The sequence below is a fragment of the Gopherus evgoodei genome, chromosome 5 (genome assembly GCF_007399415.2).
Source record: "Gopherus evgoodei ecotype Sinaloan lineage chromosome 5, rGopEvg1_v1.p, whole genome shotgun sequence".
Classification (NCBI taxonomy): domain Eukaryota; kingdom Metazoa; phylum Chordata; order Testudines; family Testudinidae; genus Gopherus; species Gopherus evgoodei.
In genome coordinates, this window is record NC_044326.1 from 38,261,792 (window position 1) to 38,333,880 (window position 72,089).

Sequence of the window (72,089 nt, forward strand, 5' to 3'; positions counted from 1 at the left end):
CAACAACAAAAAATCACTTTCATTCTCCTACACTCTAAAGCCCTGATCCTGAAATGAGTTGTGTGTATTTTGCCTGTCAAACTGCAAGAATATTTTCATTGACTTCACAGTGCATAGAGTTAAGCACTTCTATAAGTCTTTGAATGATAGGTGCCTAAATACACACACACAAGAAAGAAGGGGAACTCTCACTAAATCCTCTAATTTACTTAAGTAACCTCTTTAAAGAATTTTTTCCTTTTTCTCTCCTTTTCCTTTACCCCTCCCTCCCATAATGGCATGCTTGAGGAGATTGGGACTGGAAACTGGGGAGGAAACAAGAGGCTGGGACTGGTAGCAGGAGCTGCTCCAGGCACCAGCACGCCAAGCGTGTGCTTGGGGAGGCAAGCCAAGGGGTGGGGGCTCTGCCGATCACCGCGAGGGCAGCAGGCAGGTTGCCTTTGGCGGCGTGCCTGTGGAAGGTCCGCTGGTCCCATGGCTTCAGTGGACCTCCTGCAGGCTGCCACCAAATCCGTGGGACTAGGGACCTCCCGCAGGCTGCCTGCCGTGCTTGGGGCGGCAAAATGCCTAGAGGTGCCCCTGACTGGTAAGGTGGGGAGGGACAGAAGCCAGTTGGCTCAGGAAGGGAAAAACAAAACTGTACAAGGGGCTGGAGATATTGGGACTGGTTAGATAAGAAGACTGAGACTAAAAACCAATGGGGAGGGAATAGTAGCAGAGATATTTGAAATGGAGCTTGGGTGGGGTGAGAATTGGGACACACTGAGCAAAGACACTGGGACTGTGAGCCCGTTTAGGTGAGGAGAGACAATGGAGCAAATCTTGTTATTAAAGACTCAAAGCATACAAGGGGGTAGGGAGAATTAAGATTGCACCCTTATTTGACAATGCTCTAAAACAACACACTTTTATCACAATCCCTGAGAGAGTGACATATGCCACATAGCATTTAGTGATGACAGGAAGGGAGTTGGTCATTTACTCTAGCATGTCTTCTCTCCTTCTTCCCCCATGACTTGTTTCTTTCACAGTGCAAATTGTAAGAGATAGGGGAGCAAAGAGAAGAAGGTGATGCTAATGTGACCTTGGTTGGGGTTGTCAGCAGAAGCAGAGGACATCTGGAATTAGATTAATGCCTCTTTTTTAAAGATCTCTGAGCTCCATACAGTATGTGTACGGACCACCCCTAGAGTGGGGTATGCACACAACTGGCATGATCATAATCTTAGACCCTAAATAAATGACTATGTGCTAAATCAGGGACCTGAAGCAAAGCCATTTGAACTCATTCAAAGACTTTTCATTGACTTAATTGAGTTTAGGAGTAGATTTTTATTATAAAACAAAAATTTGTGCGTGTTTTTAAAGCATCTTGTATTGTGTTAATCTTTAAGGCAACGTTTCCAACCTGGATATCAAAACTAGGCTTCCAAATCCACGAAGAAATTCTCCAAAGAGCATGCCATGCAATTATTGCTAAACAGCATTTTGATAATCAGATTGTGCATGTGTCATGAGACTGATGGTTATTTGCATATTATGTTTACAGCTTCAGCAAGAGAATAAAGATGGAAATTCCAGATGCACACTATAGCTTAATTAAACAAACAAACAAACAAACAAACCAAGCACATTACTCTGTCACTGAAAATCCCAGCCTTTTCAAAATATTATGCTGTGAAAGTGTTTGAAGCAAAAATTAGCTTGTTTTTTGTTATATTTTGCATATCTTAAGCCAATCTGGGTGGAAGTGACCTGCCCTATTTGTATATTATTTGTTATGTTAATTTAGCTCTCTCCCTGGGTGGCAATCTTGTTCATATTGAAGCCAATGATAGTTTTGCCAAGAGCTGCAGGTCTGAATCCAAAATTTATTGTGATCTTGCTTTTAAAAGCAAAGAAATATTTCTTCTAAACACTATAAAAAGTTGGAATTATGAGGCAAACATAAATAAATAAACCACCTTCACAATTAACTATCAATAACATCTCTGATTTCTACAATCTTAAATAAACGGTTTCTCATTGGGCCTAACAGAATGCAGTTTCATTAGAGAAAAAGCACAGATTTTTTTTGGCTATAATAATGCTAAATGATGAGCTGCATTATTGACAATAGGCTCCCAATGATCAAAAGATCAATTTGCAGAATCTTTATTAGCAAAACCTGATTTTGATTTTTTATGAGACAAACAACAGACCTGATTACAGACATTGTTCTTTGTAAGCTATTTGACTCTTCTCTCTTGAGTCGCATTAGAAGAGGTATTTCACAGGCTTTCAGCATTAGCACCTGTCAATGCAAAGTCACACCAATTTATTTAATCATCTTCTGAGTGCAAGCAGTAGTTTAGAGCGTGAAGGGTGTCTATCATACAGTACTTAAACAGAGTGTCCTAAATTGATCAGAGTGGTTGTAACTCTCTCTATTCAGTTTCTTTAACTCCCCTCAGGAAACAGTTTCAGTGTGCAGTGTGATTGAAGCATGCTGTGTGAGGCAAAATGCTCTGGCATTTTTTCTCCTCTTCTTATTACTCTAGCTGATCAGCTTAGATGGAAGACTATAATTGTTAAAATCATAGGTGGCAAATGGGAAGTGAAATATCGCAACAATGATGCTCAGAATGATGACTGACACAGTTCAAACTTTATCTAATTTCCAAAGACAATTTAAAAAAAATAAAAATCTAGCCTGATAGTCACACTGGGATCAGATTGCTGGTTGTTCTGAATGGATGTCAATTGAATTGATTGTTTCCTTTAAATATTTAAGAAAAAGTGCTACATCTTAGTTCTGATACAAAAGACCAAGTTTGATTACTGTGAGTTTTGAAGATGTGCTACTCCAGACAATTTTTGATTAAGGGACGAGTGAATAATTATTCTTCCATTAAGCAGTTGGGAATATGATATACAGTGAAAGTTTCACTAAAACAGAACAAAAAATACTGCTTGAGTACATCATTGTTGTAGCAGTGCCATATAACATTGCTATAGTTGAGGCTGTCAGTATTTTGAGAAAACTGCCTTTTCTTATGACAAAATATATATTGATATTTTTTACCTTTTTTTGTAAAAGCAGCAAGGAATCCTGTGGCACCTTATAGACTAACAGACGTTTTGGAGCATGAGCTTTGGTGGTGAATACCCACTTCGTCAGATGCATGTAGTGGAAATTTTCAGGGGCAGGTATATATATATGCAAGCAAGCTAGAGATAATGAAGTTAGTTCAATCAGGGAGGATGAGGCCCGGTTCTAGCAGTTGAGGTGTGAAAACCAAGGGAGGAGAAACTGGTTTTGTAGTTGGCAAGCCATTCACAGTCTTTGTTCAATCCTGAGCTGATGGTGTCAAATTTGCAGATGAACTGAAGCTCAGCAGTTTCTCTTTGAAGTCCGGCCTGAAGTTTTTTTGCTGCAGGATAGCCACCTTAAGGTCTGCTATAGTGTGGCCAGGGAGTTTAAAGTGTTCTCCTACAGGTGCCTTTTTTGTGACTAGAGAAGAGTTAAAATTCATTGATTTCTTTTGGTGCAATCTGCTTTTAAACATTCTCCATAGTTTCCCTATTCATGAAATCAAGAAATAGGTTTCCAATAGGGGACCAACTAAGTAAAGAATATTATAAAACTAATGGAATCCTGAAAGAGTTGTGCAGCATAAACACTATCATGTGTTTTGTATCCAATTCTGAGCTCTATCATCTGATCTGATTACAAACACAGTTGTGTTTACACTGATGTTTATTTGAAAACACAGCCATTTGTTATCCATATTTGTATATTCACATTTATCACACTACCTAGACCTGTATACTGGGAAAATCTGGCTAGCTATCCCCATACTGTCTCTGCAGGGCATAAAGTTCCTGCAGGACATGCACCAGCCACTAGTGCATCAATTTACTTTAGGATTTCATTCTTCTCAGAAATCTGGGAGGAAGGAAGGTGGGCCAGACTGATTAATGAGATATAATTAGAGCATCTCACCTATATTGTACAAAACCCTTCACAGGAATACACCCAAGTTCTAGACTAGGTCTCTGGTGAAGATAAAAAACTGTTAGCTAGCATGGCTACTAACTGAATATTAACTATGTAGTATGTAGATGCTAGTCATTCTTAGAGCCAATGTTATCACTAATTGGTTACAAACTCAGTGCAAAAGTTATAAATGTACATAGGGACATATTAGTTACACGGAGGGAGACCTGTGAGTTATCACTATGGTGTTGCTGTTATCCTAATCCAGGGGTCAGCAACCTTTCAGAAGTGGTGTGCCGAGTCTTCATTTATTCACTCTTATTTAAGGTTTTGCGTGCCAGTCATACATTTTAATGTTTTTAGAAGGTCTCTTTCTATAAGTCTATAATATATAACTAAACTATTGTTGTATGTAAAGTAAATAAGGTTTTTAAAATGTCTAAGAAGTTTCATTTAAAGTTAAATTAAAATGCAGAACCCCCCGGACCAATGTCCAGGACCCAGTCAGCATGAGTGCCACTGAAAATCACCTTGCGTGCCGCCTTTGGCATGCGTTCCATAGGTTGCCTACCCCTGCCCTAATCAAATGTAAGTAGATAAAACATATACCCTCTATAGGAATCATTTCCCAGAATGTTAGGATTGCATAAGAACATAAGAATGGCCATACTGTGTCAGACCAATATTCCATCTAGCCCAGTGTCCTGTCTTTTGACAGTGGCCAATGCCAGGTGTTTCAGAGGGAATGAAGAGAACAGGCAATCTTCAAGTGATCCATCCCCTGTTGCCCATTCCCAGCTACTGGCAAACAGGCTAGGGACACTCTGAGTCTGATGTTGCATCCCTGCCTATCCTGCCTACTAGCCATCGATGGATCTATTCTCAATGAACATATCTAGTTCTTCTTTGAATCATGTTATAATTTTGGCCTACACAACATACCCTGGGAAAGAGTTCCACAAGTTGACTGTGCATTGTGTTAAATACTTCCTTTTGTTTTAAACCTGCTGCCTATTCATTCATTGGGTGACCACAAGTTTTTGGGTTATGTGAAGGAGTAAATAACATTTCCTTATTCACTTTCTCCACAGCAGTCAAGTTTTTTTTTTAACCTGTTTTGACTAGCTGCTCCAAAAAAGTGATATATAGTATCAAGGAACTTTATCTCTGGATATCATCCTAAGGCAACATGTACCCAGTCAATAAAGGGATAGTTGAAATGACCTCCCTGCACCTTTAAGCAGAGGGGTATTTGACTGGATTGCTGAATGATGGGAACAGTGCTTTATGGTTGGCGCGGAGGGAGAGATGAAAACTGCTCCAAAAAGGGTCAGTGTGGTTGCTGAGTCACCCTCTAGGCCCTGGGCTGGGATCTTCCCTTTTACATGAAGCAGTCTGAAGCAGGAGGCAACACAGCAGTGCAGCAGCCATGTGGTTCCATGTGGAAGCAAAACAGTAAGAAAGGGGGAAGGGAAGTAATTTATCCCTTCCTCTGGCTGGGGTAGGCCGAAGCAGGCACCTGAGAATAGCTCCACAAGGGGAGGGGGTTGGCTAGTGAGGTAGCCTGCAGTCTCATTCATTCCTTGGGTAGGGGGCACAAGGACAGGGGGCAATTTTGCTCAGCTCGGCACCCTGTGGAGGCAGAACTGTAAGCAGTGTAGGGGCAGATCAAGAGGGACAGGAATCACATTTCCAATTTCCCTACTTAGGGCAGAGGAAAGCAGGCTCCATGTGGGAGGGGGAGTTACCTGGTTAGTCAGCTCTAAGGAACATGCTGGCATGGGCTATAGGTGAGAGGAGAAGGGATACAGCAAAACCACCCCCCTCTCCACCCAACAATTGAGCTGTGATCATTGGGTTAGGGGCTGATTTTAGGTGTTCATTTGGGACGCACCCAGGGAATTTTCACTTCTTCACCTTTCTGTCAGGCTCAGCACTAGCAGTGGGAGAAGAGAGGGGGGATTCAAAGGCTGCACAGGGCATATGTAGTGGGGTTGTGGTTATGGGAGTTAGTGGCAGTCAGGGGAGTAGCCATGCAACTGGGGGCATGGGGCTGGTGCTAGGCCAGGGGCAGAGGAGCCCTTGCAGGGGGGGGGTTCCTGTTTCATTAGCAAAGGCAGTCCTCCCACCTCAAAGTTCATGGCTTGGGGGACTCCAAAGGAACCAAACTTCTATCTCAGTCAGCAGGAATTTTCATGAAAATGGTTAAGACTGCTCTTTCTAAGGTTGTCGTCACAGCATCTGGGTTTCCAAAGGATTCAGGATTGCCTGGAGCATTGATGTTCATTCCTCCTAACTGACTGCAGGGCGTGAGGACAACGCTGATGCACTGCTGTCAGGGCAGCAACAAATGTATGTGGCATTGGGTGCAGGCTTCTGAAAGGTTCATACAACTGTCAATGCAGGCATATTTGCACATTACGTTTTGGGGCACATTCAGGAGTTCATGCCACAGCGGTATAAAAAGGACCCCAGGGGGGAACCAGCATAGGGATCAAATCAAGTGTTACCTACAGGTTGGCAAGAGCACTATTTCCAGTTCAGATGGAGATGTTAAGGTTCTATATTTGGCAGTGCCTTTATAAAGCAGATGGGGGAACATTTCTGTGGGTTTCAGAGTGTGTTGATGGGGACTATAAATAATACACAGTCACACAAAACCACTATGAGTCATGGGTGTGCATGGGATATTTTGCTTGTGATCAAGTACAAAATGTTAAAAGACACGGGTGTGATTGTGGCTATGTGGTTTAAAAAAAAACAAGACAAAACAAAAACTAAATGAAAAACACCCCCTAAAAACCAAAAACCCATGGGATTCTACAGGAATCAGTTGAAGATGGAGTAACAGGGCCCATCACACGAAAGACTGCAGAAAACTTGCAAGTTTATCTTCTGGGGCTTGGTCATCAAATAGGCTCCAGGATAATATCCATTACTTTATTACCTTTCCTGGGTTTATACTAGCATAGCAGTTGTTTTGCCTCACTTTTGCATAACAGGTTTTGAAGCTGGCACCAGGAGCCAGCGAACAACCTGAGTAAATTCCGGTAGCTACATGAAACTTGGGATAAGATGGTTACCCCTATACCATGGAGATCCACTGCTGCCTTTCCAATGGCAGTGCTATGGGAAAAGTCTTAACAAATTCATGTAATTACAGGAGCGGAAAGGCTGGTCACTGAATGGCCCATTACACAGCAACAGGTGCTGCAGAACATGGGGTCATGGACAATTATCAACTGGCATCCTCAACAATCTTGGTATCGCCTCCTATATTACATTGGTCAGTGGGACTAATGGGTTATCCATATCCATACAGCAGTCTTCATTTAAGGGTTGCTCAGTCATTCGTAATCAGGGGCCACAACAGCTGTGATGCAGCGGGGTGCAGCACGGTGCAGGGGCACAGGCAATTCTGACAATTGGGCATTAGCATTTGGAAGCATACAATATGGTGTGCAACCTCGGGTGGTCAGTCGTCATTAATGTGTTGTCATTCCATTCCAGATATGGGCAGACCTAGTTGTGTGAAATAAATGTCTTATCTCTAATACTCCTTGACTCTACTGTTTTTTAAGATAGTTATTTTTTCTATGTGTCTCTTGATGGTATGTTATCAGAGGGTACTATTGATTAAGTTTGGACCTCATTAGATGGGATAAGGAAGGTGTATGGATATCAGCCCGAGTGTCCAGGGTATGTCATTTAAGTGGAAGGAAATGAATTTGAATTCCAGCAAAACATCTTGGGTATATAATACATTTTTGATTGTATTTTAAGGCATGTGTTGAATGGACACAGAATGGATGCATTTGGGAAAGAGGCTTATGGCAGGATGTATTGTCTCATAACAGGCACTAATCAGATTTCCTTTGAGTTATTTTCTCATCACAAATATATTAAAAATTTATAGCCAAACATGGAGATCTTAGAATTGAAAGAAATTGCCGGAGTCCTTTCAATGTGTGACAGTTAATGCTTGTCCCCACTGTACATATTACCTCTCACACATCACATACTGTGCAGTCCTGTCTCTACTGTGTTGAAACTATGGTTTGGTCCCCACCAGGTTGCTAATTCAAAAAAACCATGCTTAGGTGAGAATGCTATGAATTATTTTCTATTTCTAGACGGAAGAGGAGGGATGGACAATTGTAATTGTAGTTTTATTATTTCTTCTGAATTTGATCCGCACTTCCATTAATCAAAGTGTTTCCAGCCTCTGCCACTTCTCTTTGTGCTGTATGATAGCCACACTTGTGCCTCTGCCTGTGATATTAACCACACAAACAGCAGAGTAGATCAGCAGCATTTTGAAGTTGTTCAGGGAAAAATATTGATAACATGGTCTCATTAATTTTATTTGAAATGGCAGAAAAGGCTGTGACATTCCCAAATAGATATATAAATCCTGGCTACACTTGTCATAAACAGATAGCTAAGGGTGAATGTCTCTTACACCTGGAAAGAAGTACCTGAAACACCTGACCAGAGGACCAATCAGGAAACCAGACTTTTTCAGATCTGGGTGGAGGAAAGTTTGTGTGTGAGTCCTTTGTTCTTAGTCTTCTGCCTGTCCCTCTTGGCTATGGGAAGGATTTTTCTATTTCCTGCTTTCTAATCTTCTGTTTCCAAGTTGTGAGTACAAAGATAGGTTTGTTTTTTTGTATTTACATGTATGTAGTTGCTGGAGTGCTTTTTGAATAAGGCTGTTTATTCATATTTCTTTTAAGCAATTGACCCTGTATTTGTCACCTTAATACAGAGAGACCATTTTTATGTATTTCTCTTTCTTTTTACATAATGCTTTCTTTTAACACCTGTTGGAGTTTTTCTTTAGTGGGGAACTCCATGGAATTGAGTCTGTGCTCACCAGGGAATTGGTGGGAGGAAGAAGTCAGGGGAAAATCTGTGTGTGTTAGATTTACTAGCCTGACTCTGCATTCCCTCTGGGTGAGGGGGGAAGAGGGATTAGCTCTCGGTACTTCTGTTTTCCAAGGCTGGAAACGGGGAGGGTGGAATCCCTCTGTTTAAATTCACGGAGCTTGCTTCTGTGCATCTCTCCAGGAACACCTGGAAGGGGGGGGAAGGGAAAAGGTTTATTTCCCTTTGTTGTGAGACTCAAGGGATTTGGGTCTTGGGTTCCCCAGGGAAGGTTTTTGGGGGGACCAGAGTGCCCCAAAACACTCTAATTTTTTGGGTGGTGGCAGCTTTACCAGGTCCAAGCTGGTAACTAAGCTTGGAGGTTTTCATGCTAACCCCCATATTTTGGACGCTAAGGTCCAAATCTGGGACTAGGTTATGATACTCCTGGCAACTGTAAATGGGGAAATGCTTCATTTGCCCACACTGCTGCTCCTCTATTCTTTGTCATATATACATCTAGTGAAGAGAATTATATAGATTAATAGATTCTAGGCCCAGAAGGGACCACTGTGATCATCTAGTCTGACTATGTCCAAATATCATTATGATGGTAAGGCCAGGGCTGGCTCCAGGCATCAGCTAAGGAAGCTGGTGCTTGAGGCAGCCAATACAAACGAGCGGCACTCCATCCAATACTGGGGCGGCACTTTCAGGTCTTCAGAGGGAATTCGGTGGCAGGCCCTGCAGTCCCTTTATTCCTCTTTGAGCTGACGCTGATCGGAATTTTTTTATTTTTTTGGCTGCTTGGGGCGGCAGAAACCCTAGAGCCAGCCCTGGATAAGGCTCCAGATGAGGCCTGCTAAGCTAATGAAAGCTATTTATGTCAATAATGCTCCCAGTATTTATGTGGGGAGATTGGTACCCATCATGAGCCAATCCCATCAATTCAAGGTAGCTGGGATGATCCATTTCTTAACCACTGAAGTGTTGAAAGACTGCACCAATCAGTAGAAGATATGTGGATCTATTCTTCCACGATTACATGATTAATCTAAGTAGACTAAACAATGGGAACCTGTTACAGAAATAATCTATGATACTCGATAGGTGGAAGTTACTTTGGAAAACGGAAACTGACAAATGCAAATGCCTAGGAATCACCTCAAATATACAAATACACCTGTGCTTATGTTAGGGAGGGTGGGAATATTCTTTCTGGTCACACAAGGGAAGGAGAGGCATTGTCTTTCACATGGCTGGTTCAGTCTGATCATCTGGCAGGCCTCTGGAGACATACGGCCTTATACAGTATTCCCTTTCCGTAGTAAAGTATGAGAATCATTTGTTGGCCAGATTGTAGGAGGGGCAAGCCATTTTTGGTGGCCTCTGTGGGATGCTCTGAACAGAGAAGTGAGGCAAATTCTAAAAGTAAGGGGATGGTGTTTTTTGCTTATTTAGCTGTAATCAGAATATTGTAATTATTTTTATGTGACAGAATGAGAGCATGCAGTACAAGGTGGGCTCCCCTTCTGAGAGCAGAAATATTCACAAAGGTATGAGTGATTGGAATTTTATGGTAATAGGAGTAGGTGTGGGTTCCTTTATTGTGATCATAAAACAAAAAAGAATAAATTCCAACTTTTGTTTTATCTTTCTGCACCTCTCAGGAGTGGGAAAAGGTACAGGGAAATGACTTTCCACTTTTTCCTTCATATCCATCCTTCTGATACAGAGAGACTTGTATTTAACATGACTCAAGTTGAAGATGACCTACTTATGGGCTTGATTCTGCAGTTCCTACACGAGCAAAGAGCCCACTGATGTCACTGGGAGATTTGTCTGAGAGAGGATAATAATACTGGACTCATTGTCCAAGCCACACAAGAAATATATAAATGCAGACTAAAATACTGAAGAGAGACACAATAGCGAGTGAGGGATGGAGACAGTTCCAGTTCCCACCACTAACATCTTACTTTCCCTTCTCTCAACTGTACAATGGAAAGGTGACCCAAGAGGATGTATGCCCATATCAGTGATGTCACCATCCTATGGTGATATGCATCTAACACCCTGAACCTGAAAATATTTACACACATGCTTAAATTTAACCATAGTCTCAAGGGGACTACTCTTGTGAGTGAAGTTAAGCACACACCTGAGTGGTTGCAGGATCAAGGTCTTAAAGACTCTTTTGTTTTATTTAAGTTATTGCTTATTTAGAAGATAAATAATTAGTGGATAACTTGAGCAAAATTGTGGTTTTTTTGTTAGTTTTGTTTGTTTGTTTTTGTGAAGGTCAAGACTCTAACAGGGTTCAAAAAAAATAGATACATTCATGGAGGATAGGTCCATCAATGGCTATTAGCTAGGATGGACAGGGGTGGTGTCCCTAGCCTCCATTTGCCAGAAGCTGGGAATGGGCAACAGAGAATGGAGCACTTGATGATTACCTGTTCTGTTCAGTTCCCTCAATCCCACTTGGCACTGCCACAGTCAGAAGACAGGATATTGTGTTAGATGGGCCTTTGGTCTGACCCAGAGTGGCCATTCTTATGTTTTCTTAGTTAAATGATTACTTTGTTTATGGCAACCTGATGCACAAGTCAGATAAACAAAACAAATTAAGGATTTAAAAAAGAACAGACTTTTAAATTTCTTAATTATAAACATTTAATCTACAATTGTAATGTTGAAATTTTACCTGTACTGGCATTGTTTAATATAGACTGAATGAGTAGGGTTGTGTTTACATCATGTATGTTGTGGTGATCTTCACAGGAAATACCGGGGAATCTTATGATAAATTATATGTCTTGCACCTTTGACTACCTCACTCACTGTCTACCCACTTTTCTGAATATCTCAAACCACTGACCAGCTTCAGACACCCACTTTTCATATTAAAACCAACCTGTCAGGGGAAATATTTCACCCTTCTTCCCTCTTCCCCCTCTATCCCTCCCCACTCCCCCACCCCCAGATAACCCTTTGAGGCCACAAACAAGGTAAGATTCAAGCCTGGACCAGTGACATGTTTTCTCTATATAAAAATGGAAAGCTTATTACTTTGGTACCTTGCACAGCTAGATACAGGAGCTTTATACCTGGCTGTCAGAAAGTATCTCTACACTGCAATTAGAAACGCTTTGTCTGGCCCAAGCCTCCTGACTTGGGTTAAGGGACTCAGACTAAGGGGATGTTTAATTGCAGTGTAGCTATTTGGGCTCAGGCTGTGGAACCTGGGCTCTAGTACCTGGCAAATGGGAGGGTCCCAAAGTTCACGCTGCAGCCCAAGCCAAACTTCTGTACTACATTTAAATAGCCCCTTGCCCTGAGCCTCCTGAGCCTGAGTCAGCTGGCATGGGTCAGCTCCGGGTGTCTAATTACAGTGTAGATATATGCAGAGTGTGTGTCACAGAAAGCTAAGCCAGGAGGAGAGCTTCAATAAGCTTTGAAAGCAAAGATAAACTTTGGGATATAAGGAACTGATAAAAGACTTTGGGGATATTCATCCCCTGAGGGAACAAAGAAACCAGCACTTTGATTCTCTGAGGGTGGGATCCTGCCTGGGGAAGCCAATCATGCTAGAGAATGCTAACAATTATGTGTGAGTAAGAAACTATTAGCAAGCTATAACTTTGCCTACAATTGAGTTTTAGATACTAGAAAGCATATTATGAAAGGGTTAAAACAAAAATATTTTACTCACTCTCCTTGAAATCACTTAAATCTATGTTTTGTTAATAAACTTATTCTAAGTTTTATTACCAACCATCACAGTGCTATTATAGTGGAGTAAGTGTGTCTTCAGCAGACCTAACAGGCTGGTGTGTACATAGTCTCTTTGGAGGCAGCAAACAACTTCTGAGAGTGTCCATGAGAGAGACTGCAGGAGAGATAGACTCATAGACTCTAGGACTGGAAGGGACCTTGAGAGGTCATCGAGTCCAGTCCCCTGCCCTCATGGCAGGACCAAATACTGTCTAAACCATCCCTAATAGACATTTATCTAACCTACTCTTAAATATCTCCAGCGATGGAGATTCCACAACTTCCCTAGGCGATCTATTCCAGTGTTTAACTACCCTGACAGTTAGGAACTTTTTCCTAATGTCCAACCTAAATCTCCCTTGCTGCAGTTTAAGCCCATTGCTTCTTGTTCTATCATTGGAGGCTAAGGTGAACAAGTTTTCTCCCTCCTCCTGATGACACCCTTTTAGATACCTGAAAACTGATATCAGGTCCCCTCTCAGTCTTCTCTTTTCCAAACTAAATAAACCCAATTCCTTCAGCCTTCCTTCATAGGTCATGTTCTCAAGACCTTTAATCATTCTTGTTGCTCTTCTCTGGACCCTCTCCAATTTCTCCACATCTTTCTTGAAATGCGGTGCCCAGAACTGGACACAATACTCCAGTTGAGGCCTAACCAGCGCAGAGTAAAGCGGAAGAATGACTTCTCGTGTCTTGTTTACAACACACCTGTTAATGCATCCCAGAATCATGTTTGCTTTTTTTGCAACAGTATAACACTGTTCACTCATATTAAGCTTGTGGTTCACTATGACCCCTAGATCTCTTTCTGCCATACTCCTTCCTAGACAGTCTTTTCCCATTCTGTATGTGTGAAACTGATTGTTCCTTCCTAAGTGGAGCACTTTGCATTTATCTTTATTGAACTTCATCCTGTTTACCTCAGACCATTTCTCCAATTTGTCCAGATCATTTTGAATTTTGACCCTGTCCTCCAGAGCAGTTGCAATCCCTCCCAGTTTGGTATCATCCGCAAACTTAATAAGCGTACTTTCTATGCCAACATCTAAATCGTTGATGAAGATATTGAACAGAGCCGGTCCCAAAACAGACCCCTGCGGAACCCCACTTGTTATACCTTTCCAGCAGGATTGGGAGCCATTAACAACTACTCTCTGAGTACGGTGATCCAGCCAGTTATGCACCCACCTTATAGTAGCCCCATCTAAATTGTACTTTCCTAGCTTATCTATAAGAATATCATGCGAAACTGTATCAAATGCCTTACTAAAGTCTAGGTATATCACATCCACCGCTTCTCCCTTATCCACAAGGCTCGTTATCCTATCAAAGAACGTTATCAGATTAGTTTGACACGATTTGTTCTTTACAAATCCATGCTGGCTATTCCCTATCACCTTACCACCTTCCAAGTGTTTGCAGATGATTTCTTTGATTACCTGCTCCATTATCTTCCCTGGCACAGAAGTTAAACTAACTGGTCTGCAGTTTCCTGGGTTGTTTTTATTTCCCTTTTTATAGATGGGCACTATATTTGCCCCCTTCCAGTCTTCTGGAATCTCCCCCGTCTCCCATGATTTCCCAAAGATAATAGCTAGAGGCTCAGATACCTCCTCTATTAACTCCTTGAGTATTCTAGGATGCATTTCATCAGGCCCTGGTGACTTGCAGGCATCTAACTTTTCTAAGTGATTTTTTACTTGCTCTTTCCTTATTTTCTCTTCTAAACCTACCCTCTTCCCGTAAGCATTCACTATATTAGACATTCCTTCAGACTTCTCAGTGAAGACCGAAACAAAGAAGTCATTAAGCATCTCTGCCATTTCCGAGTCTCCCGTTACTGTTACCCCCTCCTCATTGAGCAGTGGGCCTACCCTGTCCTTAGTCTTCCTCTTGCTTCTAATGCATTGATAAAAAGTCTTCTTGTTTCCCTTTATTCCCATAGCTAGTTTGAGTTCATTTTGTGCCTTTGCTTTTCTAATGTTTCCTCTGCATTCCTGTGTTATTTGCCTATATTCATCCTTCGTGATCTGACCTAGTTTCCATTTTTTATATGACGCCTTTTTATTTTGTAGGTCACGCAAGATCTCAAGGGTAAGCCAAGGTGGTCTTTTGCCACATTTTCTATCTTTCCTAACCATCGGAATAACTTGCTTCTGGGCCCTTAATAGCGTCCCTTTGAAAAACTGCCAACTTTCCTCAGTTGTTTTTCCCCTCAGTCTTAATTCCCATGGGACCTTGCCTATCAGCTCTCTGAGCTTACCAAAATCCGCCTTCCTGAAATCCATTGTCTCTATTCTGCTGTACTCCTTTCTACCCTTCCTTAGAATTGCAAATTCTATGATTTCATGATCACTTTCACCCAAGCTTCCTTCTACTTTTAAATTCTCAACAAGTTCCTCCCTGTTGGTTAAAATCAAGTCTAGAACAGCTTCCCCCCTAGTAGCTTTATCAATTTTCTGAAATAAAAAGTTGTCTGCAATGCAGTCCAGGAACTTATTGGATAGTCTGTGCCCCGCGGTGTTATTTTCCCAACATATATCTGGATAGTTGAAGTCCCCCATCACCACCAAATCTTGGGCTTTGGATGATTTTGTTAGTTGTTTGAAAAAAGCCTCATCCACCTCTTCCGCCTGATTAGGTGGCCTGTAGTAGACTCCCAGCACGACATCACCTGTGTTTTTTACCCCTTTTAGCCTAACCCAGAGACTCTCCACCCTTCCGTCTCCTATGTCCATCTCCACCTCAGTCCAAGTGTGTACATTTTTAATATATAAGGCAACACCTCCTCCCTTTTTCCCCTGTCTATCCTTCCTGAGCAAACTATACCCATCCACACCAACATTCCAGTCGTGTGTATTATCCCACCAAGTTTCAGTAATGCCAATAATGTCATAGTTGTATTTATTTATTAGCACTTCCAGTTCTTCCTGCTTATTACCCATACTTCTTGCATTTGTATAAAGGCATCTAAGATACTGGTTTGATCTTGCCTCCCAGCTTCGCCCTGACCCTCCTTCCTCTCTGCCATTATAGCCCGTGCTCCCTCCTGTTTCCAACCCATCTCCCAGGTCTTGTTCCCCACTTACCTGTGGGCTTTGCTCACCTGTCCCCGTCGAACCTAGTTTAAAGCCCTCCTTACTAGGTTAGCCAGTCTGTGCGCAAATAAGGCCTTTCCCCGCTTCGAAAGGTGAACGCCATCTGTTCCTAGCAGTCCTTCCTCAAATAGCATCCCGTGGTCGAGGAAGCCAAAGCCCTCCTGGCGACACCATCTTCGCAGCCAGGCATTCACCTCCACGATGCATCTGTTTCTGCCCGGATCCCTACCTTCAACAGGAAGAATCGAAGAGAATACCACCTGCGCTCCAAACTCCTTAACCCGTACTCCCAGAGCCCTGTAGTCACTCTTGATCTGCTCAGCGTCACACCTCGCAGTATCATTTGTGCCCACATGGATGAGTAGCATGGGATAGTAGTCAGAAGGCCGGATAATTCTCGACAAAGCCTCTGTAACATCTCAGATACGGGCCCCTGGCAGGCAGCATACCTCCCGGGATGAACGGTCAGGGCGACAGATGGGTGTCTCCGTCCCCCTCAGCAGAGAGTCTCCAACCACTACTACCCTACGTTTCTTATCAGTGGTGGCAGCAGACCTCCCAGCCTTAGGGTTACGAGGCTTCACCCCCTTCACTGTTGGGGGTGATTTCTTCTCTCCTGTATCAAGAAGAGCATAACAGTTATCTTTTACCACAACAGGAGGGTTCACAGCAGCGGTGGAGAACTGCCTGCTGCTAGAAGTAACCAGCTGGCTGTGTCCACCCTGAGCCTCCTCCTCCACTGGTGTGTCAGATACACCCTGAGGCATCTCCTCCTCCACTGGTGTGTCGGTAGTCCTGTCAACTGGGACAGCACCATCAGCTGTCTCCACATGAATACTGTCCAGGAATTGCTCATGGACATAGATGTTCCTCAGCCTGGCCACCTCCTCCTGTAGCTCTCCCACCTGCTGCCTGAGAGATTCCACCAGCAGGCACCTTTCACATTGGATGCCACCCCCAGCCTGGATATCAGTAAGTGGAAATTGCAAATTACAGTCTTTGCAAGCCCACACCAGAATCTGGGTAAAAGCATCCATGCTTTGGTGCTCTGTCTGGCTACAGGCGCAGGTGGAGGAGACAGAAGCAGTGCTGGCACAGGTGTTGCGGGTCCTCCTCACCATTGTAAGCTTCCCTCTGTCAAACTCTCGCAAATTCCCGTCTACAGTTCCCTGTCCGCTCCTCTCTGCTGTAAACAGAAAGATTTTTGATGTGGCTCAGGTTATGGGTTCAGGGGACCAATGGGTCACAGATGAGACCGACAAGGGACCCCCCCCTTCTTACTCCCCTTCCGAACTCCCTTGCAAAACTCCCTGTTAGCAGCTCCTGGGGGAGACTTTTTGTGGAGGTCAATCTCCCAGGAGTAACTGGGCTAGTGGAAGCCGGGTGAGACCATTATGTTGTGAGCACACTGCTGGTGTCAACACTCTGAGCCAAAGCTGCACAGAACAGAGGCACCCAAGATTACAGGGCAGGTGTTGAGAAAAACTGAGTGAACTTCCTCAGTGTCAGAACCACATCCTGAAGTCTCTCTCTCTGCCTCCATACATATGAACAAGTTATATATCTTATGTATCAATTCATGGCCTTTTTCAAACTTCATGAAAGATATTCTGTAGGTGCATAACTATCAAATTTCATCTCTATCTTTAAAAAGGTGGGTGACTTGGGAACATGTGAAAGCAAGAATTATGAGCATTTCCTAAGAACAGCTCTCATTAAACATATAGCCCAAATTTTCAAACCTGGGCTGGCAAGCAGCAGTTTGGATACTGAGGCAACCAAGTTTGACAACTCTGGCCTACGCGTGGCCGACAACAAGCTGCCCAATGCTTCTCTGCCAGTGCTCTTCAGGCATGACTTGCAATACCTCTGCTCTTCTTGTCCTGGCTTTCTGCTGAAGAGAGGCTGCTAATTATGCCAGATTGTAACAAATTATGTAATATAGACAAATGCCCAACAATGAGTAGAATCAGAACACTCATTTACTTGTGTCTCAAAGTGAATTTGAATACTTGTCTCCAAAGGAAGCGAGCTACTACATTAACCCATTGTGTCATCAAGTCCTTTTGAGACTAGCATTTCAGGCTATTCAGTAAAACATGCCAAGTATGTATCAAGCTTTTTTTTTAACATTATTTTTTACCTCATAGAATATAACATCATAGCCTTCTATCAATTAATCATTGTTTGACAGACTTATCTGAGGTCTAAAGTCTAAAACAGGTCAATTTATGATAATATTATTAACATATGACTACTTAATCTTCTAAGCCAATGTTCTCTCCCTAAGTGCTTGAGCTAGTTTATAATTTTTAAAGTTGATTCAACAGACATTTACAAAATCATTCATCAACCAAAAGCCTAAATCCTCTGCTCTCAACAGCTTGTTTGATCAATAAATTGATGCAAATTACTCCTACCAGATGAGTCTTATGAGCTGTATTCTGCTTTATATCAAAGAGTTTGTTTCTTGTTTTTCATTTATGCTGCTGTAATCCATTTTCTCAAACTCAAAAGTGAGATTGTAAGTGAGACTGACTTTTACTAATTCACTTTTTTTTGTCTATTTGATTCCTGTATACTACATTAAACAATCTGCTTCTAGTAATCTATATGCTTCCCAGTCTTACAACAAGGCTGGATTTTTAAAATATTGATTTTATACAGATTTGTTCTTTCCAAAAAATCGAATGCAGCTAGAATCTGTACTTTCTCACATTTTAAGCTCTTTGGGGACAGTGTCTTCATTTGGACTTATTTGCAAAGTACCCTACCCTGTGGGATTCTGCCTAACTGGGCCTCTGGATACTACTGTAATATAATATAGATTAAAAATAAAGTGATAATTTTAAATCAGCTAGGCCATCACACTTTAAGGATACTGACATTTTGTAAATTGATACCTTTTGTTAAACTCACTTGTCGTTTTAATAAGAACTCATTTTTTTTCAGCTTTAAGAAGCAATTTGTGAAAAAAGGGAACTAGTAGTTACAGAAAAGAGATATGGTTATTATAATCTGCTGAACATTTTGGCAAATTGGACCTTTAAATGGGGATTTTCTCAAGAGCAGCATTGCTTAAAATGAGATTTTCTAGGTACCCAATCAAATTGTTATAATGGTATAGTTTTATGAAAAACAGGCATGTTTTATTTTCATCCTATTGCCGTGTTCTTTTAATTACTCCTTGAATTCTTCCTTTTTCCAAAAGACGGTGTGAAAGGCAGGTATCTGACACATTTTAAAAATAACTAGACAGCCTGGGACAGCTGGGGCTCTTCAATCCAGAAAGGCACCCTATCTAGGAGAAGGAAAATACTAACTTAAAACCCCTATCCCCTAGGCTAAATGAAACCTTGTGGTAGGCAGAAGCAACACCAATACCGGCTATTGGTAGTCCACCAGCACTACGTCAACAATGTGAAAAGAGGGTGGACATATATACAATTCTACTGGTAAAAGGCCCTCCCATTGTGGTGTACATCAGGGACACCGACCAATACACTGCAGTCTGTGGCAGAAGATGTCTATGTTGTAATAGATGCTTGCATGACAACCTGATCCCTGATGTTGTGATCAAGTGAAGAAGAACATCCTTAAACTGCACATAAAATACTGATGTCAACAGAAGAATATATCCTCAGGCTACTGCTTCTGCCTCTTATCTTCACTGAATTAAAAAAACCACTCGCAATAGCTTGGACAAAAGGTTACATTTGCAGTTCACAGTTATTGATGCCACCATGCTAAGCACAGAAAGTCACTTCACCAATCAAATTGTATTGTGAATTTTCTTTGTTTTCCCCAACTGTGTGTTTTGTCATTGACAGGATACATTACACATACATTGTTATATTTTGGGGTTTCCCCTCTAGAACTGTTTTTCAAAGATGTTTGTCATTGTTTTGGGTTAAATATAAAAAAAAACCCAATAAACTCTCTAATAATCTATTAGGTAAGTATAAATTCCTTAAATGAGATATCAAAGAGACTTTTAAAGTCTTTCCCCTTGATTTATGTAGAGCTGACTTTCTCTGCAGTATGATGATGTTCAGTAACTGCTTTGCTTGCGTCCAGTTAACTAAATTGTCTGCAGTCTAGAGTAGAGCTGTATCTTGGAAGAGGCTATTTTATTTGACTTGAGCATAATGAAGGTTTACCTGCCTTTCTCTCCACCACCAATTCTGAATGTTTTAAGGCTTGACCAGTGGTATTAACACTCCCCCAGTCTCTGTTCATTTCTCAGTTATTCTAGATTGTGATGTTCTCCCATCCTCTGAATAAATTGTGTCCTTTTCATTAACTGTAACTGGACAAAGTAAATGTTCTATATCCCTTGTAAATCTAGCTATTTACTGATAAATTCAAATAGTATGTCAAGGACTCATTTATACAGATGAAATAAGACTTGTCAAACAGTGCCATGATTCCAGTTATACAAAACAACTTTTAAAACTAAATGTAATACTGATGACCTGGTATCAGCAGGAAGGCTTGACTGAGAAATGGTCTTTGATAGAGTTACCTGGGAACATTACTTATCCTCAGTGCCCCACGTTCAGGGCCGCCCAGAGGATTCAGGGGGTCTAGGGTCTTTGGCGGCTGAGGACCCCACTTCAATGGTAACTTGGTGGCGGGAGGTCCTTCCACTCTGGTACTCACCACCGAAGTGCCTCGAAAACCCAAGGCGGCGTGCCCCTGGCTGCTGAATTACTGCCGAAGACCCGGAGCGGAAGAAGCTCCGGGGGTCCCAGCCCCATGAGAGTTTTACAGGGCCCCCAGAGCAAGTGAAGGACCCCACCCTGGGGCAGCCTGCCCATATCTGATAGGACTCAAATCAGTAAGGCATTTAAGCATGTGCTTAACTTTCGTGAGTTCTTCAGCACATGCCACATACTTTGCTGAACAGAGGTGGAATTAAACACATGCGTAAATGTACTTTGAAATTGGGGCCATAGTGAATTCAGGAAGTTGCTTAATTTAAAATTAATTAGAAGTCCTTGGTGATGTTTATGGCTTCTTCGCATCAGATAGTGGTCTTAAGCAGATATCTACAGTGACTAACAAATAACAAATTTATCCACATTTTAAAATTGGCTTCCCAACCAAAATACATATGTCAAAGATTCAATCAATAATTGGTGTTCCCCCCTCATGGCTGGGCATAGCACAGCAGACCCTTTGTCAGCCACAGCTCGAGCCACTTGCTTATTTGTTTTTTAGTGCAACTCAGCCCCTTGGTCAGGTTGCTTGAAGCCTCACCCCTTCCAAATAACAGGAAAATCTAAACAAAACCCTGAAGTCCAGTGACTCTATACCATTCTCAGTCTGAGTAGAATAATCTTTGCCTGTTTACTCCCAAGGCTTACATCTTGTCTCCTTCAGGGGATGATGGTGAACCCAGGCCCATCCTCACCTTTGGCCCTTCCAGCCTAGAGCCCTCACGATAAGAAGCTAGGGTGTGTTTCTTAAAATCCTTAGCTGGTTCTGTAGGGCTGCTTTCTTCCTACCTTTACCTGTTTGCAGGCATCTGCTATATAGCTGCATTCTCCAGTCATCTCTCTGGAGTTTCATCTCCCTGTGCTACTTTCTCAGGATGGCCCTTGCCCCTGGTGGGTACATCTACACTGCAGTTAGACATCCACTGCTGGCCCATGCTAGCTGGCTCAGGCTCATGGGGCTTGGGCTGAGGGACTGTTTAACTGCTAAGTAGAAGTTTGGGTTTGGGCTGTTGCAAGAATTCTAGGACCCTCCCACCTCATAGGGTACTAGAGCCGAGGATCCAGCCCAAGCACAAACATCTACACCTCAATTAAACAGCCCCACAGCCAGAGTATCTTAGCTCAGGTCAGAGGGCATGGGTCAGCTGTGGGTTTTGCAGTATAGACATACCTTTTCAGACCACCACTGTCTTCTGCATGAGTTGTTGCCTTTTATCCCAGCTGTGGTTAATCAGTTAGTTATGTTGCACCCAGAGAGGTAGCTGACCTTTCTGTTAATCCCTTGCTGGCTGCCACATCATGGGTTCTATATACCTCATCACAACTTGTTAATGTGGCACATGCTAATTTAGACGTATGATTAGCAACAAAGAATCTTAGATTTTCAGTTTCTGTGTCAGAGCATTTGTATTTCTGTACAACATATCTGTTGGCTGTTATTGAATTAAAGCTATCCTAGTTTTGCAGTTTTCTTAAGACTATTAATACATTCAGTGTGTTCACAGTTGCCTTGATTGGGATGTACGGACCCATTTAAAGTGCAAGTGTAATGCCAAAAGACCCTGGTCGTCAGCGGGCAGGATCGAACTGGGGACCTCTGGAGCTCATTGCATGAGTGCCTCTACAGCAAGGATTGGCAACCTTTGGCATGCAGCCTGCCAGGGTGCTTACCCTGGCTGGCTGGGCAGGTTTGTTTACCTGCCGCATCCGCAGGTTCAGCCAATCGCAGCTCCCACTGGCGGCAGTTAGCCGTTCTAGGCCAATGGGGGCAGTGGGAAGCAGTGGCCAACACATCCCTCAGCCCACGCCGCTTCCTGCAGCCCTCATTGGCCTGGAGCGGCGAACTGTTGCCAGTGGGACCCGTGATCGGCCAAACCTGCAGACGCGGCAGGTAAACAAACCGGCCCGGCCCACCAAAGTGCCAAAGATTGCCGATCCCTGCTCTACAGCATGAGCTGAAAGCCAGCTGGCTCTTAGCTAAGCCTGTAGAGCAAACTCATTTTATATCTCTCTTTTAGTGGTTTCAGTGCCACAAAAAGATGCATAATACTCGACCTAACTATTTCCTGGGAGTGGGGGGTTGTGTTCACTCTTTCTTTCAAATCTAAACTTTCCTGAACTTTGAGTACGATCTACGTCTGGATTTTGTGGTTCATTGCATGAGCTTAACTGCATACCTCAAACTTTGAAAGGGGCTGTGAAATCTGCATCCAAATTTGTTTTTCAGGCACATTTCTAGGCCCTGTCTCTCAGGTTTGTCTGAGCTTCAGTAGGCACGGGATCATACAGGCAAGGAAGGGCAAAGGTGGCATAAAGCCACCTCTGTGACTTGCTGATTCTAAGGCCAGTTCTTCCCTGACATAAATCCAATTCAACTTCAAGGCTCCTCTAGTGTACATCAGCTGTCCATGATGCCAATGGACTCCTCTGGCAACCAGAAATAGCAGGAGCACAGAGGCAGTCTGGCTACAGTTCCTATACTGGTGGAGGGCAGTTCTGTACAGTCACTGTGCTTGATTCCCACTATGCAAGGGGAATTTCCTGCTGACTGGATCTGCTAGGTTTACTTCCCATTTGTGCCACTAAAGCAGTACACAGGAGCTTTACTGTTACAGTTAACTGGCCTTCAAACATTTCTGATGTAAAAAGAGAAAACATTCTGAAAGCCCATAAAAAGAACCTGCAAAGAGGTATGGGGGAAGGTGGGATCTAGCCAATTCAAGACTGCTGAAGTTTCATTACAACAATGCTGAATCTGAAGTAATAGCTGCAGAATACCTAACGCCCAAATCTACAAGGGAACTTAATCTTTGTGAAGCTGAGTGTTGTAATGTCTAATTATTAGGTGTCTAGGAAATAATAACAATACTGTGATCCACAAGGCCTGAGTTAGGTGCCTAGGCTCCTATACAGTGAATGGAGAAAGATAGGTACCTAAAAATGCCATCCACAAAAAGCAGCATGTTAGGCAGGAGCTACCTAAGCTAGCCAATGGGAGATGCTGATGTGTTTTATAAACTCTACCCTTTGAATAGTGTTAGACACCTAAGTCTGGTCTTGAGGGAGGACCCTATCACTGTGGTCCACAACTGAGAAACCCTCTCCTGGAGTCACGTGGCTTAGGTGTCAAAGTCTTTTCTTCAGAAATTAGGTTAGTTGCCTGCCTCACTCCACACAAAATGATCAAAGGAAGAGGTGATGCCCACGGTATAACTTTTAGTACAGTAGTTTAGAGCACTCACCTGAGCTGTGGGATACCCAGGTTTGTTTTCCCCTTCTGCTTAATGGGGAGAAAGGATCTAAACACAAATCTCTTACCTCTCAAGACAGTGCTCTAGTCACTGATCTATGGGATATTCTGACGTAGGGGACTCCTTCAATCTCTTTTGTTGAAGCTGTTCCATTTTGGATTAAATCAAGAGTCACTGGACTAGAAAGAGACAGAGCAAGAGAAAGGCACCTTATTTCCTGGGGGCTAGGGCACTCACCTGGCAGGTGGTAGACCCACAGTCCAGTCTCTCTGCTCCAAAAGCTCTTTAATTATTTGTCCACACTGGAACAGCTTCAACAGGATTGGTTGAGGGAGACTGTCTTTGGAGAAACAGTGGCAATAAAGCAAAATTTAACATCAGGAAATCAAAGGACTGTCCATACCCACAGCTGGGACTTTTAGTACTTTTTCATTGTTGCTGTATTTAACATTCTTATTGACGCCAATTCATCAAGATACTTAAGCACGTGCCTAACTTTGACCATGTGGACAGTCCTTTTGAATTATGTTGTATAGAAGACATAAACACTAATTATTTAAGAAAAGAACTGCTGACAACAGCTTTAAAAAACAAACCAAAAACGTTCACTAAGTCATCCCATTGTCTTATAGCATTACTATGAATTGATACTTAAACTTCATTAAAACAGGAAGTTATTTGATAGAGAACTCATGTAATTTCTATAGCATTCCACCTGTTGATGATGTAAATTCCAAGAAGAATTTGATACAGAACTATTCAGCATTGAAAAGTCAGCTACCTGAGGCATTAATCAAATTGAACTTCTGCCGAGTGTAAATTATGATTTATATTTATGTAGGAATGATTTCACATGGCTATTTTCTGCTGATATTTTAACTTTGAAATATTTTAATGATGGCATGACATTATTGATAGTGTTGATCCATAAGTTGTTTTTGAAAGGTGGCATTGTTCTAGTTTATGTAACCAGTGGCTTATATTTTCCTGAAGCTTTCAAACAATGTTTGCCACACTAAATTAAAAATGATCTTCCACAATTAAAAAGCAAAATGGAAGAGAATCCATAGCCTTTCATTTGATCAACTATATCTGCTTTCAATAAGGTCTTTTAATTATATGGACAATACAAACTTTGTGCAAAGAGTCTGACCCGGGGTGCAGTGGGGAAGAAGGAATTCTACCTCCAGACCATAGGGTGGCAGTGCAGAGCTCATCCTGATAATCTATGACTCTGGATCCCAACTGCAGGGGCTTGGGAAACAGTCAGTGGATCTGTATATTTATAGATCTGCTGGTATTCTTTTTTCTCACATGGACTGTCTTATCACAACTCTGGAATTCTATGCTTTTTGGAGCTGCAGATTCAGACCCATTTGCAAACAGATAGAACCTTCACGCTGTCCACTAATTATGCTGCAGTTAAAGGTCTATGTTGCATGTGTGTGGAGGAGGGAGTCAGATTTGCCCCTAAATAAATAAAAGGCCATCTGCCTTATGTATATATGTAATCCATACATTAAACTACATGAGAGGAACAAGGGATGTTCTACTGAAATCAATGGCAGAACCTCCATTGACTACTAGGGCAAGGATTTCACTTATTATATTCGCAAAATAAATCACTCAGAAGTAAGGAATTGCCAAAGTTAAAGTTGTCTGTGAAACTTTAGCTTTCCCCTCTCATGTTTATGCTTTATGATGCAGTCTTTAATAACAGTATCACATATTATTTTCCCTACAAGTTGATATTGTTGCAGTAAATGAGGCAGGGTTTTTTCTTATCCACATTGTTCAGGGTATTCCGTATATAGGTCCCTGCCTCTTTCTCTACACACTTTCCTACTTGCACACCAAATCAGATAGGAGTCCTCTGAACCACTGCCTGAGTCACTACTCACCCTGCTACTTTCATTGTCTAACCTATACACTGAATAAGGCAAAAGTTCTGAGGAAAAAGTAGTATGTGATCATGGATCAAAGACTGTTGTAATGGCTTCCTGCCCACAGCGGGCCAAGCAGAATCCTATCCTGTAAGAGGCATGTGCTACCCCACACATCCTCTTGCAGCCAGGTGTAGCACTGCAGGTGCACCTTGGCTTAATTTCCCCAGTTGAGTCATCAATAATTTCACTGTAAAGGCTCTGGACAGGGGAAGCCAAATCAAGCTAAAAAAGTAAGTATGTCCAGTTTAATAAGATTTCAGGGGCAGAAAAAGGTCATGAATACAGCTGACACAAATGAAGAAAACAGGTATTCCCACAGCTGTGTATTTTATATGGTCTAGAGCGCTGCTTAGAATATGTGCTGAAGAATAAAGCTTCACAGGCATTCATTTGGGTGTGAGGGGAGGGTTGCACTATGAAAGTTATGCAGTCCTTCCCAAATGAGTGCTGATAAATGCACATCATTGTGTATTCTAGATATGCCACTTTTTACAGAAAAAAAAACCACATTTTATAAACGTTTTAGTGTCAAGCTTTATTGGGATTAATTCAAATATCTTTTTTCTCTAAAGCCATGTAAATGCCTTTGGTTTTCATGAATCCAACTGCTAAGAGCTCACAAAGGGAAAATGTTAAAACACTAAATTTTACAAATCTGTCTGTTTCTATACATAAAAATGATACAATTTTAAAGTCTGATATCTTGGAACTTTTCAGAGCTAGGAGTAAGTGCTGTGCATTCCAAAACCTAGGAACAATTCCTTTCCAATGGCATACACTTCCCACTTCCAGTTCTGCAAGGCAGCCAGACATTAAGCCTATAGGACAGAATAACACCTGTTATAGGCCTCAGGCTAGTCAACATTATGCGAAAAAGCAGATCATTTCTGTAGCAGGCTGGGGTTTTTTTTTGTTTTGTTTTTATTAAAATGGTGGCTGGTTAAAGCTTCTCAGAGGTTTGGAATGTTAGAAGCAGTCCCAATAGAGAGAGATTCAGTGGACAGAAGTCAGGTGAGGAGTTCAAAAGTATATAACAGATGCAATTTATCATGCGGCTCCACAGTTTATCACAGAGAAATTGCCAGCACATTGAAGATGAGAATGTGAATTTTATGGTGACAAAACTCAAATGTGAACTTACATAAAATGAAAATCAGTTAGAGATTTTAATTAATATACCTAATCTCACATGCAAAAGGAAAGTGTTTGCTACTTTGAATATGTCATAACAGTAAGGCGAAAAAGAAGAAAATCTGAGCTGTTAGGTACAACAAAATGAACAAGCCAACAAACTTTTGAAAAAGTTGGCTTTTAAATGTTATTGGTTTCTTCCTTTGAATTATAATAGACAGAAATAAATGTAACCCAATATCAGAAGATGTTTGAAAAGCTTTTTAAAAGTAACTTTTTTTTTAAAAAAAGGCGGCTTTCATGTGAAAAAGGCTTCATTACTGGTAAAGTTTTAAAATAAAATACTGTCCTCTCTGCTTTAGCTGCATCTATTCCTACTGGCTGGAGTGTCCTGCTGGCTGCTCTCTGCAGTTTTTCCTCCAAAACCGCATGGCAGGAGGAAAGGAAAGCACCACCTGGATTTCAGGGCCCCACAAAGGGATCTTCCCTACACAGTTGTGGGTCCTAAAGGATGCTGGGAGGACAGGACGAAGAGGCCCCAACTGAGCCACATTTTAACCCCTGTCCCCAGTGCAGCAGTCCTTGAGTCCAAGATCCAATGGCTAGAAGATGAAGCTAAACAAGTTCAGAATGGAAATATGGTTGCCATCTTTTACATGCAGAGAAACCAGCTAGCGGCCATCCCCAGTCCCACCAACAAAAACTTGCCACTGGCCTTGCCCCACCCCCATGAAAAGGGATCCTACTACTGACTAGAGCTAATTAGTACTAAAATGTTTTAGCAATGTTTACAAACACTGATCGATCAAACAACAATGCAACAAGCCATACACCACCACAATGTATATTTTTAGGTTTTTTTTTTTCATTTTTCTTATCTGAATCTAACATGGCACCACAGTCTGTACTATGGGGTGTGAATTATAGAGCCTTCTAGCATGTCCCAAAGGAAAAAAAAATAACTCCATACATTAAATCTTTTAACTGCCAAGGCAGTACAAAAATTGGCCAGGCTAGTTAAAAACCAGCTAAGTGACACCCTAACTGGAAATAAGGTGTACATTTTAAACATTTTATTTATAGGCAAATAACACAGGAATGCAGAGGCAAGATTAGAAAAGCAAAGGCACAGAATGAACTCAAACTAGCTATGGGAATAAAGGGAAACAAGAAGACTTTTTATCAATACATTAGAAGCAAGAGGAAGACTAAGGACAGGGTAGGCCCACTGCTCAATGAGGAGGGGGAAACAGTAACGGGAGACTTGGAAATGGCAGAGATGCTTAATGACTTCTTTGTTTCGGTCTTCACTGAGAAGTCTGAAGGAATGTCTAGTATAGTGAATGCTTACGGGAAGAGGGTAGGTTTAGAAGAGAAAATAAGGAAAGAGCAAGTAAAAAATCACTTAGAAAAGTTAGATGCCTGCAAGTCACCAGGGCCTGATGAAATGCATCCTAGAATACTCAAGGAGTTAATAGAAGAGGTATCTGAGCCTCTAGCTATTATCTTTGGGAAATCATGGGAGATGAGGGAGATTCCAGAAGACTGGAAGGGGGCAAATATAGTGCCCATCTATAAAAAGGGAAATAAAAACAACCCAGGAAACTACAGACCAGTTAGTTTAACTTCTGTGCCAGGGAAGATAATGGAGCAGGTAATCAAAGAAATCATCTGCAAACACTTGGAAGGTGGTAAGGTGATAGGGAATAGCCAGCATGGATTTGTAAAGAACAAATCGCGTCAAACTAATCTGATAGCGTTCTTTTATAGGATAACGAGCTTTGTGGATAAGGGAGAAGCGGTGGATGTGATATACCTAGACTTTAGTAAGGCATTTGATACGGTCTCGCATGATATTCTTATAGATAAACTAGGAAAGTACAATTTAGATGGGGCTACTATAAGGTGGGTGCATAACTGGCTGGATAACCGTACTCAGAGAGTAGTTGTTAATGGCTCCCAATCCTGCTGGAAAGGTATAACAAGTGGGGTTCCGCAGGGGTCTGTTTTGGGACCGGTTCTGTTCAATATCTTCATCAACGATTTAGATGTTGGCATAGAAAGTATGCTTATTAAGTTTGCGGACGATACCAAACTGGGAGGGATTGCAACTGCTTTGGAGGACAGGGTCAAAATTCAAAATGATTTGGACAAATTGGAGAAATGGTCTGAGGTAAACAGGACAAAGTTCAATAAAGATAAATGCAAAGTGCTCCACCTAGGAAGGAACAATCAGTTTCACACATACAGAATGGGAAGAGACTGTCTAGGAAGGAGTATGGCAGAAAGAGATCTAGGGGTCATAGTAGACCACAAGCTTAATATGAGTCAACAGTGTGATACTGTTGCAAAAAAAGCAAACATGATTCTGGGATGCATTAACAGGTGTGTGGTAAACAAGACACGAGAAGTCATTCTTCCGCTTTACTCTGCGCTGGTTAGGCCTCAACTGGAGTATTATGTCCAGTTCTGGGCACCGCATTTCAAGAAAGATGTGGAGAAATTGGAGAGGGTCCAGAGAAGAGCAACAAGAATGATGAAAGGTCTTGAGAACATGACCTATGAAGAAAGGCTGAAGGAATTGGGTTTGTTTAGTTTGGAAAAGAGAAGGCTGAGAGGGGACATGATAGCAGTTTTCAGGTATCTAAAAGGGTGTCATCAGGAGGAGGGAGAAAACTTGTTCACCTTAACCTCCAGTGATAGAACAAGAAGCAATGGGCTTAAACTGCAGCAAGGGAGATTTAGGTTGGACATTAGGAAAAAGTTCCTAACTGTCAGGATAGTTAAACACTGGAATAGATTGCCTAGGGAAGTTGTGGAATCTCCATCTCTGGAGATATTTAAGAGTAGGTTAGATAAATGTCTATTAGGGATGGTCTAGACAGTATTTGGTCCTGCCATGAGGGCAGGGGACTGGACTAGATGACCTCTCGAGGTCCCTTCCAGTCCTAGAGTCTATGAGTCTATGAGTCTATAACAGTGAGGGTAATTAACTATTGATACCACTTCCCATGGGTTGTGGTGGACACACCCTCTACCTGTATATGGAACTGAGGCTGCCCTTAACAAAGTTGACTGCCACATCCTGTTTTTTTCAATGAGCTTCATGCCCAAGAACAAAATGGATACCATTCTATGGTTCAGGGAGCTAGATAGGAATCAGGGATGCTGAGGAGCACCAGAGACAATGTGGACAGTTGATGAGGAGATTGACGGGCATGAGGAGGCAGATTTAGGTATTGTGTGAGAATGGAGGGCAGGATGGGAGGATGTGGAGCAGTGGGAGGCAGGGCTGGGATGGAAAGGGGTCCAAAGCAGCAGGAGGCAGGGGAGAAATGTGGAGAGAATGCGGTCCAGTCTTGAGTATGGAGGGAATGGGGACATCAGGGAAGTGTTGCTTCTTGCAAAACACAATCCCATATTGTTTTGGCTGTGAATTAACACTTATATGAATGATTGATATAAATCTAAAGTTTATTAATATTTATATCTGTAAGTCTTCACTCACAAAAAGTAATATGTGAAAGTGTGAATCATGATACATTAGTTCTCAAACTATTTACTATCTACTCCTTTTATTAAAAGAAATAATCTAGGAGGGGGAAAGAGTCAAACAGGGAAGAAAACAGATTGCAGTTCCCCTGTTTTAGGGGCGAGGTGAGGGCAAGTAAAGTCTCCATCTGAGCAGCCAGGAAGAAGCATGCATTGTGTGTGCATTAAAAGTTAACTGTTCAAGATGTAATTATCACACACACTGGCAGAGGAGTCGAGGGGAGTTAAAAAAAAATTAAAAGACAAGTTAAAAACATGATTTGAAGTATTTTTAAATTTCATGTAATTATGGGGGCCTGACATGATTTTTGATCTCTTGATGTTTGCAATACTGCAAACTGAATGGCTGGTTTTCCTTTGAATCCTGTCTGTCATGGCCGTAATTATTTATATTAATTTATTTAATCAATGTATACAATTCAGAGAGAATCTTACAATACAGTAAACACATAAGCAAAAAGTATGTACGTTGCCATAAAGTCAACAATGCTGAAATATATCCCCTGACCCTATACCTCCGTATACCTCTCAAAAAATAAAGGAGCTGATCCCACCAGGCAAAGCTAGCTATGTTATTCAAATACTGTTTTAATATTTGTGGAATGATATCTTCCATTATCAGTATACTCCAAAGAATAAAGAGTTTGTAACAAAAGAAAGACTTTACGTAAAGGCTCATAATAAGTAGATTTATCAGTTTCCTTTTTTCAACCCCAAGGACATTACTACAAGACTATTTCTCATTCATTCTCATTTGTGGAGCCCTGGTTTCTTTCTGCATTCTCAGGATGCAATATTATTTTGTCATTTCATGCTGAGATGAAATGACTGTATCAGTAAAGATACCGTAGAGAAAGAACAAAAGAATTAAATACACATCTAATTGTCCAACACCTTCACTGGGGATTTGCTGAGTTTGTGACTTTACATCATCTGCCCCTAATAAATTATATCATGCAATATTGGTTCCTGCAAAGGGTGGGATGTGGAAAGATACAATGTCTGCGTAAAATGTTTCACCTAGAAAGTGACCTTGGGAATTTTATTTTTATTGACAAAAGTAAATAAAGAATCCCAAACTTGTTATCAGTGAAGTTGTGCATGTTTTTGCAAAGAATTTCTGCATGCATTTGAAAGGCATCATTGACAGTGAGAGGAGAACTCTTCATACAATTTACCTTAATTAAAATAATTGTGAAGCAAGGCTTGCAAAATTTATTGATCTTGTGAGAAATCTATAATATTTTGCAATATGTTTCAGTGTTTCCTGGACAAGGTCAGACCCTTTCTTCTACTCAATTTTCAAAACTTCTTACCACTGCTATTAGAGTATCCCTACAAATCTTCTTACAGTGCGTCTAGCCTCACACAATAACTGTTGAAAATGGTCCATCTGTCTCTCTAGGCTTTTATAGTGCTCACCACTAAAGTATCTGAGCACCTCTCAAGGGATAAAGCAGAAATATGATAGACCAATGGACAAAGACTAGTTTTCCTCCCCATTTACCCCAAGGCTGTTAGGTTTTTCTTTCTGTAAAATGATGTCAGTTTAATGCTATGCTTTCCTCTATGCTGTAGAACATAGGTAAAATGTAAGTGCACACTGATTTCATCATCTCTTATCTCAATACATTTTCATTATTTCTATAGTACTTGACTTGTCTATTTGGACTTAAATAAAATTGTTTATCAGCCTATTTACATATTGGCTTGTTAACAGTCTGGCTATAGTATTAATAGAGTCATTATGGATATACACTGATGTAACAGAGATCAGATTCTCCTCATACACTAGAGACCAGAAACAGCTCTTACCCATTCTGAATGACTCCAAGAAATAGTTTATAAATATGATGGACAATGTTATAAAAGAAACTGAAAATAAAACCGGACAGGTATAAACATTAAAAAAACTGTTCTTTTGATGGTTAGGGCTTAAAAGATTGCTAGGTTTGAGATAGACGTTAATTCACAAGACTTTTCTAGATAGTATTTTATGTCAAACTACATACAAAAACTGCATATGATGTCATATTATCTCCAAACCAAAACTGTATGGTGTCCTGCAATATCCTCATTTGTTCATTCAGCACATTTTTGGGCTAGATAGTGACTTTGATTCCACCTTGAGCAAGGAGTGGTATATCAGTTGCACCAACCAAAGCAGCACTGAGATTCAGAGACTCAATTGCCTCTTACTTGTTTCAGGGGATAGTAATTTACTGCTGACATTCAAGTAATAGCTTGGTTTCTCAGTTCACCCCCATCCGTCCCTCTATTCTAATGGGGACAGGGGAGTATACAGGCTTCTAACACCTTGTTTAATCATATGAGTCTGAATGGGTAGCTTGCTAAGGAGTTCCTATTCACCTTTGCTCTAGTTCAGATACATTTCAATTGAGCTAAAAATTGTCATTCAACTAAAATAAAATTCTAATTGTTTTGTTTGAATTTGATTAACTCCTTTTATCCACTGTGATAGACCCAGGCCAATTGGGTACAACAAAGTATTCCTGTTGGTATCCAGGAAGTGCAAAAGGACCTCCCCACAGCCTAAGGGGAGGATCCACAGGTCTGTGACACCAACTAATTCCGTGGGACAACTAATGAAAAAACAGGATCGGGAGTGAGGTCACAGGGCTAAACGAAGGGAACCTGATGGGGACACCGAGCAGAGAACCCCGGACAACGCCCACTGCTCCTTGGAGGCATCAAGGGAGCCAGCGGACGCCGCCCAGAGGAACTCTTCCCGGATGCGTGAACAGACGGAGGAGCAGAAATAGGCCCCACAGTCGCAGGAAATCCCTTTGGCCAACCTCCTCTCTCTGGTTCTGTAGATGGTTAGTTTGGCCAGGGCCAAGAGGAGGTTGACAAGGAGATCCCGCGACTTGGTGGGGTCACGGATGGGGAGTGCGTAGATAAACAGGTGAGGGGAAAAGTGCAACCAAAAACGCAACATAAGATTCAAGAGTAGCCGGAACAGGGGCTGCAATCTGGCACATTCTAAATAAATGTGTGACAGGGTCTCTTTTATGCCACAAAAAGGACAAGTGTTGGGGACGGGGTAAACCGCGCCAAGTACACGCCCGTGCTCACGGCCCCATGAAGGAGCCACCAACTGTCATCCCCGGCGGGCCTCGGGAGTACAAGCTGGCCCACCGGGGCTTCTCACCCTTGAGAGGTGGCAGGAAGTCTTGCCATTTGGTATTGGGGCAGCACGCTAGGGTGAGGTAGTGAAGGATGTGGAGCACGAGCATGTACGGATGTTTCTGTGGCAGGGCCTGGAACAGAACCGGCTGAAGATCGTGCCGCTGGGTGGCAGTGAAAGGGTGAAGGGGCCGATTGGGTCCATGGGGCCTGGGAAGGAGGATGGGCGGGGCTTGCCCTCTCGCAGGACCTGGTCGAGGTAAGCCCGAGCAGCAGGCAGTAAAGCGGCCTTCACCTCCTGAAGTACGCGGTGGGGAGTACGAGGTCTGGAGAGCCCCATGCACTGTGTGAGTGTCAGGGGATCCAGCCAGTCTCCCCGGTCGTAGTCCAGGAGGTCTCTGAGCCTGGTGACTCCCACCAAGACCAGCCTCTGGCGCACCGCGGGGGACTCTGCCATCTGCACACGAAGCTGGGGATTGTATAGCAGGGGATCTGCGAGGAGGTCGGCCCCCACAGTGGCTGCCACGGACCTGGTAATTGAAAAGAGCTTCCAGGTCCGGAGGAGGTCTTGGTAGAAGACCAGCTGCCCGGACAGGTCTAGCAGAAGACCTCTCAGATGGAGGTAAAAGAGCTGCCGGTCATATCGGAGCCCTTGGAAGTGGCGGAGGAAGGCGTGTGCCAATATGCTGCACACCGGACTACCTGCACCATACAGGAGCCTCTGAAGGGCCTGGAGGAGGAAGACATGGACCTGAGTGCGTAAGCACTTAAGGCCCTGCCCCCCCTCCTCCAGGGGCAGCTGGAGGATCCCTGCAGAGATCCAGTGCATCCCTGGACAAAAGAACTCCAGAATTGCCGTCCGGAGGTTGGCCAGGAAATCCGGGGCCAGGACCAGGATGTTGAGCCGGTACCAGAGCATGGACAGGACCAGTTGATTAAGCACCAGTGCCCATCCCCGAAGGGAGAGGCAGCTGAGTAGTCCTGTCCATTTCTGGAGCAGCTCCGTCACCCTGCCCTCCAAACCGTGCCAGTTTTCCGGCGGAGACGGATGCATGGCAGAAAGGTCAACACTGAGATACAGCAGCGGACCCGCGCTCCACTGGATGGCCTGAATCATGGGTGGGAGGGAGCTCGCCTGCCACCCGTCCCTGACCACCAGGCCAGAGCTCTTGACCCAGTTGACCCGGGCAGAGGAGGCCGCCGAGTACACAGCCTGGCAAGCCTCCACCCGCGTCAAGTCGCCTGGGTCCTGGACCATGAGGAGCACATCGTCAGCGTACGCCAACAGGACCAGCCTCAGCTCCGGCTCCCGAAGCACCAACTCCATCATCCGCTTGCGGAGGAGATAGAGGAAGGGCTCGATCACCAGAGCGTACAACTGGCCCGAAAGGGGGCACCCCTGCCGCACTCCCCTCCCGAAGCTGACCGGCTCAGTCAGGGTCCAGTTGAACCTGACCAGATACTCCACAGAAGCGTACAGCACCCGGAGAAAACCCACAAACTGGGATCTGAAGCCGAACGCTCTCAGAGTGCTCAGGAGATACCCATGATCCACCCTGTCGAACACCTTTTCCTGATCCAGGGACAAGAGGGCGAACGACAGACCATCCCTACACCCTAATTCCAGAAGGTCCCGGACCAGGTACAAGTTATCAAAGATGGTGCAGCCCGGGACGGTGTAGGTCTGGTCTGGATGGACCGCATCGAGATGGCCTTTGGAACGATTTTGTAGTCCGTGCTGAGGAGCAAGACGGAACGCCAATTCCATAAGTCATGGAGGTCCTCCCTCTTCGGCAATAAGGCGAGCATGACTCGCCTGCACGAGAGAGGGAGGACCCCGCTCTGCAAAGACTTGGCCCAGATGGTGACCAGGTCTGGGCTGAGGACGTCCCAGAACACGCAGTAGAACTCCACGGTCAGCCCGTCCATGCCCGGAGATTTATTGGTGGGCATGCGATGGAGGGCTTCCAAGAACTCAGCCAGAGTGAGAGGCAGCTCTAGCCGGTCCTGGTCGCCCGTGCTGACTGTCGGGAGTCCGTCCCAGAGCACTCTGCAAGCATTAGGATCGGTCGGATCCGGGGAGAAAAGAGTCACGTTGAAGGCCCTGGCCCTCTTGCACATCTCCGCCGGATCCGTGAGGGGGGTGCCATCCTCTGCCAGGAGGCAGGTGACATGCTTCTTGGCCCCCCTCCTTTTCTCCAGGGCATAGAAGAAGTGGGAGCCGTGATCCATCTCCCAAAGGAGGTGGATGCAGGATTGAACAAAAGCACCCCGGGCCCGATGGGCTTCAAGGGCCTGGAGCTCCTCCCGCTTCTCCCGGCACGCTCCGCAGAGGGATGGATCCTCGGGGCTGGCGGCCAGACACCTCTTCAGCTCCAAGACTTCCCGCTCCAACTGCCCTAATGCCGCAGCCCTCCATCGGCTGGCGCCCCGGGTGTAGTCACAGCAGCAGAGCCGGGCGGGCACCTTCCCCAGATCCCACCACCGCCGCACCAAGGAAAAGGAGTGCCTCTGCCCTCGACAGATGAGCCAGAACTCCCAGAAGGACACCATGAAGCCCGCATCCCCTCCAGCAAACTATTATTAAAGTGCCAATAGGCCAGCCCCGGCCTCTCCGCACAGAGAGAGGCTGTCATGGTGGCAAGGTGGTGATCTGAAAAGGGGGCCGGCCAAACACTGGAGGAGTGGGCCCGTGAAAGGTGGAAACGTGACAGGTAAATACGGTCCAGCCGGGAGTGGCATGACCGATGGGCCTCCACCCGGACGAAGGTGAAAGTGGAGACATCGTCTGGGTGGTGGTCGCACCAGACGTCCACCAGGGAGTGGCGTTCAATGATCTCCCGGAGGACGTCCGCGGTAGCTGGGCACTGCTCGGTCCTCGAGTGGTCCTGTTCCTCGAGGGTGGTGTTAAAGTCCCCTCCCAGGACCAGGCACTCACGAGGATCCAGGGAGCCGAGGAAGGCGGACGCCTGCTGATAAAAATGCAACCTCTCCGGTCCCAATGTCGGGGCGTAAACATTGATGAGATTAACCACAAGCCCCTTCATGAGGACCCAGAGATGCAGCAAGCGGTCTTCTTCTCCTTCCTCTCCTCCTCCTGACACCAACAGCTCCTTAGCAACAGCCACAGTAGCCCCAGCAGCTCCAGGTGGTGGTGATCTGGTGTCCAGGCAGGAGGGACCCCACTCAGATGGTGTCCTCAGCAACAAGAGCTAGGGCCCCTCGCTCCCCTTCGTCTCTGGGAAGCAGGCCAGCAGCCTTCCTTTCCCCCCCTCCCCGGGGCTGTTGGTGGAGCAACAGCAGCAGTTGAGGGTGGGGGGGCATGAGGGGATCAGCAGCCAGCCAACTAGAGGGTAGCAGAGAAGGGAGGAGGCGGGGATGGAAGTGGTAGTGCCTGGCCCAGCCACGGGAGCAGTAGGAAGAGCAGCAGCAGCAGCAGCAGCAGCGAGGGCCCACTGCTCAGCAGGAACAGCAGCAGCAGCCCTCTCCCTCCTCCCCTCTACAGCAGAGGAATAGAAGGGAGATCTACTGGCCACTGAAGACGCAGGTTTCTGTTCCCTGAGTGACCAGAGCAGGGGCTGCTCCAGGCTAATGAGAACACCTGACTCCAGTTAACCCACAAAGAATCAGGTGAGGCCATTAATGTAATGTGAACACCTAACTCTAATTAAGGCCCTTGTTGATATTATGAAAGGGATCACTCCAGTCAGGCTGAGGAGAGCCAAGGGAGAGGAAGTGCAGCTGAAGGGCTAGTTATTGAAGACACCCTCAAGCTATTGGTAAGGGAGAAGCAGGAGAGCTGTGGGGAAGTGGTCCAGGGAAATGTAGCAACTCTGGCAGTGAAAGGTTGGCTGCCAACAGCTGCTACCATTAGGGTCCCTGGGCCAGAACCTGCAGGAGAGGACGGGCCCTGGTTCCCCCTGAAGAAGCACCTCTTGGGAGGGGAAGACAAGCCCCTGTCAGGACAGGAGGCTAAACTGTCCTGAAATAAGCCCCTAGGGACAACAGAGACTGTGGGAGTTCTCTCACCAACCTTGTCATAAACAGATAGTTAAGGATTAATGCCTCTTTTACCTGTAAATGGTTAAGAAGTTCACCTGACCAGAGGAACCAATGGGGGCACAAGATGTTTCAAAAGGAAGGAGGGAAGTTTCCTTTGTTTATAGTCAGTTTTCAGTTTCAGCCAGAGCGATAAAGATCAAGGAACCAGCCTCTTATCAGAGTAGTAAGTTTTAGAAAAGAATAAATGTTTGGTTATTTTCTTTTTGTAACTTCTGTTGGCATTAGGGGAATAATCAAAACTGGGTATTCTTCTGTTTACTAAGGTTCTTGTCCAGGGAACATCCTGTGTTTTAAATCTGTTGTCTGTGAGATCAGCTTGTATGCTGTCTCCCAGAGGTTTTTTTCTTTTACCTTTCTTTTCTTTAATTAAAAGCCTTCTTTTTAAAGAACCTGATTGATTTTTCCCTGTTTTTATGATCCAAGGGGATTGGATCTGGACTCACCAGGAATTGGTGGGGGAAAAGAGGGAGGATGGTTAAATTCTCCTTGTAATAAGATCCAAGGGGTTGGATTGGTGTTCACCAGGAAATTGGTGAAGGAGTCTCTCAAGACTACCTAGGGAAGGGAGTTAGTCCTTGGGAGTGGTGGCAGCTTAGGAAGTTCACATGCAGGTCCCCACATCTATACTCTAAGGTTCAGAGTGGGGGTAAAACCTATGACAAACCTCCTTGCTGGCTTATGATGAAAAGGGCTCAGTAGACTGTATCCCTGGCCCTAGAAAGAGAAGGGCTACGTGGAGGGTTGCAGTGAGCCTCTGAAGTTAGCATAAACCGCCTGGAAGCACGGGACCCATGGGGGCAAGGTCAGAGCTCTGCCACACCACCTTTTATCTTGAAGGGGGTTGAGATGGATAGAATCAGTAACATCACTTGGAAGTCCATTGGCTTTCACAAACCACATTTTATTTCTGAGAATTTCCCTGCCATGAGAAGGGATACCTAATTGTAACCCTGTAAGCAACATTCATATACCTGTTGGCAAAATACTAATCTAGTAATTAAACTAGATTTTTCTGAATAAAATTTGATCTCAAAAGTTATTTTAAATTACTTGTGTTCTGTAACTGTCAACTTAATTCAACGTATTGTCCGATTTACTTCCTATAGAATTTTGATGTTTGATTCAGAAATAAGTAGTGGTTTGCCCAATATTCAATATTTTAAAACTCCATAACAGCCATTCTTCTCAAGTTATATGTCAAAGTTCTTTTTTAAAAAGTCAGCTTTAAGTATTTTCTTGTGACCTGTACATTTATAATAATAGAGCAGACTCCTTAAATTAAGTTGAGGAAGAGGGCCATCTGAAGTTTAATTATTATTTCTAATTTAATATTTGTATTATTGTAAAGCCTGGGAATGCTAGTCATCAACCAAAACAACATTCCACTAAGGGCTGAACAAAAAATTATCCCTGTTCCATATAGTTTACAATCTAAGTATTTAATGTAATTGGGTTTAATACATCTACAGTAAAATGTAGTCACCATTTCCAGTTTATTTTGTTTTAATTGATGTACACTTTACCTATATGTAATATATTTTTTCTTATCAAAGCCATAGTATTTATATGCAGGATAATATGAAAAAAAATATAAAAAACACTATCTACCTGTATTTTTGGTAAACATTTTATCAATATGCATGTACATATATAAAATTTCAGAGCTACACTCTTAGAAAATTAAGAGAATGTTAGACTTGTAGAATAAGACACTCTAGAATCAGGAAAACGAACTATTTGCTTTTCAGTAAAAGTTAAAATTAAAGTGTCTTCACATACTATACCTGCTTCTGATTTTTGAAGTAAGCTTGTGCTTGTACGTATTTCCATCTTTTTAAAGTGTGTTTTTTCTCCCTTCCTTCTGTGTAAACAGCCACACATAACTGGGGAAAGACAAACTACAGAAAAGGATGTAGACAAATTTTTAAAAGAAATAATTGATCTTCAGATCTCTTTTCTAGTAATCATCTTACTTGTAATAATATTAAGTAAAAGAAATTAAAAGTAGTGTTAAGTTGAGTTCCTCTTTAAAATATTTTGCTAAACCTCAACTCTGTTTCCTTGTATGAATGCATTAGCATATGGTCTTTAGTTAATGATTACACACTATTTTGTGTAAAAACCCCTTCCTCATCCATTGCTCAGGCTGGATGCTGCACAGCAAATGAGGCAGCTCTTCAGAAGATTTTTTTTTAACTCTCACTATTTAATGAGTGAACCTCTACTTCACCCATTGCAAATGGTTCAGACAGCATCAACAGGGTTCAAGTCAATAGCCTGCGTGGTTGTTATGGAGATAAGAACTTGGAAGAACATACTTTATCCTTTTAGAAACTCATTTGCCTTTTTTACACTGAGAAAATAGCATTAGTATCAGAAACTCTAATCCACTTGTTACTCAGGCCATTTGTAAGAAGACATTTAAAGGGAAAAAAAAGTGGGAACACATTTCCTGAAGATTTTCAGGGCCTCCCCCAAAGTATTTCCTTTAGCCATTACTCCTCCTAAACCAGAGAGGCAACACCCTGGCAACATATAACCTGCATTGTGCTGCTAGATCCAGAAGCAGATTACTGAACCATTTTATAAAAAGAGAAATATTTTTCAATCTACCATCAATTAGACCTGCACTCTATCAAATAGTTCCTAGGAGAAATTCAGGGATATCTGAAAAAGTCATGGGAAGTATCATCATGCTTTTTAGGCTGAAGTGAAACTGACAACAACTTTATCTTTGTAATACCACTGGAACTTTTCAGTTTCTGGTCACAGACATTTTTGGAATCTGTCAATCATTTGTGTCCTCCAGAATGCTACATCAGATAACCCATCCATTGTCAGGAGAACAGAATACATTCACTTACATTCCATACTTCCACAGCTGCAAAAGAGAATTTTTATATTCTTTGTTGCTGGAATCCCTAATTTTCGTTTAAGTGGATTGAATGTGTATAGTTATTGAGAACCCTGAGTTTTCATAACCAATCTTTTACAAATGGCACGAGATTTAGAATCCTCCAACATTCACATGGTTGTGTTACTAGTCTCTGGGACAATTATCTTCATGCTTATCACAATGCATATATACAGCAGCAAGACAAAGCAATTCAGAACTAAACATGTAAAATACTTTGTTCAGAAACATTTGGGGGATGAGATTGCCTTTTCTGTCTGCACTTTTAGAAATATATATCTTTGGTAATTATTAAATGCCTTACATACAATGTATAAGAGTATATAGTCCACCTTTGGCAGAGGAAAAATTCTCCTTGGTACACACATCACATATGAAGAAAAATATGTAAGTTAGTGAACATGCATTTTACTTCCATTGTCAAATATGAAGCCTATTTGCAAAATGGAACCAGTGCAATGGGATTAACAGTTGTGTGACATAAAGGAGCATGACTTTTAAATGCTGGTGCTTTTCTAGGATAAGCCACATTCTCATTTGGATAAGTAATTGAGTGCTTGAATCTTAATTAGCCTTATATGATGCTTTGACTCACTTCTCAAGAGTGCTTTACAAAGCAAGCGAGCATGGTTATCCCTATTTTATAAAAGATAAACTTGCACAAACGTGTGAAACAAGTTGCCTAATGTCACACAGTGAGTCAGTAATAGAACCCCAGTCACCTCTCTCCTATTCCCAAGTTCAATCTACAAAACCTACGTCACAAATACTCATTTTGCACTTGACAATGTGCATGTCCATTAAGGTGGCCACATGTGAAAACTAGATTTGATGGGCCTGATTCACTGTACTGAATAGTGGTGCCAACTCTCATGATTTTATCACAAGCCTTGTGATATTTGGTGTTATTCTCAAAGCTCCAACCAATTCAAGTGAGGTTATTACTTGACAATTTTAGCTTTTATTTACCAAAAGAGTAGGTTTCCAGTCCTCATGATTGTGAAGAGAAGCTTGAAAATGTACCACTCCTCCAGCAAGAGTCAAATGAAATGAACCTTTTACCCCACCTTGTGATTTGCAAGTCAGTCTCATATTTGGGGGGGCCTTCCTCATAATTTTAAATGATTGGGGTTTGCGTATTGTCAACACCCACAATTCACATTCACTTCACATAGAGTTATAAGTGCTCAGCAGCTCCTCTGAAAATTGAGGCGTTATTTAGCTGATTCCTCTGGTGGGAAAGGGACAAGTAGAATCAGCAGAAATTTAGTAGGAATAGAACAAAAGAGAGCCAGGGGCCAGGAGAAGTTTAAATGAAGAAATGTACAGGAATCTGGGTAGACAGGAAGAGGACAGAAGACAGCAATGTCACAGAAACTGAGTGAGGGGCTCTAGGAGGGAGAAGTAACCCGGCATGTGGGTAGCCTCATGAGTCCGGGGGTATTGTCCACTTTCCTGAGCTCAGACAACCCCAAGTACTCTGTACAACCCAAGGATTTGGATCCCAGTCCAAAGAATGTCCTCGAGTAGTAAGGAAACCACATTTAGCATGATCTGTACTCACCTGTGCTTGACACTGTTACATATAAAAGAGCATAAAAGTGTTAAACCCTGTAAAAAGTGTGTGTGTGTGTGTTGACTGCTTCAAAACTGCTGTGTGCCCCAGAGAGAGTTGGACTGTAAACCAGAAGCATCATATCTTTTGTTTGGAGTATTGGGAGAAAGGAGTATTTAAGTAACTGGGGTATCTAGGAGGTCAGTACCAGTTGTGGAGGCCTAGGGCAGGCAGGTTGATAAGCTCCATTTCTGTGAAGGGTGAGCAGATGGAGAGTCAGTGCCCAGGAACTGTGCCCTTGAGGCCAAGGGAAGAAACAGTGCTGCAGCTGACTGAGGCCCTAGGAGCTTACTACACCCCAGGGGATCCAAAGTAGCCTTGGATTCCCTTCACAACAGTCCCTGGGAATGGCCAGTGGAGCGCTTGCTAGCATCTGTGATTCTTGGATCCCATTTTTGGCTGAACATCTAAGTACGCTGCATGTATGGTAATATGTACAATCTGCTCTTATTTTAGCTGCTTTAGGTGCATTGTGCAAGTATACTGGAAAAATTCTTTACATGACACTTAAATACTAGTGTGGGCTAAACTTGCATAAGGCAAGGTTTCTGATTTTTTTGCACATGCTGAATATAATAAAGGTATTTCACGAGTCTATTGAACAGAAAAAAATCCACATGCTAGTTTTAAATAGTTTTAAAGCTTTCCCACTTTTACTTTAAATCTGCAAATGCAAGTCATTTTAAAAGCTGAAGCTGTCTAAATAATACTTCATATAAAGTAACATTAAAAGCAAATTGATTTCATGTACAGTTAGAATCAGATAGGGCTTATACTGTGTGTGAGGCAAGATTTTTTTTTTCTTTTCTTTTCATTTTATCATATCTTGCAGCGCTCTTTAACAGCAACCCTTTGGGATAATATGTAGCACAGTATTTAAATAGCATTAACAGCATGCCTGGTTGTCAAAAAGAAAGAAATGGAAGCCTCTTCTCTAGAAGAGCCAGCAGAATTACTTATGTTAGTACTACTGATAAGTAGGTAGGTACTGCATGTGTAAGATACGGCTTTAGATACCTCTTTTGGCTAAAGGTTATGTGTAACTAATATCACCAGAAGGAGCCATTATGGACTAGCACATATTTTGTGATGAGTTATACATTTGGAAATGTTTATTAATTTTTCAGTGAGTCATATGGGTAAATATATTTTTATGGCCCTTTCCAAAATGGTATTTTTGATTGAGCAGACACTATTGTCTTCTGTGGATTTAACCACGTAAATCTTTCTTAGTTAAAGGATCAATGAATAGATGAGAGAATTTTAAGGCCTGAAATTACCTAAAAATTACACTGTAACTGTCTTGGAAATCTGCATTCCATGAGAGATTGCTTGCTCACAAAACTGATTCCTATCATCCATCTATCATTGGTTTCAGTCTTCCAATGGAGTGGGCTAATTTATCACTGCTATCTATCTTTACCTACTGATTCTTCTGGGGCTGTTATCCTAGCTGCAGGACATTCCGATTCTCAAAAGGCCTAGAAACTGTCTCTCTCTCAGATAGGGTTCATACTAATTAGTGCTGCTTTGATGACATAAGAGGTTAACCTTGCAAGTGTTAGTATGTACTTGGTAACACAGACATATTGAGGTTTGTCTTCCATGGCCTGCTCCAGGGCCGAGTGAAAGGATCCCCTTAACATCACTAACCTTTGGCTCTTGGAAGAAGAATTGGACTGTCATGTTCTGTGTTTATGCAGGACCCAGCCAGTGAAGTAATGCTACATTTTATAGTGCTAGAGCTTTTCAGAAGTGCACCATGCATGCACTTTTTCTGCCACTCTCTTTACTTCCACCTCTTGTAATATTGCCTCGTTCATCCTGTAGGGCAGAGCGACTGCCATGTATTCTGTCTCCACACTCATTTGGAGTGGCATGCACCTGAATGCTCTGTCCTTCCACTCAGAAGTACCACTCTGGGGTAATGAGATGAGACAAAGCTGCCATAACATTATTACTGGAAGTAGCCATTGCAAAGTCCTCCATGAGCTGTGGGGAATGGCCAGAATTTCCCATCAGTCCCACCTCCTCACTTAACTTTGAATCTATTCCAATGCCAGCCCAGTTCTCTGGCTACTGCTCCCCACTAGATGCCAGAGCTACCCTGGAGAGGTGAGAGTCAGTCATGTGGGGTGGTGGGGCTGCAGAAGAATAGGGGAAGCTGCAGGGGGAGCAGCAGGGTATGGACTGGGGGAGCAATGGAGGGGTAATGATATGGGGATGTGACTGATGGAAGAGTGCTGAATCTTAAATCCTAAATCTTTAATGCTGACTTTGAAGAACAGTTGGGTAAAACTAATCCTGCTCTTAGGACCTGTAGCATGTGGATCCACCATTGGCCCTTTTATTCCCAGCAAGGGAAGAGAGACTCTTACTAGCTCAGCTCAACTAGCATATTAAAAATAGTAATGTGGCTGTTGCAGCAGGTACAGCCACTTTGACTAGCCACCCATTTTGAAGCTTACTAAGCCTCCTGTGCTTAAGTGACTAGCCAAGCCCCCACCCATGCTGTAACATCCACACAACTATTGTTTGCAGGTTGGCTCAAGCTGAAATAACACAAGCCTTTCTACCTGAACTGGGAATCACACCAGCAACAGACATATGCTGATGGTCAGAAAATGACTAAGAAGAGATACCGGTGCTCAGCTGTGACGTTATTGATAAAAACTGGGACCATATAGAACATGGTTTGTAACCAAGGTCCTGTAGTGGCACCAAATCCTAGGTAAAGGGGGTCATATAAGGTGTCTAAGACCAAGTTATGAGTTACTGATTATGATTATGCTGTCTGTATGTCTGTATCATTTTGTAGTTGAAGTTATAAGTATTGGCTCTATACTGTCTATATTTCAAACTTGTGCTGTGTTACTGGGAAAGATCCCAGACAAGTGGGTGTTAGCTCTGTTTAGCCTGCTTGATGGCCCATTAAGGAACATCACCTACACAATTGTCCCATCAAGAGAAGGCAGTTACACCCTGTGACTCAGCAGGGTGTGCAGAAACTGGCCCATGTGACTGCAAACTCCATTTTGCTGTAACTTTCCACAGCAGGAACAAAGGAGTGTTCTTACACCTGGAAAAGCCTATATAAGGCGGAGGCCTCATCTCCATTTTGTCTTCAGTCCTGCTTCTTACCTCTGAAGGAACTTTGCTACAAACTGAAGCTCTGCACAAAGGACTGAATGACCCATCCCAGCTGGGGATGTTCTCCAGAGACTTGATCTGAACCTGCAGTTTACTCCATCACTGCTACAAGCCTGAACTAAGAACTTTGCCATAACTGTATGTAATTGATTCCATTTAACCAATTCTAGCTCTCACCTCTATCTTTTTCCTTTTATGAATAAACCTTTAGATTTTAGATTCTAAAGGATTGGCAACAGCGTGATTTGTGGGTAAGATCTGATGTTTATATTGACCTGGGTCTGGGGCTTGGTCCTTTGGGATCGAGAGAACCTTTTTCTTTTACTGGGGTGTTGGTTTTTATAACCATTCATCCCCAGGATGGGTGGCACTGGTGGTGACACGGGAAGACTGGAGTGTCTAAGGAAATTGCTTGTGTGACTTGTGGTTAGCCAGTGGGGTGAAACCGAAGTTCTTTTTGTCTGGCTGGTTTGGTTTGCCTTAGAGGTGGAAAAACCCCAGCCTTGGGCTGTGACTGCCCTGTTTAAGCAATTGGTCCTGAATTGGCACTCTCAGTTGGGTCCTGCCAGAACCACAACATCACATCAGCTTTCTGAAGTGCCTGGATTTCAGAGGCCTGAGTGATGCTCCAGACCACTCCAGCAGTGCTACACCCTTGTACTAAGCACAATAGGGTCCTAACATGGTTGGCCTCTAGGTATTATCACAATAAAAATGTTAAAGTTTAGATCAAGCCCTTAAAGAATTATCGGGCCTCATAGTAGCAACTGCATAGTTTTTTGTGGGTTTTTTTGTTTTTTTTAATAATGGGCTTAAAGTGGTACATCGATTCTTATTTTTCTCTTCAAGTAGGTGACCAATTAGTGTCAGATTAGGGTTTGTTTTAATGCCCGTGGAATTTTCAAAGTTTCTGTTGGGTTTCTCTTCATACTTTTTTTAGTACAAATTTGAAATCCAGTTTTTTTCCTTCACAGTTCTGCTTTTCATTGTTCATCTTTTATCTCTTAAAAAACATTGTCTATCTCCACAGAACTTGGTGGAGGGGCAGGTTCTCACTAGATAACTGGCGATTTATGCACTGTACACAAAAACTCATTGATGGGGCTGGATACTCACAGACTTGATTGATGGGCGCTGGGCATCTATAAGCATAACAGATTAATGGGGATGTGGAAAAAAAACATATGATTGATGGGAGGGGTGAATATACATAAACATTTCTCTGTCAGGAGCTACACTTTTCTGATAAATTTTATTCTACAACCAAAAAAAGTTCATGCACAGCTGGCAATATCAAGGTTCATGTGCAGCTGCTCACAAATAAAACTTTGTTAACAGCTTCACTTCACCCTCTTATAGGTTCATGTCCCCCACCCCTGCCATTTCAACCCACTGCAGTTTCACACTAAATACATTTTGTAAGCAATTAGAGTTCACACGCATGCACATTGTGATGTTGTACTCCATGTGATTTTATGAAAATATGCTAATTGTGAATATAATGCAACTGGAATATGCTTCATGCAAAAGGTCTCTTGTAAGGTATCATTACAAACCTTATAATCTACTGAGCATGGTCATCCAATTTGTATAAATTTATCATTCTTGTATCTGAAACTAGAAATATGAAATATAACTGAAGTCCTATTGTAATTATGCAAAGTGTGGGCCATTAATGGTGGTTTGGAATCTCAATGGCTCCCATCAACTAGGACAATTGGTTGTAAATGTCTCTGGTTACTTGCAAGCCTTCCTGTGAGTCAGGCCAGGAAAAATGAAGGCTTGGAGTCTCCCAAGATATGTGACCATATCACCTGGAATCAGTCTTAAATCTGATGCTTTTCAATTTAGAAGGAGGAGTGGGGACCCAGAGAGACAAACAATTCCCACCTTGTGCCAAATCTACGTAAGAGGGTGGAAGAGAACAAAGGTGCTGCAGTCATGAGAAATACCCCAGCTGCCACCTGAGCTGGAGCAAGGAATGTACCAGGGGAAAGGATTTGGCCCAGACTAGAAAGAAGTCTAGTCTGTAAAAGAAGTTTATTGGAACATCTGAGGGTGAGATTTATCTGTAATCAGTTTCTTAATAGGCTTATACTTGTGTGTTTGTGTTTTACTTTGCTTGGTAACTTACTATGTTCTGTCTGTTGTTACCTGGAACCATTTATATTTTTATGTTTAATAAAATCACTTTTGCTTATTAATCAACCCAGGTGGCAATATTAAAAGCTGGGGGGAGCAAACAGCTGTGATTATTCCACTATCAGTGTTATATAGGGCAGACAATTCATGAGTTTACCCTGTATAAACTTTATACAGAGTGAAATGGATTTGGGGTTTGGACCCCATTGGGAACTGGGTATCTGGGTGCTGGAGACAGGAGCACTTCTTAAGATGTTTTCAGTTAAGTCTGCAGCTTTGGGGGACGTGGTTCAGACCTGGCTCTGTGTTTGCAGTGGGCTAGTATGTCTGGAACAATAAGACAGGGTACTGAAGTCCAAACCTGGCACTGAAAATGTGCTCAGAGGTAGTCTCAGTACATCAGGTGGAAGTCCCAAGGGGGTCTCTGAGACCTATCCTGTCACACACATACCCTGAAAAGACATTTTGTAGTGAATACCCTCTCCTTCACCCAAGAGCACACACCTTACTATTATCATAACTACAGTACCCCATATACTGCAGCCTTAACTCTGCCCCCACAAGAGTGCCAGCCTTCCATTACCACCTATTAACTGCCCTTTTCCAAACTACCCTCTTCCAGCACACCATCTGCTACATCAAACTTCCACAGGCACTAGTGCTGAGAAGTTGTAAAGGGTGTGCAGAGAAGATTGAAAGGGGCAGATTTATCATATATAAGATTAGTGGTCAGAACATCCCCCTACTGTATTTAATAATATTTTAGTATGTGTTCCCTATTTTGGTTTGAAAATGAACTACTGATTCACATTTTGCTTACTTTCTAAATTATATTATTCACAGTGTACAATGCTGGCATAAAATTCAGCTTTTAAATCTAGGTTTAAGTTCAATTGAATATGTGAATCTTAATTTTATATAGAGTCATTCATTATTGTATTAATTTTATTTTTAGGTAAAGTCTCCTAGGATACATTACACTAAAACAAGAGTAATAGGAAGTGAATTGATTCAATGGTATCTCTTTAAACTTTATAATTTTAACAGGAAGGTGACAGCTAGTGTTCACCAGAATTATAAGATGCCTGGGTATGGGAATCAGCCAGGCAATCAAATATTTAGGTGTTTTAAATATTTGTTTAACAGTGGATACCAGTTCTTCACAAAACAATACAGTTAGGAATGGCCCAAGAGAACTAATTCTCCTATCTACAGAAGGAGGTTGAATGTTCCCTGTTAACCAACTCAGATTCTCACGCCACTAGCTTATATTTCTTTTGCCAGGACATAAAATGGAAAAATAATTCATACGTGTACTTAAAAAGTGGTACACTAAAGTAGAGTCTAATATATAGTGCTGAGTTTACTTACTTGCAAACACAAGGAATCCAATGTTTTCATGCAGACATCTAAAATAATGCCACATATCAATAGTCAGATAACCCAAACTCATGGAGAAATCCACAGGAAAGAGGTCTTAAAACTTCTGCGAAGTTCCCCTTTTCTACATAATATTAATGATTGTTCCTAGAACTAGGCTAAATACTAATGAAAACACATCAGAACATACCCATGTAGCAGATAAATCCTCCTTGCCTTGGAAGGAAAGTTGCCTGCTGACAAACCGAAACCAAACAAAAAAACAGAGATAGTGTTTTCTAGTAAAATTTATAATTGTTCCAAAACTTTTATGATTTTCCATGGAATCTTTAATATCAGCCTTCAGTATTCTCCCATGGATTATTTAATTGTATAATGTATACACACACTTTCTCAAGTTATATCTTGAGTTCTCTTTTTTCTTATTATTGTATCTTAGACTATTCTGGTCCTTTAAAACGTCTCCTGTCTGGCCAGAAAGGATTTTCTTTTTCATAGGAACTCACTGTTATTCAATGGACTTTTCTGAAGGGCAGGAATCTTCCTGCAAAATAAGAGGAATTTTAAAGGACAATAATTTATATAATGCTATACTGAATGGTATCTTCTAGCACTAAGCTAGATAACATTTTTTTCAACACCCCTCCTCCTAAAAAAAAAGCTATATAGGAAGGAAATAAAAGTAATATTCTCCCTGAAAATGTGATCCAAAGTACATATGTTCGATGGGAGAGAGATCTGTGGAAATTTATAAATCTGGAACTGTGCTAGAACTGGAAAGGGAATTGGATATCAGTCTGCAATATGATGTGGTGGCAATCCCAATATGATATCAGTGCAAAGGCATCATCATGCAGAAGGGAGGAGGTCCCTTTGTGGGCACAAGTGAGTCTGCACTTAGAAGACTGCACTCAATTCTGGGCACCTCTGGATCAAGTGAGGGAAAACTCAAAGAAGATTTGGAAAAAAAATGATTAAGTGGCTGGAAGTGAAGAGAGGGAAATGTGAAATAAGAATGGAACAACAAAAGTATGAATAAGTATCCTGATTGTGAATATTTTATTTTAGATTAACATTCTTCATTAGCTTGAAATGGAAAATGTATAGCAATTAAATATTCAGATTTTTAATGCTATGAAGTTGGGAATAGTGTTTAATATTTAATTCTGTTTGTATTCACTCAGTTTCACTTATGAATTACTAGAGGACTCATGGATAAAATAAGTTTAATTTCTGCAATGCTTACTCTGGGTACAGCTGCTGTCAAAATGATACTTTGACATTACCAGTTTTATATTTTAAGGTGAACTTGTGCTTATGAAAAGAGAGTGATTGATAGAGCAGAAAACTGATGTATTCTGTTTATTCCAGTGTCAGCTCTCATGCAGGCAGTTACTCACCAGATTCACATGACTTTGCCATTGGCAGCAATCCTGGAAGAAATCTGTCTTCCCTTCTTTCCCTCCCCCTGACTTCCATGAGATAAATGATTAGATCTTCATACTTGCTGGTCCAAATTCTACTCCAAGTTATACCTGTGCATGGCTACAGAAACTCCATTTAAGTCACCAGTGTAAACGACAGTCATTGTCTGGGACACAGGCAATGCCATACCTGTTATACACAACAGTTATCTGATGTGGAATTCTGTCCACAACCCATTGGTTTCAAGCAGAAACCTCCACCTTTATTTTATTGCTAATCAAAGACTAAACTTTCTTGCCTCTGTAGCAATTTTAACTGCTACTTTATTCAGAACATTATGAAGCTTCCAGGGACTGAATGAAAGAGAGTTTCAGGGACAAAAGGGTGACTATGTACTGTTCTGCCCTTGTATTGTCTAATCTCATCTTTTCCCATGAAGTTATAGATTTGTTTCCATATATGTACACGGAAAATACTTTGTGGTAATTATGATATTATCCTTATTCTGTTAGTTGTTTGCTTTTGACAGAAAAAGACAGAATAAGAAGGATTACAGCACAGAATTTGCTTTTGAAGTAGTTCCTTGAAAAATATTTCAATAATATTGATCTTTTCTCAAGTCAGTGGCTGAGGAACTGTAGATGGCTTATGCACTCAAATCCATGTTAAAAGGATGTATTGGCTGAAAATACAAACTTCTAGGCTTGTGAACTTGATTACTCTTTAGAACATGGAATGTAATCCAAAAGTTGGAAATTCTACATCTCTTTCAGAGTTTTATGTATTAATTACCTTTTAATTTTTTAATACTTTAGGGGAGTTATATTAGTTGCATGAACCCTACATAGTAGCTGCAATATTTCTGCCATGCAGAGTAAGTGATTTGTACTTTTATACATAATATTTTTATGCCAGGGATCTGTGATGGTATCTGCCTTAATTGCCCTAAATTACTAATTGAAATAAATTCTTAATTTTCTTAATGGTATTAGAACTCATTTGTGTAATTACCTGCACTTTGGATAGTTACCTGCATCAGTAATTGTCTCTTTGAAAATACAGGATTAGACTAGATTCGATTCATTCAGCAGAAGCCATCTCTGTTAGTCAATCTGAACACCTAATATAAACAACAGTATGCCCAAAAGTCTAAGATATAAGTAACATTCCCATCAAACTTCCACATTTGCAATAAAAGGGTCCATATTCAGACAAGTTAATATCTAAATGTATCCAAACATTTATACTTACCCTGTGTTCTTCACCTCCTTGCCAGATAATAGAAGGGGAATAGGACAAACACATTCAGTCCATGCATAGCATTGGTCTACTAGTCTCATATCCCCCACCGTTAGAAGCAATGGTCTATCTGCTATTCTTCCACATCTTATAGAAGCAGCTGCATCTGAAACTTTGTCTTGACTTGAAGATTTAGGCTCAGATCCAAAGATATTTATGCACTTAACCCCCATATTTAGATCCTAAATCCCAGTTCAAGGCATCATAAAGATCCACAAAACCTATGCTTGGCTTCTGCCTAGCCCTGTAAGCACCTAGTCTCTCAACATACACATTATTATTGTTAAAGTTCTCTGGGAGCCTATGTTTCTGCCTCTGGGTATGTGCATTGCTGCCTCACTCTAAGTCTCTGGACACCCATCTCTTGCTTAAGCCCAAGTGTGATCCACAAACCAAGGAAGATAGGCATTTGTCCACGTAGCTTGCCTTTGGGACCTGATCCTTGGAGGTGCTCAGATGTCACCTACTGAATCAGACCTCATTCTCTATCTGTTCAGAGGAGAAGGATATGGTGGGATTGCTAACCTTATATTTAGCACAGTGGTTACAGCACTCACAGAGGATATGGGAGATCCAGCTTTGATTTCCCTCTTTGCCTGATAGGTATTGAGAATATTATTTGGGGTGTCACTTTTAGGAGAGTTCCTGAATGACAGGGATAGGGGAATATTCTAATGAAGGGCTCCCTCAGAATCTCCTGTTGCAGCTGTTCCACTTTGGAATAAATATTAAAGAGTCACTGGGTCAGAGAGAGAGAGAATGTATGACTTGACAGCTTGGCAGTTAGGGCACCACATAGGAAGTAGGAGACCCAGGGTCTTGTCTGATCCGTCTGCTCTAATGACTCCTTAATTATTAAGAGCCACTCGAGCAAGGGACAAGACACTGGGTCCTGGTCTCCCAGATGAGTGCACTAATCACTAGGGTCATGCAGTCTCCCTCTCTAGCCCCATGACTACTTAATCTAAAGTGGAACAACTTCAATAAAAAAGATTGAGGGAGTCCTCCCTCAGAAAAATCTCATAGCTCAGTGATTGAAGAATTCTCCTTTAAGGCATGGAAAATGCCCTCTTCCAAACCTTTTCTTACCTTCAGGCAGAGAGAAGAATTGAATCAGAGTCCCTCACATCCACAGGGCTAAGAGTTTTAAGATGGGCACCTCTTCTATCAGCTGTTTTGTACGGAGTGACACTAGTACTTCATCCACTCACACAAGAAGTGACTTAGCTGCCTAAGCCATCTGCCTCCAGGAAACGGTTCCTGGTTATGCATAATAAGCAGAGATAGACATCCCACTGTAGCCCAGAGTTAGGTGTCCAACAAAAAGGGGGTGGATCTTGGAACACACCCTTTATTGGAATCTCCCATGGGCTAGCTTAGGCAGCTCCTCATTTAGCATGTTGCTTTTTGTGGATGCCATTTTTAGGCACCTATACCTCCCTATGCATTAAAAAGGGAGCCTACGCAACTAATTCAGGCCTTGTGGATCCCAGTGTTGTTCCAGTGATTTTCTAGGTGCCTAAAAGTATTTTTGTATCTAGTCCTTAGTTCTCAAGCTCAGATGCTTTTAAGCACATTTTTGTTTGCACACAACTCATTGGGATCTAATCCTGCACCCATTGAAATGAATAGCATAGGAACAAGCCTTTATTCGGATTATGTGCTCTTTTACAGGAATTTATCTCAAGGGCTGAATCCTGCAAACACGTTAACAGTCCCACTGACTTTAATTGGATGAGTCAAGGCCCTGAACAAAGCTCACTGAAGGTAATGAAAGTATTTCATGTACTTCAATAGGCAAGGGATCAGACCCCAAGGATATAAAAATACTCACATGTGTAACTATTGCAGCACTGAGGTATAAACACGTAAAAATCTATATAGACTGAAAAGTCAGTAAAAGTACAGTAGGTGTACATAACTATACATGTCCTACATTTGTCTATTAGATACATATATTTGTCTAATTTGGAGTGCTCATTTTTTCCTTACATCCTTCCATGTCACACAGCAAGAGTGGCTGATTTAAGGAAATGAGTTGAAGTTTTCAGGCATCTAAATAGTTTAATACAAAACACCATAATAGTCAGCAAATCTACTTCCCTCAGTATTGTTAAGCTGCTTGTAAAGAGACTAGATTCTTGTTTCTTTGAGTTAGTCTCATTCAGACATTTTAAATCAATTGTTTTAATACATGCTACATAGTTCTTGAATCCCAATCTTTAATTAGTTTTAATTCTACAAGCTTTAGAGACACTTAGATTTTTCATTCTGCCATTATCGCCCTCTAATACAATGGAATCTCATTTTATGTCACATTATAATTTAAAATTAATTCTTCTTTTAACCAAGGACAATGTTCTTACAACTTTTAAAATAATTAAAGATTCAAAGTATGCACAGATCTTGGGATTTAGATGTGGGATTATGTGGAAATTCTGATGTCCTACTTGTGTCATACATTTATAGGAAAAGAATAAGTAAAACATAATAAAAATGTATTTTAACTAGCAGCACAAGTAACAAGTATGAATAGATCAAGACAATATGTTTATCTTCAGTTTGTGGCTGAGTATTGCCATGAAGTAATTTTCTAATGAATAAATCAAAAATTAATAAGGCATTGGAAAAAGCATACATCAAGACAAAAATGACCTTCTGTCCCCACACACTAAACTGCTCAACCTTAAGTTTCCACCTGAATATGGGGCTAATTGTTCAATTAAACTTGAACTACTTGAATAGAAATAACTTGTTTTTCCAAGGATAATTCTGCTTCTAATTACCAGTGCAGATTACCAAAGCTAATACTCTGCTTGAATCATTTAGCAAATGCTATACTTTCCCTCTGCATTTAGACTACAGATACTCCCATGCTGCTTTTATTTCTTTGTTGTAACTTTCAGTAACATGTAGAGTTATTTCATATTTTTTCAATGACCTGTGTTAATACATCTAAGCAGACTGAGTTTCTCATTTCCTCAATTTATGTTATATGCTTTGACAGCTAGTAATCTGTCATGATACATCACCAAGAAAAAAAGTCAGATTTTTCTTCATTTGAGTACAATAGATTCCTGCTTTATTTTCAGATCAACAAAAAAGTGCAAGAGTTTTAAAAGAGCTGGCTGGGGATCTTGCTGGACTATTAATATTGATTTTCAATAAGTCTGGAACACTTAAAGTTCCAGAAGACTAGGAAAAAATGGTATTATGATACAATTATTTTAAAAGGTTACATGGGAAGACTTGGGCAATTATAGACCCATTAGTCTGACATCGACCTCAGGTAAGATAATGAAGCAGTTGATACAAGACTTGAGTAATAAAAATTAAAGGAGGGTGATATACTTGATGCCAATCATGGGTTTATGAAAAATAATTCCTGACAAACTAATTTGATATCTTTATTGATCAAATTACAAGTTTGGTTGATAAAGATAGTGTTCATGTAATATCGTTCAAAATGTTGTGCAGCACCTTACACAAAGTCTGATTAAAAAACCTAGACTACAAAATTAACAGGGCACACATTAAATGGATCAAAACCTAGCTATCTGATGCATCTAAAAATGCAATTGTAAAAGAGGAATCAAGTAGGTTCCTGAAAAGATCAAAGTATGGAAAAGAACATAAAATTATCACTGATTAAGTTTGCAAAGGACAAAAATTGGGGAGTGGTAAATAAGAGGAAAGGTCACTAATGCAAAGCAATCTGGATCAGTTGGTAAACTGGACACGTTTCATTATGGCTGTATGTAAACTGCAGCTGAACTGCTGTGTCGAGTTCTGGTGTCCATAATTCAAGAAGGATGTTGATAATTGGAGACAATTCAGAGAAGACCCTAAGAACGATTAAAGGATAGAAATAAAAATTATACACTCATGGAGCTCAATCTATTTACTTTAACAAGAAGGTGGCTTAGGGGTAACTTGATCAGAGTTTATAAGTACCTATCCAGATGCTCCCTGACTTATGCAAGCATTCCATTCGAATTTTGCTTAAGTCAGGAAGGTATACCCAACCATTATGCAAAACAAACAAACAAATAAAATAACTTTCTAGTTTATGGAACTTTTTCCATAAGTGCAGATTTGTGTAAGTCAGGTTTGCATAACCCAGGGAGCGTTTGTATATGGAACAGATACTTCATAGTGGACTCTTCAGCCTAGCCAAAAAATAGTATAATATGATCCAATGGCTGGCATTTTGAAGCTAAACAAACAAAGTGGAAATGAGACAAGTTTTTAACAAGGTAGTTAACCATTTGAATAATTTAATCAAGTTTTGTGGTGCATTCTCCATAACTAGCATTTAAAAAAAAGATTTGATGTTTTCTAATGCTATGTCTACACTACAAGCTAGGGGTGTGATTCCCCCAGTGCATACAACATGCTCACGATATCTCAATGAGAGCTACTGCAAGAATAAATAGTGTAGCCATGGTAACATGGGTAGCAGCCATAGTAGCACAGCTTAGCTGTGCAAAGTAAATATCCACCAGTTTCAGGTGGGTTTGTACTTTGGCAACCTAGGATCTATGAAAACTACAGCCACAGATCTCTCAGTTTTGAAAGGTTGCCAGATCAGGTTATGGTTGTGCTGGGTAAAAACTCAGTTAACTTCTGCATCAAGAATACAACAAACTTCCTTCTGGTTTGCAAGCCGCCTGCAACTGATGTACCTCCATTCAGAGTAGCTAATTGCATATCAGACCAAAAAGAGAAGCAGTTCAGTAGACTAAGTGCAACCTTATCTAGCAGAGAACTAAGAACAAGGAGCTTCTGCACTATAATCCTGATACTGACTGGAAATCTGCAGTCCAAGTTCTAGCCACTCATCTCACTGGCAGATTGCATTTCATGTACTAGCTACTTCCTTCAGTAGCCAGTGGAGGAGAGCCCAAACATGCCCACTACTCCAGGCCCTGACCCAGGGATCCTATAGCTGGCAGCGACATACTGCCCCTCCTTCTACTTTGCAGTCTCCTTCCCTGGGCCACTTCCACCCCACCCCAGCACTTGCCTTTGTATCAGGTCCTCAGTTTGGCAGTTATCATCCTAGAGCTCTCTCATACTCCACTGACCCTACCCAGCACTGCTCTGTCCATAGTCCTCCAGCCCTCTAAGCTCCAGTCCTCTTCCCTCAAATCCCAGGGATTGACTACCCTCTGGTTTGCTCAGTAGCCCCTTCTTATATGGGCCATCCTGGCACTGACTGGCTCCTCCAACAAACCTTCCCCTAATTGGCTGGCACTACAAGTCTTTTCCTTATTGGCTGCCTCCGCACGGCCTCCCCAGAGTTGTTTTAACCCCTACTATACACCAGTGAGGGGCAGCCACCTATAATACTACATATCTACCTAATGGTGGTTTAAAGAGTTGTGATTATTTATTAGCAAATGCTGTAAAATTATATGTATATACTAAAATTCTCTAGAATGAACACAAAATGGCCAGTGGATGGTGACTTACTATTCCCAAACCTCTAGCTTATACGGACAATCCTCCCTTATAAAAATAAAAAATAAAATGTTGATTAAGCAAAGACACCAAAACAAGTGACTGGGCTTCATGTCTGCAGAAGGAGAATAATGGCAACACAAAATACACACTGACTTTCTATGTGAAGTTAAGTTTGGTGTGTTTAAAAAAAAAATAAGAAACCTGCTTCAAAATCCTCAGGTAATGTAACTCAGTCTTCTTGAGGGCATGGGATACCTTAGGGTTGCTGAAAATCTCCTGTGTGTAGTATTTACAGTTTAGTTCAGAGAGTAAGGTCTCTGCTGAAAGCCTGTATCACAGTGGTCCTCACTGAAAAATGTATGAATGGATAATAGGTAAGGAGTTATGTATACTGTCTGAAAATAATGTTCTTAAAGTCTGACTTGAAGCTGATCACCAAAAGGTGAGAAACAGGTTTCTTTCAGGTAAGAGATGCTTATCTGTCTCTTAACATGTAAATTAGCATTGTATGGACTCCCACAGTCTGAGCTGAATGTTTGTGATGGGGTGTCCACCCCATACATAGCCTGGGGGGCTTAAGGTTGCTAGCTGAGCTAATTAACTCTTCAGGCTGCACCTGGTGGAGGAATCAAGGAGAACTGATTGATTAAATGAATTGACTAAATTGATTAAACAGGAAGGGCCTGTATAAATCCCAGGAGATGAAAGCAGCTGGGGGATGCAGGAGGAGTAGTAGTCTACTGTCATTCTGTGGGAGAAGGGAGGTGTTTCAAGAATAACCCATAGTTACTCCCTGAGAGGAGGGAGTTTGGGCAGTCACATGCAGAGAGGCAGTAGACCTAGAACAGTAGGAAAGGCTCAGGGGGAAGCAGTAAGGAACAGGAGTACAGACTCTGGCTGCTAATTAGTAGGGCTCCTGAACTGGAACCTGGAGTAGAAGGTGAGCCTGGGCTCCCCTACTAACTGCTGAAGAAGTGGCACTGGCTGGGCAGTGAGTAGGAAGACTGCCTGAGACCATTTGTCAAGAGCAATGGTTCTCTACCTATTTACTATTGTGAGCTGCATCCACACAATATATTTACTACCTATATGGCCCTGAGGCTATCACATGGCTGAGTTGTGTGCTCATTAGGCTGCTATGGGTTGAGAACCACTGGTCAAGATAGATTTTGGAGCCCTGGAAGTGAGAAACCTGGATAGTGACCTGGTTGGAGGCTGAAGCCATGACAAGGAAGATAGAGTGAGGGGTGATGCAGGGTGCAAGAAGATGGATGGAGAGACCACAGGGGATGGTGCAACACCTGGAAGAGCTAATCCTCATAGTGACCAGGAGGAGGTACCACAAGCAGTGAGTGGACCCTGTGATAGTGCTAATGAAGGAATTGTGAAATCTTCCAGAGAGGGAATTTACAGGATAAAATAAATCAGCAGAGAAGTGAGCTGTAGCTCACAAAAGCTCATGCTGAAATAAATTTGTTAGTCTCTAAGGTGACATAAGTACTCCTGTTCTACTTACAAGTGAAGACAATGGATTTTTGGACTTTAGGTACAGAGCTACACACTGCATCTTTTACTGAGGGGACAGGCTGAGAGTGTGACTTGTTTCATGAAAAAGGAATCGCAGCCTACCTGGCTGAAAAATACTGGTGAGCAATACTAGGTTCTAGAATGCCTATTGTGCTTTTATTTTATATGTAACTCTGTTTCCAATACTTCCATGTACTTACTATTAATTGAATCTGTTTTTTATTTTAAAAAAAGTTGTTTTTACTATAAACATAGCTAAATTCTATGCAGTGAACAGTGGTGATCCTGAGTTAAAACTGGTAAGCTGAGGTGTACAGGGGACTCTTCATAAGATTTGGGGGTTGGCGTGTACCTCTCATTAACCTGTAAAGAGAAACTGGGGACTGTAGAGACCTGCAGGGCAGGATTTATGTTGCAGGAAGCTGGTGGAGATGAGGAACTGACACCCACAGCAGACACAGGCCAAGTTTCTTCATGCCGCAGGCAGGTGGTAGCAAGGTGTCTTGAACCTTGGGTCCCCCCAGGAAGCATCATAGGTGATCATATATTTAACATTTTCCTGGTGTGAATACACAGGTTTATTAATTGAAAAATTGCTTTTCACTAATTTAGCTTATCAAAACACATGAGCTCTTCAAATATTTTGGAAAATATAATGGTGGCTTTGTTTTGTTTTTGTTTTTGAGGAGATTGAAAAGACAGAAAATGTTCACCTCAGAATAACTTAAGAGTCAAGTCATTAATATGTTATGCAGCTCAATATTGAGAACAGATCAGGTAATTCAGCAATTACAGCACATTTCTGCTCTTCAGCTAATAGCCAGTTGCTCAAACAAGAACCCTTTGCCCTCACTCTCTTCTAAATTATCATCTTTGATAAATCTGTTGAACTCAGAAGGGTAGTAACTTTTGCTTTTCCTAAGTGAACAAAGGAACCACAGCACTCAGAGCTGCTTTGAGTAACACCCATATGTTCTTTAGTTTGTTGTATTTCAGTGGCGTGCATGCCCTGATCTTTTCCTTTGCTCTTTTATAAAGTAGAAATTCTGTGATCTCAGGGCAAAGGTTCTCTTCTTTGAACAAACATTATCTCAATCTGGGCATTTATTAGTTATATTGTATCAGCTCTGTCTTTTGGAATCCTTTTTAGGAAAGGGGCATTCATTGCAATGCAGAATACAGAAATTCTTTGGCCCCAGTAGTGATTATACTGGTATTGTTCTTCCACAGTGCTAGTACATAGTTCACAGTAAGCAATCTGGTTGCTGGGAAGTCAAAGGGATTTTCCCCTCATTTACTTACTCTAGTTCCATATTTGTTCAGTATTTTTATTTATTGGTGAAATCACCACTGTTAAGTCATATCAAACTAAGCTCATTCAAATATAAGTTATAGCAGAGATTTTTCAAAAATGGCTAAAAATTTTGAGTGCCTCTGTTTTCATGAAGCCAGCTTAATACCTAAAAGGGTCCCTATTTTCAGCAGATGCATGCTTAGTGCTTTTCCTTCTAAGAATTTTCAACTACAAGAGTAATATCAGGTAGAGAGAGAAGAATTTTGTATTTTCATTCAGCTAAGTTTTTGTTACTTGTTTGGTTAAACCTTGCTGAAGCTCCAGAGTGTAAGAAATTAAGCCCCTTAATGGAACTAGATAGCCAAAACAATAGGAGCCTCCACTGAATACGCAAGCACCTGTCAGCACCCAACCCAAAAGCACATGCAAGACCCATCAGAAACTGAGCTATGTGGGCAGTGGAGGTTTCACTTCACATCACTTAGTTTGGACCAGGAAATAAAGATTAGTTTCCCACTAATCCTCTATTTTTTTATTGTAGAGTTTGTATGGGAAAATTCTTTCCAGGGATTTCCTTCTCGCTACATGTGTTTTGCAGCAGGAGGATCATGACTCATGGGGTGTGTGTATTATGAAAGGCAATCAGGAGACTGTGAGACTAAGATTTTTATTGCAACTACACGCAGAGAAAATCTTACTCCCCCAAAGTGGTGATCAGTGTCACACGCTGCAGTGACTCACAACTCTGAGTATCTATCTCAGGGCACACTGTCACAAAACAAGACAGACTGTGTCCTATAATTAGATTTCACTAAGCCAGTAACAAATGTGAACTCCTGGTTTGCTATACCAGTCCTACCGTGGAGTCGGAGAGTCCTCTTACACCTCCAGTCTATCTTGCCACCCAGACAAAATGGTTTTTGTGATAAAAGGTGACAAACCAAAAATCCACATCATGTCACTTCTCCCAGTCCCAAGAGACCTATCACTTACTCCAGATCTTACACTAAAGCAGGGCAGGCTACAGGTTTTTTGCTGCTCCAAGTGAAAAAATAACAAAAAAGCTGGGTTGGGGGAATGCCTCCCCTTGTAAAGGGGCGCCCCAAGCACATGCTTGGAACGCTGGTGCCTAGAGCTGGCCCAGAACTAAAGACAATGCTGGTAGCCAATTCTATAGTAGCTAATAAATCTTTAGTTAGTTTAAGAAAAGGAAGTGAAATACTAAAATTAAAACAAGTAAAATATATGCATAAGAGAATCAGAATTTGTAATGCCAAATGGTGGCAATGATGTAATAAACTGCTAGTTTCCCAAAAGTGTTTCTGAGGATCCTGAAAGAATCTGGGTATCTCTGCTTTGCATCTGGTACTCTTCCCTGTAAGAGTCCAAACAGGCCAGAGAGAGGGGATCTTTCTTTGAATCCATTATTTTCTGACAGAAAGCAACCTGATAGAGTCTTGGCGTAGGTGACCTTTTTCCTTTGAGGATGAGTGATTAATGCACTTTGAGTCCGACCTCTTGTCATCACACTCAATAGCCACATGCTTTGGAATTAGCACTTTTTCTGATAAAGTCCTCCATTAGCATTGCACAGGGCTTCTTAGATGACTGAGTTATTTAGTTACAGTATTATTTACAATGCAAATATCTGCTGCTGCATAACAGAAAACAATACACATAACATTCCATTAGTTTTATGAAGTTTAAACACTCAATACACTTATACATTTAACAGTCACTTTGATCTATCTACACTAATGCACAAGTGAATTGGCCTGAATACACTGACATAACCTGGTCTACAAGCATCACAATCAACATAGTAACAAACATGAAATCCTAGATGACCATCAATTTGTTACAATATCAGCCTAATGCAGGGGTCAGCAGCCTCTGGCATGCAGGTCACCAGGGTAAGCACCCTGGCGGGCTGGGCCAGTTTGTTTATCTACTGTGTCAGCAGGTTTGGCAGACCATGGCTCCCACTGGATGCGGTTTGCCGTTCCAGGCCAATGGGGGTGGGAGGAAGCGGCGCAGGCTGAAAGATGTGCTGGCCATGGCTTCCTGCTGCTCCCATTGGCCTGAGACAATGAACTGTGACCAATTGGAGCCCCGATCAGCCGAACCTGCTGATGTGGCAGATAAACAAACTGGTCCGGCCCGCCAGGGTGCTTACCCTGGCAAGCCGTGTGCCAGAGGTTGCTGACCCCTGGTCTAATGTCTTGGTAGAGGGTGACCCCTGAAAATGGATCCATAATCCCTGTCTTCTTTTACATTCAGGGAGCAGTATCCTTTGTTAAAATATGACCACGCTATTCTTTCATAATCATTCAGCTCCTTAATTCCCCCATCATTATCAACTTGTTCCCTCCTACAGATGGGAGAAAAAATTGCTGCTTAGTGAACTTCCCACATGATGGGGAATGATGAGGAGCAGTGAGGACCTGTAACAGGGTGCTGGCCTAAGAGGCACTGAACCAGCCCGTTAGCTCAGAACCTGCTAGCGCAGATCCCATCAAGGGGAACTGATTGGAGCTGGCAGGGTGTGGTTCATTAAAGGAGCTTAAGAGTAATCACCTCTGAGCCTGCTGGGAAGAAGGCCTATAAAGCTCGCAAGGAGGAAGTGGAAAGGGGGGGAACAGGAGGAGTAAGGAACTACTGCTCCTAGTTCTCAACAGTAACTAGCTGTTGAATTGTACAGGGTTGTATATAGATGGTGGTGTGAAGGAACACAGGGAAATAAAAGGACACTGGGTTTTGCAAAGTAAGTGGTCTCTGGCTGATTTGTACCATGAGCAATGAACGCTCATCTACAGGAACCCTCTACAGAGAGGAGGGAAGAGTTGTTACTGTGGCTTTGTCAGGGATCCACCTTTTCCTTCCCCTAATGTTCTCTAGGATGTCAAATGTAATGGTCCTGACATAAGTCATGGACTTGTCTTTAGGCATTTTAACTTCAGATGGTCAAATAAAAAAGGAGGGACTCTCTGTCAGTGTTTGTGACTACTGTTCACTAATCAATATAAATCCTGTAGAAACTGCTTATTTAAGATGTCTTTGTTACACAAAATTTAACATTTGTTAACATTATAACCCAATGTCTCTAACTCATTACTTTCAACTTAAGCATTTGTGACTTTAAAGCATCATAGTAAGACCCTCACTGTAATAGACTAGGGCAACCCAGAAATTACCTTGTGAGAGACAGATGGAACACTAGCCATGAACCTTTAACTGCCATATTAACTCTTCTAACAGCAACTGGCAGTACAATTAGGTGGAAAAATCATCTCAGCAAAGCAGTTCGTGCAATTATCATTGTCCCACAACTTCAAAGAAAAACTCATTCAGTTTAATAGGTAATACCTGATTCTTTCAAGTTTCTCAGTTAATGTTGGCTTTCCTGTTAATCCGTATCCCATTTATATGGCTTTCATTACAGTGCTATATTCCCAAAGTTTAATATTCATTCTGAACTGTGAAACCAACATGTTCACAGTAATCTCTTTGCAAAAGTGTGTGTGTGTGTGTGTGTGTGAGAGAGAGAGAGAGAGAGAGAGAGAGAGAAAGAAGTTCTTGGTCTCTCTCTCTCTCACACACACACACACACACACACACACACAGCCATCTAAGGTTAACAAAGCTGAACTGACATCAGCATGTATGCTAATTACATGATACCAGAGCATCCATTAAACAGAACTAAATAATGAACCTAGAAAAAATAGATATTTCTAGGGAAGAGACAGAATATTTTAAACTTAATTTAAGTTCAGATCCAGTAAATAAATTGAGACCTTAATTACATCCCCTGGTGCTCAGCCAGAGTAATGAGGTTGGGTACTGGAAGAAGCATAGAAAATCCACCTACAGCAGAGCAAGCTGCTGCAGAGTGCCTCCTAAAGTGTTACAGTAATCCTAGGGCTGCAGTAGCCCCCAGGGTTTTGATATGTCCATACAACCTATGGCATTCTCCCTGCCTCTTTCCTGTCCTGGAGCTTCACTGCCCTCTGAACTAGCAATAAAAATCTCCTGCATATTCTTCCCAAATCTTCCTTGTGCAAAAGAATGACTCTAGAAGAGGACCCTCCACTTCCTGAAAGGACAGGGTATAATTTGTCCATATGGGTCATATCCTCGAGTCATTACTCAGGCAAACACTACTGTCTTGTAAGGACCTCAGGATCTGACCAAGTGTGAAAAACAAATGAAGTTTGTTTGGTGTTTTTTAATCAAATGTTTACCTAGCCTTGTTAAAAATTGATCCTACAGTGTATGGTATGGCTTAGACTTTATGGTTCTCTCTCACCATAGACAATATTTGAACTTCTCTATCAAAAGACTTTTGAAGAAGGTAGCATTTTAATATAAATTCACTTCTTGATTGACAACTTGACAAGGAATATCAGTATTTTGAAAATTTCAGAAAACTGTCATATAGGCTATCCAATTCTAGACAAACAATAGTGATATTATAAAGAAGGTCACTTATTGTGATTTTTGGAATTAAAACTTATCCAACAGTGTACCCATTCCACCATGTATGGTGAAAGCAATTTCCTGCTGCTTTCCAGTATTGGAAAAGAAAAAGTTCATGCTGTCATTGATTGACCTTTAAAAAGAAAAATGTGCTGGCTTATGGGTAGTAAGAAAGTAATGATATTTTTTTCTCTCTCTCTTCACAGGTAGACTTTCGCCATTAGGGTTCACTGCTTAGTTTCACAACACTTTAAAAAAGTGTGCCAATATAAATCAGTCATGAAGTTGTCACACAAGCACAAAGATATGACTGTATAAACAGTTGATTAACAGTAATATTTCATGCTTTCCATTAATTTTCTGATGAAGCAGTCATTAAAAGTATATGTGATACTACTGACTATTTGCATTTTGGCTCTATTCTAGACAAGTCTGTGGAAGATTAGTATATCCACATTTAAAAAAGCAAAGTAAAACTCATCACTTTGTCCACACACAGTTGTCACTAAATTCCTGATCCTTCACATTACTAGGAAGCATGAATATACGATAAAGATTGATTATCAGTATTGATTATTTACCTGATAAATGATCACTGCCAATAATCGGTCTTTCAACTCTACTAGTGCATGATTGCCTATTGAAATTTGACACAGGTTTTTACTATTTGATCTTCCCATCTGGAAATAGCACCTCCATTGTACTTTATACTGTCTTGAATCAACTATGGTACTTTATCTTTATTTTAAAATTCAACAAAACAATATACTGCAGTTCAGGCATAGCAGTCTCTCTTTCAGTCTTAGTGCAATATAAATCAACCTGTTCTGCAAGCAGGAAGTGTCTTTTTGTTTGTTTGTTTACTGGAATTTATTGTAAGTCAGTAGAATCCACTCTTCAGGCAGAAAATCTTCTGCAGGACATGTGGACATTTTAAAGTGCTTTGATGGTATGCATGGCTTTATATTCAGAGCTGATGCCTGATCACAGTAAATCAATTAAAACAAAAACGATAAAGAAAATATAATCACCTCCCCCCAGTGTTTTTGAGGGAAGAGAATCTTTGTCCTATGGCTCCATATATATTATTTCTTTGTACCAAACATACAGATCAATCCTATAAAAACAAGTTGCATAACAGCCTTGTTAGAGAGAAGGAAATTGTTGAATGCACTCTTTTGTGCTCACACAAAATTTGTGCTCCATTTCAAAATGTGTATTTGCACCAATTTTGGGGCAAAATTGCCAAACTAGCTTGTGCAAATATAGTTTCAACAAACCCAGCTTGAACACACATCTCCTCAATGATATGAAAATATTTTAATTGTGTGCATGAACTGGTGCAAAATTGAATAGGCACATTTTGTACCTACACCTCATGGACTATATTTGTGCAAGGCCTCCCTTTGCCAAAAATACAATAAGGCAGAAAAGTATAAAGTAGGGTTGTCAGGCAATTAAAAAAATATGTATCTCAATTAATTATGCAATTAAAATTAATTGCTATTGTGCTGTTAATAATAGAATCTCATTTATTTAAACGTTTTAATGTTTTCTACAATTTCAAATATATTTATTTCAATTACAAAACAGAATACATAGTGTACAGTGCTCACTTTGTTTATTTTTATTACAACTATTTGCACTGCAAAAGGAGAAGAAATTGTTTTATTTTTAATGCATTTTTTTTACATAATTCTATATTTATACATTAAACATTTATGATAAAGGGATTGTACTACAGTACTTGTATTAGGTGAATTGAAAAATACAATGTAAAACTTGAGAGTCTACAATTCCGCTCAGTTCTACTTCAGCCAATTGCACAGTTAAACAAGTTTGGTTACAATTTACAGGAGATAATGCTTCATGCTTCTTGTTTAAAATGTCACCTGAAAGTGAAAACAGGCATTCACATGGCACTGTTGTAGCTGGCATCATTAGCACATTTGGCACATAAATATCTTAAGATTCATATAAGAATGGCCATACTGGGTCAGACCAAAGGTCCATCTAGCCCAGTATCCTGTCTTCCAACAGTGGCCAATGCCAAGTGCCCCACAGGGAATGAATAGAACAGGTAATCACTAAGTGATCCATCCTCTGTCACACATTCCCAGCTTCTGGCAAACAGAGGCTAGTGACACCAACCCTGTCTATCCTGGCTAATAGTAATTGACGGACTTACATAGTTATTTTTTTTAAAACCCTGTTATAGACTTGGCCTTCACAACATCCTCTGGCAAGGAGTCCCAAAAGTTGACTGTGGGTTATGTGAAAAAAATACTTCCTTTTGTTGGTTTTATACCTGCTGCCTATTAATTTTACCTGGTGATCCTTTGTGTTATGACAAGGAGTAAATAACACTTCCTTATTTACTTTCTTGACACCAGTCATGATTTTATAGACCTCTATGATATCTTCCCTTCGTAGTCTCTTTTCCAAGGTGAAAAGTCCCAGTTTTATTAATCTCTCCTCATATGGCAGCTGTTCCATACCCCTAATCATTTTTGTTCCCTTTTCTGAACCTTTTCCAATTCCAATATATTTTTTTCTGAGATGGAGCGACCACATCTGCATGCAGTACTCAAGGTGTGGGCATACCATGGATTTACATAGAGGAAATATGATATTTTCTGTCTTATTCCGTATCCCTTTCTTAATGATTCCCAACTTTGTTTGCTTTTTGTGACTTTCTCTGCACATTGAGTGGATGTTTTCAGAGAACTATCCATAAGAAAGGGATCTGGGAGTCATTGAGTGGTAAAAGCCAATTTAGACCCCATCATTTTGTACGTTTAGTTGGGATTATATTTTCCAATGTGCATATTTTGCATATTTTGCATGTGTCCCTTCATGCTTCAACCACCATTCCAAAGAACATGCGTCCATCCTGATTATGGGTTCTGCTAGATAGTAATCCAAAGTAGAGTGAACTGATGCATTTTCATTTTCATCATCTGAGTCATATGCCAGCAGTAGAAAGTTGATTTTCTGTTTGGTGGTTTGAGTTCTACTGTTTCCACATCTGAGTGTTGCTCTTTTAGGACTTCTGAAAACATGCTCCACACCTCGTCCCTCTCAGATTTTGGATGGCACTTCAGATTCTTAAACCTAGGTTCCAGTGCTGTAGCTATTTTTAGAAATCTCATATTGGTACCTTATTTGCATTTTGTCAAATCTGCTGTGAAAGTGTTCTTAAAATTAACATATGCTGGGTCATCATCCGAGACTGCTATACCATGAAATATATGGTAGAATGTGGGTAAAACAAAACAGACAAACAATTCCTCCCCAAAGAGTTCAGTCACAAATTTAATTAATGCATTTTTTTTAAAGAGCATCATCAGCATGATGCATGTCCTCTGGAATGGTGGCTGAAGCATGAAGGGGCATACAAATGTTCAGCATATCTGGCACCTAAATACCTTGCAATGCTGGCTACAAAAGTGCCAAGCAAATGCTTGTTCTCACTTTCAGGTGACTGTAAATAAGAGGCAAGCAGCAGTATCTCCCGTAAATGTAAACTTGTTTGTCTTAGCGATTGGCTGAACAAGAAATAGGACTGAGTGGACTTGTAGGACCTAAAGTTTTACGTTGTTATGTAAAAAGAAAAATCTACATTTGTAAGTTACACTCTCACAATAAAGAGAGAGCACTAAAATACTTGTATGAGGCAAACTGAAAAATACTATTTCTTTTTCTGACATTTTTTCAGTGTAAATATTCATAATCAATAGTAATATAAAGTAAGCACTGTGCGCTTTGTATTCTGTGTTGAAATAGAAATCAATATATTTGAAAATGTGGGAAAACATTGAAAAATATTTAATATATTTCAATTGGTGTTCTATTGTTTGACAGTGTGATTAATCGTGATTAATTTTTTTAATTGGTTAATTTGAGTTAATTGCATGAGTTAACTGTGATTAATTGACACCCCTAATATAAAGAATTTAGTTTAAACTATTAATGATAATGAACTGCATTTCTAGTGAGATACGGAGTTACATTTATGATTGAGAGGTTTTCCAATGGGAAAAGATCTCTCCCTATAATTTTAGATTGATTGATTTTTTTTTTTTGTTTATAGAAGAAGAACTGAAGGTGTTAAAAGGACTGTACTTCTAGGAAGGGAAACTGTTTTGATTTCTTCTAATGCTCTTGCTTTATCTCTATTAAGCAGTTTTGGGACAAAACCTGATTGCACTGAAGTCAACAGCAAAAGTCCCATTGACTACAATAGGACCAGGACTTCATCTTTACACCACTATTACAAAGCACCATATACAAGTTTAGGGGTAAGCGTTAGACAGATAATTTGGAATAGGTATGCAAGTCCCCCAGTAGCACATCCTTTGTCATGAAACAGATTTTCCCCTATTAGTTTCATTAAATGTATTGTATTTGTTTTGCTAGCCCCGTCAACTCAACCTAGGATCTAACATGAATTTGAGTTTTCATTTTTGTGCATAGTTACCAGTAACAAAGTTTCTCTGCTTCAAATTCTGCCCTGTTTTCTACTTGTGATACCACATATTGTATTGATCACATCTTCCTGGTACTTAATGAGAGATAGTTAGATTTGAAATTTGGTGCTTCTATACATGTCTACGGTATACTATTAATTTCCAGTAATTCATGTAAATCGGTAAACTGATGTGTGAAATTGCCTTGGGAAAAGAAAAAAAAATAGTGAATATATTGATTTTTTTTTAAACAGGAAATTAAGTTCAAGTGTGTGTGTAAATCTTCATATATGTCAACATAGTTGTCAATTGGCTTGTCATCTGGAATATCACATATGGGAAGAAAATAGCCTAGCATTATTTAATTATGAAAACAATAGAGTTCAAAACTCATTTAACTGAAATGAAAAGGGAATTGAATACATACAGTGAAAGAGGCTTGGAGCTAAAATACTGCTGGATGTCTGGCCCTCTTGTCTGTCTTGAGAGCTGGTTAATTAAAACTTGAGTTCTTCTTTTATAATTTTGTTAGTTTGGGGGTTTTTTTTATACTGTTTATTTTATCCCTTGCAACATGAATTTAGTCAGTTGTTTATTTTTATTGATTGATTGAAGTGGTTGCCTCTTCACTTCAGAGTAATTACTTAGCACTTTTAATTACTTTTATTTTAGAATAGTCTGTTAGAAACCAAGATAAATCCAACTATCTAAGTGTTTTACACTGTTACCCATCACTGAATATTTGAACCACCTTCCACTTGAAATTGATAGCAATCGTCATCTCTCGTGGATTTAATGGAGACTGGTGTGTCTCCCTTTTTAGGGTTAAAACGTTTTGTTTCTTGATTGGTGGCAGTTTAGGGATACAAAGGAGTGTCAGTGCTTTGAGTGCCATTCTTAATGTGGAAAGAATTATTAAAAAGGAAGGTTTTGCAGTGCTTCCTAAATTCTGTTTCAGTTATTTTGCTTATTGTGTAAAAAGCAAAAACAAAACAAAACAGAAACCACTTTTTTTTGGTTGCCAGACCAGCTCTTCACTTGGACAAGCATTTGAACATGCAAGTGGTGTCAAGCTGGCACAAATCTGCTCATGTTTCCATATTATACATGAGGATCAACCTTTAAGTCAAATCCTAAGTAATCATGCATTTTTCAAATACAGAGAACCCCCCAAAAGAGAGAGAAACCACAGATTATTATTTGCAGGTTAGGATCTGAAAGAATTAATATACTGCTGTGTGCTAAAAATGCTTGACAGGATACAGGCTGTGGAGTTATTTTCATGAAAGACATTGAGTTTGTAAATGTTCTTCACATTGTGATGAAAGTGCTTCTGCAGACAGTGTAGGATGTATATTTACAAAGACATCCAGACGGTCCTAATTCAATGAGACACTTCTGTTCATTTAAAAAAAAACAAAACAGACTACTATGGTCTATCCTACTATGCTTTTTTCTCCCTTCTGTCGGGCTTTCACAATCTTTAGCATACTTACATTTCAAGCTGAGAAATTTGAAACTTCTTATTCTAACATAAAATCCATTCTAGAAAGGAGGAATTAAATAAATTTTGTAATTGCAAGGACTTTTGAATTTAGAAAACATTATCCTGCTGAAAATTACAAAACTATATGAAGGAAATATGGTTTCTTCTTAAAACAAAACCATTACTCATACATTTTCTGCTATATCCCACTGCATTCTCATTGTCATATTGGTAACTTAGTCTTGCAAACCCTCACAAATGATCCTACTGACCTGCTTGTATGAAGACTATTTGAGTGAGGGTTTGCACTGATTAACCAGTGTGGTTCAATGGAATACAACAGAGAGCAGAATTTGACTCTAAGCCTCTCAGAACTCCTGTGAAAAACATTTATTATTTTTTGAAAACCTACCACCACCACCAAAACAAAGCAAAACCCCTACTTTAAAAAAATGTTGCATAAACAAACTAGGGAAATACAACCTAGATGGAACTGCTATAAAGTGGGTGCATAAGTGGTTGGAAAACATTTCCTAGAGAGTAGTTATCAGTGCTTCACAGTCAAGTTGGAAGGGCATATAGAGCAGGGTTCCACAGGGATTGGTTCTGGGTCGTGTTCTATTCAATATCTTCATCGATGATTTAGATCAGGAATCTGCAATCTTCGGCATGCAGCCAATCAGGGAAATCCACTGGCGGGCTGGGATGGTTTTTTAACCTCCAGCATCCAGAGGTTTGGCCGATCACAACTCCCAGTGGTTGCAGTTTGCCTTTCCAGGCCAATGGGGGTTGCAGGAAGCAGCATGGGCTGAGGGATATGCTGGCCATGGCTTCCTGCTGCCCTCATATGCCTGGGACAATGAACCGTGGCCAGTGGGAGCCGCGATCGGCCGAACCTGCTGACACAGTAGATAAACAAATTGGCTCGGCCTGATAGGGTGCTTACCCTGGCAAGCCGTGTGCCAGAGGTTGCTGACCCCTGGTCTAATATCTTGATAGAGCGTGACCCCCTGAAAATGGATCCATAATCCCTGTCCTCTTTTACATTCAGGGAACAGTATCCTTTGTTAAAATATGACCACATGGGGCTATTCTTTCATCATCATCCAGCTCCTTAAATCCCCCATCATTATCAAAATCCTACAGATGGGAGAAAAAAATGCTGCTTACTGAACTTCCCAAATGGAATGATGAGGAGCAGTGAGGACCTGTAACAGGGTGCTGACTTAGGGGCTGGTTCAGTGCCTCTTGTTAGCTCAGAACATACTAGTGCAGCTCCCATCAAGGGGAACTGATTGGAGCTGGCAGGGGAGCTGGCATTGGGAGCTATGATTGGCCAAACCTGTGGATACTGCAGGTAAACAAACTGTCCTGGCCCACCAGCGGATTTCCCTGACAGGCCACATGCCAAAGGTTGCCGATCCCTGATTTAAATAATGACATAGAGAGTACACTCGGTTTGCAGATGATACGAAGCTGGGAGGGGTTGCAAGTGCTTGGTGCATGGTTACAAGGAAGGGGCAGAAAAATTGTTCTCATCATCCTATGATGATAGGACAAGAGGCAATGGACTTAAATTGCAGCAAAGGTGGTTTAGGTTGGACATTATGAAAAAAAACTTCCTTTCAGGGTAGTTAAGCACCAGAGGAAGGTTGTGGAATCTCCCATCATTAAAAATTTTTAACAGCAGTTTAGATAAACACATTTCAGGCATGGTCTAAATAATACTTAATACTGCTATGAATGCAGGGGACTGGACTAGATGACCCCTTGTTGTCTCTTGCAATCCTATGAGTCTATGAAAGTTAAGCATTCAAAGAAGTGCCAGAATTAAGATTGTACAGGCAATTTAATTTGCCTCCTTTGATCATATGCATTATGATGCAGTCTTTAATTACATGATCACCTAGTTT